General features: G+C 47.2%; 4 protein-coding genes, 1 non-coding gene and 3 pseudogenes across 5 annotated transcripts; 4 read left to right on the top strand and 4 right to left on the bottom strand.

Annotated features, from left to right (window-relative positions):
• Window positions 1-3,900: 3,900 nt before the first annotated feature.
• Window positions 3,901-4,759, bottom strand: LOC112897486 (probable LRR receptor-like serine/threonine-protein kinase At3g47570). Its single transcript, XM_025965791.1, has 2 exons — window positions 4,666-4,759; window positions 3,901-4,518 (listed from the first exon to the last, which is right to left on the bottom strand). Exons 1-2 carry the CDS (start codon window positions 4,757-4,759, stop codon window positions 3,929-3,931), a joined length of 684 nt encoding a protein of 227 aa, XP_025821576.1. The 3' UTR covers window positions 3,901-3,928.
• Window positions 4,760-7,009: 2,250 nt separating this feature from the next.
• LOC112897476 lies at window positions 7,010-8,063 on the top strand (annotated as a pseudogene).
• Window positions 8,064-8,568: 505 nt separating this feature from the next.
• On the bottom strand, window positions 8,569-10,095 carry LOC112880293 (annotated as a pseudogene).
• Window positions 10,096-16,291: 6,196 nt separating this feature from the next.
• On the bottom strand, window positions 16,292-20,565 carry LOC112899902 (digalactosyldiacylglycerol synthase 1, chloroplastic-like). Its single transcript, XM_025968563.1, has 7 exons — window positions 19,798-20,565; window positions 19,087-19,119; window positions 18,523-18,610; window positions 17,964-18,430; window positions 17,619-17,885; window positions 17,195-17,544; window positions 16,292-17,086 (listed from the first exon to the last, which is right to left on the bottom strand). Exons 1-7 carry the CDS (start codon window positions 20,431-20,433, stop codon window positions 16,558-16,560), a joined length of 2,370 nt encoding a protein of 789 aa, XP_025824348.1. The 5' UTR covers window positions 20,434-20,565; the 3' UTR covers window positions 16,292-16,557.
• Window positions 20,566-21,302: 737 nt separating this feature from the next.
• LOC112897466 lies at window positions 21,303-25,819 on the top strand (annotated as a pseudogene).
• Window positions 25,820-52,658: 26,839 nt separating this feature from the next.
• Window positions 52,659-56,900, top strand: LOC112892184 (basic leucine zipper 2). Its single transcript, XM_025959341.1, has 5 exons — window positions 52,659-52,833; window positions 53,134-53,781; window positions 54,923-54,998; window positions 55,087-55,213; window positions 56,295-56,900. The coding sequence occupies exons 2-5, from the start codon at window positions 53,222-53,224 to the stop codon at window positions 56,492-56,494; spliced, it is 963 nt and encodes a 320-aa protein (XP_025815126.1). The 5' UTR covers window positions 52,659-52,833; window positions 53,134-53,221; the 3' UTR covers window positions 56,495-56,900.
• Window positions 56,901-59,884: 2,984 nt separating this feature from the next.
• Window positions 59,885-60,930, top strand: LOC112900421 (NDR1/HIN1-like protein 1). Its single transcript, XM_025969274.1, has one exon. The coding sequence runs from the start codon at window positions 60,106-60,108 to the stop codon at window positions 60,748-60,750; it is 645 nt and encodes a 214-aa protein (XP_025825059.1). The 5' UTR covers window positions 59,885-60,105; the 3' UTR covers window positions 60,751-60,930.
• A 1,980-nt stretch (window positions 60,931-62,910) lies between these two features.
• On the bottom strand, window positions 62,911-62,981 carry TRNAG-GCC. Its single transcript has one exon. It is a non-coding gene; the product is annotated as a tRNA-Gly (tRNA).
• Between the last annotated feature and the right edge of the window lie 7,992 nt (window positions 62,982-70,973).

Here is a 70,973-nt window from a genome sequence, read left to right as displayed (position 1 = left end):
TTGGAGGCTTGATCTCGCCTCTTGCTGAGGCGCTCCGCGAGCTTCTGGATCTCGCGGCACTCGGTGGTGCTGTGGCGAGCCCCCGGATGAACAGGGCACGACCCGGGGTCGGTGCGCTGCTGTCGCGGGCGCTTGCCACGGGAGTTCTGGCCCCCGGTCGTCGCAGCTACAACGGCCGGACCCCCAATCCGTGACTTGTCAAAGCCACGGGCCTTCTTGTTTTTCTTCTTGCCGCTGCCGGGGGCAGCGTCGCTGGGTCCGCTCGTCTGAGCGGGTCCTGCCTGGGTTGCAGAGTGCCATGCACGACCTTCTGCAGCCCGGGCGCATTTGTCCGCCAGAGCGAACAGGGTGGTGACGGCTTCCACTTGGTGGGTCGCCAGCTTCTCTAGCATCTTCTCGTCTCGGACCCCCTGTCGGAAGGCCGTGATAATAGACGCATCGAAGATACGCGGGATCGTTCCACGTACCTTGGTGAAGCGGGAGATGAAGGCCCGGAGGGTTTCCCCGGGTTGCTGCCTCACGGCGTGGAGTTGGGCCTCCATGCCATGCTGCTGGTACGCGCTGGCGAAGTTCGCAGTGAACTGCGCGCAGAGCTCACCCCAGGACTGGATGGTTCCTGTGGTAAGATTCATGAGCCAGGTCCGGGCTGGCCCGGTCAAGGCTACATGAAAGTAACTTGCCATGACGGCTTCGTTATCTCCGGCCGCCGTGATGGCGGTGATGTAGACCTGCAGGAACTCTGACGGGTTGGAGGACCCGTCATATTTTTCCGGCAGGTGAGGCCGAAACTTGGACGGCCAGGCGACTGCGCGGAGGTGGCCTGCGAGCGCTGCGCAGCCCACGCCCGACACCGGTGCCTGGGGGAGTCCCTGCGACCTGGCCGCTGCCGCATCGAGCTCGGGCGCAAGGTTCCGACCCTCAATATTGAGTCGTCGGTTGCGCGCCCGCTCGATGGAGACCCTGGCGTCCTCTCCCGCATGCCTGCGGTTGAGCTCCGCCCGGAGGTCTTCGGTCCGTGCACTCCTCACGGATGGTGAGTGCACAGAACCGGATGCACCGCCCTGGCGACGGCGCTGCCTGGAAACAGACCCCCCCGCAGAGCCCGGGGAAGCCTGTGCCAGGTTGAGGAGACGGTCGACGTCGTGACGCCATTGTCTGTGCGCGTCTGGCGACGCTGCCTCGCCCGGGGGGTTGCGGAGCAACTCCCTGGCTGCCATGAGGGGCCCGTTCGGTGGGAGCACCGATTGGGCCACAGAGGCCCGCTCCGCTGCACACGGTGGAGCAGCACGCGGGGCCACTCTGGAGGCGGGATGGCGCGAGGCGTGTGGCGCCGTTGACGCCACTTCTTCACTGATCAGGAGGTCATGGTGGCCATTTTCCTGCGCCATTGAGGTCGTGAAGGTCGACTGAGCGCAATCCAAACCTAACCCCTACCTGGCGCGCCAAATGTCGGAGGAATTCTCCAGCCGGGTGGCGGAAAGCACCCGCCTAATCCTAGTTAAGGATGGGTTTGGAGGGGACTTAGGAGCGCTCGATCGGTGGACAGATGAACACAGGAAGGACACGAAGATTTAGAGTGGTTCGGGCCGCCGGAGCGTAATACCCTTTGGTGTTGTATTGGCTGTGTTTCTGATTGTTGAACCTTGTATTCTAACGAGTACACTCTCCCTTTTATAGTGCAAGGGGAGTGCTTACACCGTGCGGGACCCCGACAGGTGGGCCCGGCCAATAGGAGCTGTTCTACGAGAGATATAGAGGTCATCTCCTCGAGCTCCTCTCCGTAGTCCTCTCGTTCGAGAAGTTGATGTGCGTATCTACAGCTAGGATATGACCGTGTACAGCCTTGTCTTGTACAGTGTCCGGCGTCAGCGTTACCCAACAGTGATGCCGTGCTGTCACTGTTGGGATGGGACCTTCAGTCAGAGGGCGAGACGGGGCTGTCCCGTGGCGCGCGCACTGTTACAGCGCACGCCTTGACTCGCCTATTACAGGCCATCATCACGCGCGCAGCGCCGTGACGGGACTGCACACAGTCCGCGTACTGTGCGCGGTGATACGACGCGCCGCCTTGGAAACAGACGGGCTTACCGTAGTGTCAGCTTACCTGCCCCGTGTGTCAGTGGCAGGCCGCACCTTTTGACTTTGGCGCGCCCGACTCAGCTACCGCATTGAATGCGGGTAGGTGAGGAGGCGACCCGTAAGGGGCCTCAAGCCGCAGGCACGCGGCGGGGCCAGCCCCGCTCCTCCCGCTGGGCAACACGTGGTGGCGCCGGACCCCTAATCAGGGAAAGGGGGGCCCGGGGCCGCCGAGACCGGTTGGAACGAGCTGGTCTGTGATGGTCCGGCCATCACACGTGGCGGCCCCGGACCTCCCAGGGGAGGCCGGGTCCGCAGGGGCTACCCGTGAGCTCTCCCCCTCACCTGGGTGTGCAGAGGCCCCGGGCCTCATGGAGCTCGGGGGAGGGTCCGGAGGCCGCGGCCCCAGCTGTCAGGCCCGGAGGCCGTATGCCACGTGGGCCAGAGGCGAGGGGGAGTATGGATTATGGGAATCCGAAGGCCTGGACACCCTAGCGGGAGGTACCCCTATCTGTATGTACCGACATAAATATTCAGGCAACAAAAATATACTCCCTCCATTCCAAATTGAAGAATATAGGTATACGCTATATCTAAATACATAGAAAAACTATGTATCTATGTTGGGTTCGGACTAGCCGAAACCAGAAAGAATGATGGAATGGGACTCAAACTCAACGTAATAATCTTAGAGTAACAGAGTGAGAAGGAGACCAAGCCGAACAAGCAAGAGAACAAATAGCCAAAAGTCCCCCCCTCCAAGCTCTAGGGCTCTATAAAATAGGAAGGAGGAGGCGGTTGTTTATATTTATTACATTGGTGGGATCAAATATTACAAGTAGGTCCTTAGGATTTATAAAGAAGTCTCTGAAACTTATAAACAGATCCCTGGACACTGCAACTAAGTGCCTAGACCTCACAAATAAGCCCTTAGATCCCTAACTTTGCCTTTTTTACACAAAGAGGGTCCCTGGCCTTAAGTGACGGTCTAGGCTGCACCCTCAACAACCTAGATTTGATAAAACAACCTACAATTTGAAATGGAGAGAGTACATGAAAAAAAATGCCAAAAAGGGAAAGATGTGGGAAGTAATAATTGATTCAAAAGGAAAGAACTAGGGGAAAATTAGCCATAAAATTGACCATACTTAACTAAGTAGTGGTACTTAAGTACTAATTGCATAGATCAGATACAGCACACGTAGTGTTAAAGCAATGAATGCGTGTATATGGCTGTATGTCGCATTCAGTTGTTCCAGGTAATATATAGGTGGTCATCGCAGTCTATCTTCTTCTGGGCAAGTCTTCAACACTATTTGCTAATAGTTGGTGCATGTCCTATTAGCGTGTCAGCTTCTCTTTCATGTTCCACTGCAAGAGAGCCAGCTAACATCAGATTTGCATCTCTGATAGCATGCATCTCCATGGCTGCATCTCGTATCGTCATTCGCTCTCTGGGTTGCTGCTTCGAGCATGATATGCCAATCCTAATGACAGAGACCAGACACTCCTGAACTCTGCTTCTTGCGCTCTTATCGTTGGCGTCATTGTGCACCCATATTGTTGGATCAGCTATCTCCAGGATTCTATCAGGGAGAGCAGTCTCTGCAAACTTGTGAAGATCTACTGATTCTCTAAACATATCATCCGTTGGGCTCCTGCCCGTAAACATCTCAAGTAGCAATATCCCAAGGCTATAAACATCACCAAGAGTTGAGATTGGAGAACCCTCACCATATTCTACAATTATGCAATATTTTTACATTCATCACTATAAAAATATGTATGAAAGAACTAGGGTAAGGGTAAAAAGAATGCAACAATTTGATTTACCTGGAGCAACATACCCAATTTAGCCTCTTATTCTGATTGTGCTATTTGAATTTTGCCCAGCTTTGTTTGCACTTTCAAGCAGGATCCTTGATATACTAAAGTCTCCAACTCGGGCACTCATGTCTTCTGCAAGAAGGATGTTGCTTGGCTTGACATCGCAATGAACTACTGGCGGCTGACAGTGACTATGAAGATAGTCCAGAGCATCAATGACATGAACAGCAATATCTAGCCTCTGAGCTAGGCTCAGAGTATTATTTAGAGTGGCAATGCTGGATTTCGGATGAAGCCAACCATCTAAGCTCCCGTTGGGCATGAGGTCGATTACTAATGCCTTGAAATCTTGACCTTGATTATCGATGCTTGAACAGCATGTGATGATCTTTATGAGACAACGGTGACGTACCCTTCTCAGCACCTCACATTCAGCCTGGAAACTCTTAGAAGACCCTGATTGTTGAAGGTTAAATACTTTTACAGCTACAGGTGTATCCTCACCTTCTAATGTACATTTGTAAACTGAGCCATATCTTCCTTTCCCAAGCAAGTTAGATTCTGAAAACCCATCTGTTCCTCGCAACAATGCCTGATACGAAACTCTTTGGAAGCCTTACTTCTTGGTTTTGGTTTAAGCTTCCAAATCGTAAGAGCGGGTATTATGGCAAGGCGAAACGCCCGAACACGTCAGCTTCATATGACGTGGACTTCCCACAGAGGCAGAGAGAGAACGGAGCCGGCGACCGAACAAGTGTCCGCCTGTATCGTTTTCTTCGAGGAAAAAAAGCCCGCTCCCAGCCAGCTGCGGGCGTGAGACCGGCGCCTCTTCTTCCTCCCTGATCCCGTGCTCCATCACTGATTCCTGCCCAAATCAGCCCTTCTCCTCCCGCCAAATCGATTCCCCGCGCACCAAATCGGCTCCTCGCGCGCCAAATCGAAGCATAACGACCCCAATCGTGCTAAATCGTCCCCAATCCCCACCCTCCCAAACCCTAGCACGCAGCAGTCAGTGGATCTTCGTGAGATGAACTGGCAGTCCAAGAGGACCTCGGCGCCACCACCTCCGGCCGTTCCTCCTATCGGAGGTCAGGCAGGTCAGCCCCCTGCCATCCCTTCCATGGTTAGTCCAGGAGCTTGGTGCCCACCATGTCCACTACCACAGCCCATGGCACTGTCCGCTAGGTTCAACTTGCACAACGGATTGCAACAACCAGGCATGGTAGGCTCAACAACGACTCAAGGCCCTTGGTGGGCACCTACCGGTGTTGGAGCCCCAGTTGCCGAGGATCTAAACGTGCAATCATGATATATAACCTGCCCCTACCTTCTCTGTTTCATTGTTGTTATTGTTCCTTGAATTAGTAGATCAATTGAACGGCAATGTCTTATAAGGGGGGTGGATTCGCATCCACCAGATGGTTTTGTTAATTTTTTGAAGCAAAATGCATCAAGCACTGCACAATACATGAGTAAGGCAAGTTCATCACAGCCAATCGATGTCGTTGATGACACAAATTGCGGTAGTAGGACTGAGAAGCACTTGACATGAACAAAAGAGGAAGATCTTGTACTGGTAATGTATTTTTGCTTGTGTAATAAATTCCATGTTTAACATATATAGCACTATTCTTATCCCTGTATTGGTACTTATTTAGATTGGTGCATGGTTGAATAATTCAAAAGATCCAATCCAGCCAAATTACAAGAAGAATGATCAATATTGGAAGAGTGTTACCGCTGCATACAACAGTGCAGTTTCTAAAAGCAGGGCAAGGAAACTCAAGCAAGTCAAGGATCGTTTTGGGAGAATTAAGAAAAGAGTTGCATGGTTTTGTGCTAGCTGGAAGGAAGCTAATGCCATGTGGGCTAGTGGTGAAACTGATGCGAACTTAATGGACAGAGCAGTAAAACTCTATGAAGATGAACACAAAAATGATGGTCCATTTATGTTTAAACACTGCTGGGAGGTTCTGTGCAAGGAGACGAAATAGGATGCCTATATAGAACGTCTTGAAGATTTAGAGCCAGATAACAGAAAATTTCAGGAGGACTTTGGAGAGCATTTCTCTCTGAATAATGTTGTTGATGAACGGCCAATTGGTGGCAAGAAAGCTAAGGAGCAGCAGAAACGGAAAAGAAAGGATCAAGCTTGTATAATAGATATTGAATAAAGAAAATGAAGGCCGCAAAGAGATGTTAGAGGCACAAAAATATGTGTCCAGTGATAACCTTGAAGCTAGAAAGCTCGCATATCTTGCAGCAAAGGAGAATAAGGAGTCAGGCATGCTAGAAACATATCGAGAGTTGCTGAAACAAGATGCAACTGGGATGCCTGAAGATGTGAGAGCTGAACATGTTTTAGCATTGAAGTGTCTACGGGAGAAGCTATTTGGAAACTAAGGTACTGCACTGCTCAAATAGAATTTTATTGGAAAATTCTATAGTACAATTAATTTAGTTTTTGCTGAAATTATGTGCTGCAGTCAATTTAGTCTGTGCTGAAATTGATCATTAGGAAATTTTATGGTGCAATTAATTTAGTCTTTGCTGAAATTATTCATTGGAAAATTCTATGGTGCAATTAATTTAGTCTTTGCTGAAATTGTGCATTGCAAAATTCTGTGCCAGTCTTTGCTGATTTTGTGGATTGTTAATTTAGTCTATACTGATTCAGTCAAGATTACATAACTACAATGCAGTTACATTTACCTAGAATAATAATTGACTTACGTCTCATCTATAAAACATCTTCCTTCTCATCTTCCTGCTCAAACAGAAACACTCTTTCTCCTTCCCTGCAATCTCATCTTCCTTCTCAACCTGTCAACCATGTTGGATTCATCCACATACTCATATGAATCCGATGAACTAGCCCCTTCCAAGATCCTTGAACAGTATGCTACTGCAGCGCTGCTTAGACTCCTTTGCTAGTAGGTTGTCAATGAAGATCAAGACTTCCCTCTTAGCCCAGACGTCAAAGCGACGCTTTGGTCCAAGAAAGAGCATCCGAAGGGATCATGCTGCTGCTCATCAGCGCCTTGTGGAGGACTACTTCGCTGAAGAGCCACTCTACCCTGAGAGTATGTTCCGTACGAGATTTCGTATGAACAAAAGGCTCTTCAATCGTATTGTTGATGCTCTTGGTCAGTGGTCTCCTTTTTTCATTCTTAGGGAAGATTGTGTTGGTCGAATAGGTCTTTCACCACTTCAAAAGTGTGTAGCTGCCAAACGCATGTTAGCATATGGCACCCCTGCAGATGCCCTTGATGAGTACTTGAAGATTGGGAAGAGTACTGCATTGGAGTGTTTGGAAAAGTTTGCACAAGGGATTATTGAGGTGTTTGGGGGGAAGTACATGCGACGCCCCACAGGAGAGGATCTTGAGCATATACTTCAAGTCAATGAGGCGCGTGGCTTCCCTGGAATGCTTGGATCAATCGATTGTATGCATTGGCGATGGGAGAAGTGCCCCTTATCATGGAGGGGGCAGTTCACTAGAGGTGACTATGGAGTACCAACTATGATCTTAGAAGCTGTTGCTTCTAAGGATCTCCATATTTGGCATGCTTTCTTTGAAATTGCTAGGTCAAACAATGACCTCAACGTGCTGAACAGTCCCCACTTTTTTTTTGATGCTTTGAAAGGGGAAGCTCCTTAGGTTCAGTTTTCTGTCAATGGGAATTGGTATAGCACATGTTACTACCTTGCTGATGGTATATACCCAGAATGGGCTGCATTCATGAAGACTATACCACTTCCACAATCAGATAAGCACAAGTTGTTTGCCAAGTTCTAAGAAGGAGTAAGGAAAGATGTGGAACATGCTTTTGGGGTATTGCAGTCCCATTTTTCCATTGTTCGTCGTCCTGCGCATCTGGAAGCGAAAGAGTATCGCTAGGATCATGCTAGCATGTGTGATTCTCCATAATATGATAGTTGAAGATGAGAAGGATGATGACACCATTCATATTAACCTGAATCAAACTCCAGGGACAACATTTGTTCTACCTCCTGAAGTTAATGTTGGTGGTAATGTATGTTTTGCTGATGTGCTGCGCAGAAAAGCTGCTATCCGCGCTCGTCCACAACATACCCAGCTCAAAAATGATTTGATTGAACATATTTATGATAAGTTTAAACATACCCTTCAAAATTGACCATGCTATACTACTATTGCATGTGTGTTTCTATTCCTTTTTTTCTTATCAACGTGATATCTAATACATGTATTTTTATTTCAGGTCCTTTCCATGATGTGGACTCCGCTAGTGGTACTTCTTGCTGATAATTAGAAGCTACATATTTGAAGTGCACCTCTTATCATTTAGATCATTATTTAGTAACTTATTTGCTTGAGAACCAATTTGGCAGTACCTGATCCAATTTCTATTTCATAAAACTTATGTAGTGCTTAGTTGTGTGTCATGGTACGTGTCATTTGGTTATATGAGCATATTGCTTCAACATAACCTGCTACCTAGCATTCTGTGAAATAATTATGCTGCAGAATTTTATCTATTTTGATTGTATCTTAGAAGTTGGATGAGTATGTGTCTTTCATACTACTATGTTTGTTTGCTGGATGGCCATAAGAATATGCTGCGCAATGAATCTAAATACAATACAAGCATTAAGTTCATATGTATTTAATTTATAGTCACTTTAATAGTCAGTCCATTGTATGAGAAGACTTAACTGCTAGCTGTAAGTGACATGGAAGGAACTTGCAGCCAGCAGCCGGCTGCACCAGAGTACTTGCTCTAACAGCGACTGAAACTAGCAACAGCATTGCTCCCGTTGTGGTCAGAGAAATCATCAGAGACTTGCACCTATCAACGTGTAAGGTTTCCGAGTGACGATGGTATAAGGCCTGATAACCTAGCCCTGTACAAGGGAAGTTGAACCAAGTTTGCTAGTTTGCCGATGCTGCCGGGGATCACTCCGGATATCGAGGTGTTTGAGAAATGAAGCATTTCGAGTCCAAGCAAATTGCCAATGTCCTGGGGAATGCTGCCAGAGATAGTACAATCTGACAAATAGAGATACTGGAGCGTGGCTGACAGGTTTACCACTGAGCTGGGCAGTTGCCCACCGAAGGAGCTGTTACTGAGGCTCAGTTGCAGCAACTGGCTGCAGTTCGCCAGCGAAGTGATGAACTCCCAGCCCTCCGTATCGTCTGCCTCAAGCAGATTGTGAGGCATGTACAGATACTGGAGGCGCTGCAGCCTCCCGAGATCGCGAGGCACAAGTCCAGTGAATCCGTTGATGGAGAGCTGCAAGCTTGTGAGAGTGGTGAGATTCGAGATGGAAGAAGGGATTCCTCCGGTGAACCTGTTGTTGGCAAGGCTGAAAATCCTCCATGACGGGGAACTTGCTGCCGATGTCAGCAGGAATGCTGTTCTCTTCCACGTGCAAGCTCCGCAGCAACGACAGATTGTACATGGAGAGCGGGAGCACACCGTCCAGCTTGTTCACGGCGAGGTCAAGACGCCGAAGGCCGGCGAGGCCAGCGAGTCCCGGTGGGATCGGGCCGTCGAGCTGGTTGTTGGCGAGGGCGAGGTGCCACAGGGACGACATGTTGGCCAGCGACGCCGGGACGGGACCAGTGAGACTGTTGTTCTTGAGACGGAGCACCTGGACCTGCGTCAGCCTGTCCCCGAGCTCGGCAGGTATGCGGCCGACGAGGTTGTTCGCGTCGAGGAACATCTGCTCCATGGCCACGTACGAGCTCAGGTTGGCGGGGATCTCGCCGGAGAAGGTGTTGTAGCCAAGGTCCAAGTAACGGAGGCGCCGGAGACGGCCCAGGCTCGCGGGGACCTCGCCGTGCAGCCAGTTGAATCCCAGCTCGAGAGCTCGCAGGAATGTGAGGTTCCCGATGGCCGTCGAGAGCGTCCCGGCAAGCCCTTCCCTCCACAGGCTTAGCCCCACCACCCGCGGTGGTTTCCTACCGCGGGTGCACGTCACTCCCTCCCAGCTGCACAAGCCGGCGGTGCCATTCCATGAGGCTAGCGCGCCTCAAGAGCCGCCGTCGCTGAGCTCTGCCTTTATCGCGAGCAGCGCGGCCTCATCACCGCCGGTAGCGCTCGTCGTCGCGGCCATCGTCATCAGGGCGTAGAGACCGAGCATGCATAGCACGGTCCTGCTCCTGCAGCCACGCATCGACATTGCCATACCGTTTCATAGCTTGGTTAATTGGTGGAAGGGCCAGAGCAGCAATGGGCCGGGCGACTCTGATTAGTAGCCGCGCCGTACGTCTGTGACGATCACCTTTGTCGATGTCGAAATTGATGATTCTTTTGACAACGGGCGTGCACGAAAGAGAGGGCATGATCATCGGACGGGTGGTCGTCGTCGACGACACGGCGATAGTGTTGATCTCCTTAATTTCTTCAGTCACGTCTTAGTCGTAGTTGACGTTTGCTATTGACTTCATTCAGTGCGTCACGCTTTCAGCAGCCAAATGTCGATTTTGTTTTATTTTGCTTCTTCAATTTATAAGATTTTAATTTTAATAATGTTACACGCAAAATTAACTAATTAAATTTTTAAGAAGCAGCCCTTTTGATCACACGAATCAATTTGGCGTGGCTCCTCGATCACACCAACCCGTGGGAAGAGTTGGATTTGTAGATACATCCCAAAACAAACATTTCACTTGTTTTACAGTCTCTATGCCAAATTCGAGCTTATCTTTGAGCCTACTTAGAAATTGGATCTTTCATTTTCTACACCATATTTTAATTTGGAGTGCAAACACTTAAATAGAACACGTACACTCCATATGTTATACCTGTTAAGTTTGGTAGCTCCCTTGATTGACTTGTTTATCACGCCAGGCAACTTGGCGTGCTCAGCACGCTCGAGCACATCAGTGCTAGTGAAAATTGGTCTCGGACCGTGCCACCGTGATATTTTGGTCCACGGAGCTAGGCGTGACCAAATGAGCTATTTCTTGAAAATTTAGTTCGGTGAGTTTATTACTAAAATATTAGTTTTAAAAGAGTTAAAGTCTTTACCTATGTATAAAGCACTTAATGTTTTCGCATAAAATTTAATTTGGTCCAACATGTGTCGCTAACGGGTGGATCTGAAGCATATATAATAAGAATCGAACAACAATACTATATTGTAATCTAAACAGGCTCGAATACATTGTAACCTAAATGGACTCGAATATAATGATAACGTGAAAATATAACAAAATTTGTGTTGAAGAAAATTTATCGGAAAAAAATCAGTCACATCCGTATAGGATTTTTAACTGTGATAACGTACAGACATATTTGCTAGTGAAAAACTGTGCATTGCCTGAGCAAGTTAAGTGGGCTGGAACCAAATACTGCTAGTGCTAAGTTGCATTTCATGAGCATGATGGCTAGAGAGTTGGCCAGTCCTTATATAAGTTTCTTGACACGTACCCACGGTGCCATTCCACGAGGCCAGCGCGCCAGGAGAGCCGCCGTCGCTAAGCTCGGCCTTGATGGCGAGCAGCACGGCCTTATCGCCGCCGCTCGCTATCGTGGCCATCATCAGGACGGTGAGGCCGAGCATACATAGCAAGCTTCGTCTGCCGCCACGCATGGACATCGCCGTACCGAGCGTATCCAACGGATTACTCACATCTCATACTCAAAATATAAGACCTGTTTGGAGGGCCGCCGCACCTGCCACACCGCGCCTAACTTTTTCTGCCGCGGGTGGGGCGGCCGTTTTGGCCGCCACAAGTTAGGCGCGGTGTGGCGTCCTAGGCGCCACACCAAACAGGCCTATACTCCCTCTTCACTGTCCGTAACTACTTTTGTATTTTTGATAATGTATTTTTGATAATGGTTGCTACAACAGATTATCTACCAAAATCTAATTACCAAGGATAGAGTACATGGACGAATCTTCTTCATTTAGGTGAAAGAGAGATGTGTTTTTAGTGATTATCAAAAAAATTTACATAATGGGGATTGGATTGGTAATATGCTGCTGCACCTTCTATCATCAATATATCAATTTTTTTAGTCCCGGGAAAATGGATGAGTAATCTGTTGGAGATATTTGGTTAATTGTGAGAAGGGCCGTAGGAGCAATGGGCAAGTCTAAAGATGGCAACGGATAAACTATCCGCGGATATTGACTCTGGATATCCATACCCACAACCTAAAAACCATACCCGAACCCATACCCATTATCCGCAACGGATAGCAAAACATACCCACATCCGTTACCCGCGGGTAACGGATATCCGCGGATATATCCATTTGTCCAATAGCTACTGCAAAACATACAGAATTGTTCAAAGGCATACAGATTTTCAATAGCATACAAACATACATAAGTGTCCAGCAGATTCAAATCTGAAATGTTCAAAGGATAAAATTACAAACACAAAAATGCATTTGCCAACAAGTCAACAATTTTACACAGAATCAACACCTGACACACAAGAGTCTTTCTTGATGTCTTCTTCATTATCTTCAAGACAAGATCAAAAACTGTTGAATCTTCCATCATCAGCACCTAAAATAAAATATGGATATTATTATGTACATACTTCAAACATAACATATTGGCAAAGCAATAAAACTTTATTTACCTTGAAGAGTGTGACGAAGCCAACTTTGGCTGCACATCAAAACTTCCAACATTTTAGGAGTAAAACGACTGCGATGATCATGTAAAAGCCTCCCACTTGTACTAAAAGCTGATTCAGATGCAACTGTGGTGATTGGAACAGCTAAAATGTCTCTAACAACCAACCTCAAAGTTGGATAACGAGTTCCCTCTAGCTTCCACCAACCAAGGATGTCAAAGTTATCATTCTCATAATTAGAAAGAGTTTCTTCTTCCAAATATCGATCCAGCTCATTTTTACTTTTAATAAAGGTAGTAGTCTTTTTATTTGCAGCAAATAACTTAAAAATTGACAACACTGCAGCTGCACTAACAGTAGAGGATCCCAGTAGAGGATCCACTAAAAGAGGAAGTTACGAACTCCAGTTTTTTTACTTGGTAATGATTCATCAATTCAGTTAGCAATTCATGGGCATTTGAGACATGTTGTTCAGCTACTTCTTCACCAAACAAAGCAATATAGCAAGCATGCAACATTGTCATTTTAAGGTGTGGGTCCAAAATCACAGCAACAGCTATAAGCCCATGGATATCAGTCCAATACTTATCAAACTTTGCTATCATAGCAGCATACATTTTTCTAATAATTTTATTCTCATCATGACCCCAATTATTCATTTTGAGTTTAACTTCACACACTTTAGAAAAGTAAAAATTAGCAGTCACGTATCTTATCCCAGAAAACAGCATGGTTTAGCAGCAGCGCGCACCGTACGTCCGTCTCGATCATCTTTGTCGATGTGTGAAACTGAATAAACTGATGCTTCCTTTTTTGACACCGGGTGTGCGCGACCGAACGAGAGGTCCGTTGGATGACACGACGACAGCGTTCGCCTTAGTTTCTTCGAGTGACTTGCTAATATGAATTCGTGAAAACTGTGCGTCTTCAGTCACGTCTTAGTCGCCTATAGCTAGCTGATGTCTTCATTCAGTGCGTCACGCTTTCAGCAGCCAAATGCCGCCGTTTTTTTAGCCTCCTCAATCTAAATTTCTAACAATATTACATGCAAAACTGAATTTTCAAGAAGCAATCCCTTTCGGTCAGGCTAATCAATTTAGCGTCACTTGATCACACCAATCCGTGAGCAACTCTATCTCTGAGGTCGGGAAGAGTTGGATTTGTGGATACACGTACATTTCAATTTTCAATTATGCATTTTTAGATTAAGGAAAATTCTAACCTTGAACATTCGCAAAAGTGAATACCTACGGCCATAATTATGCATGATCTTCTAAAATAAAACCATTATATTATTTTGTCCGATCCTTACAAAGTAAATTCATTTTCTAATTGATTTCATGTCAATTTTGCCATACTTTTAGAGCATTTCCTATATATGTATTGCTTTTCACCTTTTCGCTTTGGATGTGTAACCATGGCCCCATTAGGTTATAATTGTATAATTGTGATTTTGGTGATTGTGTGATAACGTATTCAATGGAACTAGAGCTCAAGATTTCTATAATTTCTAGATCTCATGGATGAAGTCCAATCTATAGTCAAGGTGTCCAAGTTATAGTGAAAAATGAGAGATGATTTGGACAAGTGATAGCAGGAAATGAGCAACCGGTTAAACCGATGCTCTTGAAAATGAAGAGAATTGTTGCTATAATCAGGTCAGTAGCACCGATTGAGCTGACACTCAAAGAAGGGAGGTGTAAGTGCAACAAGGAGAAAGCATGGTGATCAAGTGGAGAAGTGCCAAAGGCACTGGTTGAACCGACGCGGTAGAGTTAAGCGTCGGTGTATTAGTAATTTATTGTTGCAGAGAGCATTTTAAGCAACAGAAGATTTTGAGGAACAAATCCTTCAGAACCGGTTGAACCAACGGTGCGTCGATACAATGACGCAAGCAAGCTCAGGCGTGGCAGAGAGACATTCAATGGCTAGCATGCAGATTCAGAGTGACCGGTTAAACCGACGGCTATAATCGGTTTAACCGATGTTGTAGGCTTTTTGGCGGAAAAGCAAGCAACGGGTAGGAGTGGATCTCTAGCCTATATAAGGCCTCACCCCGGATCATTTGAGGCTACTGGAGTTCGTGAGAAATTACAGAAACTCTGCTAAAGTTCTCCAAGCCAACCAAAGAGCTCATTGATCAAATTCTTAGGTTTAGCACAAGCTTTGTAAGATGTAGTGCTAGGCTAACTCTAGAGAGAGTGTGAGAACAAGGTGTTGTGATCTTGTGATGGTTCTTGAGTAAACCTCAAGCTTGTACCTCGGTATGCCGGCCCCTTGCAGTCTTCGTGGCTCATCGGTAGGTATTCTACCCTCCGGCTTGGTGTGTAGCGGCGACGACGACTTTGTGCGAGGGATGAGAAAACCCCTCCTTCGTGGGAAGCTCCATAGTAAAGGTGACATTAAGGTGATCGGGGACTTGGCGTGAGCCTTAGTGGCCGAGCCTTTATGGCAAGTTAAGGGGAGTTCTGGAAGAGATTTGGTGATCGGGAAGCTATACTTTTTGTGAGTGCTTCGACAACGTGGATTAGAGATGGCTTAGTGCGTACCGATACCATGGGACAAATCCTTGCGTCAAGAGTTTGCTTCCTCTCATCCCTTCTTTTACGTTTCCATATTTTATACTTGCAACTTGTGTGCCTTTACTTTCTTAGCGAAATAACTTGCTAGAATTGACTATAGGTTGCAAAACTTGTTTACAATAAGGGTTTGACATTAGATGAACTATAGTTGCATATCTATCTCTAGATTATATTTTGTGCAAACTAGTTTGAGCCACATGTTAAAGTTTTAAAATTATCTAATTCACCTTCTCCCTCTCTCTCAGACTACAAACACCAGTTCCTTTCAGGATGCGAGGAACACGTTCAAAGGACATGATCGAGGCCTGTGCCTATGCCCATAAGAACGATGAGGAGATACACTCCAAAGAATGGCTCGAGCTATTCAAACGAACCGAGTCAAACATGATTCTCAGCTCGTTAATCATAACAAGCTGAACCGAGCTAGCTCCTTACCAAACGAGCTAAAAATAAGCCGAGCCTTAATAATGGGCCAAGCTAGATCGTCAGCCACCCTTATCCAGCGGTGACGGTTAGGACGGGATGAGTAAAACGTGTGCTAGCGGTGATAATCGGAACAAGATGTGTAGAAATTATTTTCTAATAGACTGTAATATAGATAATTTATTCAGAGTTTATATTCTTCATTAGTGTAAAAAAGAATGCATCCTTTGAACTTCCTCCGTCCTCCACATGGACGAGCCTCCTCTGTGATACTGCAGGAGCTCGTCCCACTGATGTGTAGCCCCGCGTGGTGGGGCTCGCATGTCAGTGGCACCGAGTGCCTCTGCGGTACTGCACATGAACCGGCCCCTCACCCATGGTCCCGACAAAATCTTCTTTCAGATCTATTTATCTCGTTGGATGGAGTCGAAGCGTGACAGAGAGGTGATACGACCCACGAGTTGGAGATCACCCACGAGTTGAGCTCGCCGGCTCTAGTCAGCCTGCATTGCCTGGAAACGCAGCTCGACTTCATTTTCGTTAAGTCAGCCAGAGCCCCGCTTTTCCGTTGTTGCCCGGGCAAGCTAAGTGGGCTGTCTATAGAGCCGATTAGCCAAATACTGCAGGGTTGCATTACACAAGCATGGATACAAAGTTGGCACCCTACCAATCACACAAATACTTGCCGAGGCTTTCCCTGACCATGAATGCATGATTTGAAAAGACAGCTGGAGAAACCGGGAGCCTTTGGATAAAAGTTTTGCACGACCAATACCCCAGAAAAGTTTCACTGGATCAATTGCCTTTTACCAACTTGGACAAACCAAGATTCAATGGTAGAATAGAGAGCAAGAGAGAATTCAGACAGTCTCCTGGGGTCATGAACTTGATGACTATGTACTGACTTTCTGTAATACATCTCCAAATTTAAGGAGAAAGAACCTTATTACAGATGGTACAAAACAATGGCTACAGTTCATCATGGGCGCTACAATTACAACACTAAATGTTAGTCTAGGTAGTGTATTATCCACATATATATACCTATGAATAACTCATCAGTCATCACCAGCCATAAACAGGGTGCTGGACCTGAGGCGGCAAAAGGCCCATATCCACGCAGTGCTGCTTATCATAGTCACGAGTGCCAGGAATGGCACCCGTTGCCAACCTGAGGACCTCGCTGCCAGTTAGGCATCGATGAGCAAACGCCAATCCACCGTCCATGATGTCGGACAAATTAGGCTGTGAGGTTCTTCTCAATTTGTTTCTAGCTCTGGCTTGTCCAGGCTGAACAACCTCGTCGTTGAGAACCTTGTCAAGGTCTGAGTACTCCATGAACCTTTCGGTTGCTGCCTCCCATGATAGGTTGTATCTTTGTTCTGGGGTTAGAGGTTGGGGTTCTCTATCCATTGCTTCTTTCACTCTGGTGACAAATTCCTCCGAAGTTTTGTATGTCAAGCAGTTCGGAAATGACATGAAAAACTTGTTTGATGGATGCTCTGCACAGATGACGAATTTCCCCATTGCAAGAGCCTCTGCTGTTGCTGTGCAAAGGACATCACTAATGCTTGGATTTATGAAAACCTTGTACCTGAGAATAATACAAAATGGATGGCTGCATCAGCAAACAACGGCAAGTGGAATGCAGATGATGAATTAATTGAGATTTGAGAACCCTCAATAGTTTCTTGATACGTACCCATGGAGTGAATTATCAGCATGATCCCTTCCCTTGAAAAAATTGAGACTCAAATCCAGCTTCCTGGCGGTAGACTGAACTTCATGCGAGTCCTCACCGCTTCCATATACATCTAACTTGAATCCTTCCAAGTCACTTTTATGTTTAGCCATCAAATCTATCAGTTCCCTATAACCCTTGGCCCAAACCATCTTCCCAAGAAAATATGCCCCCTTGGAAAATGACGGCTCTCCACTCTCCCTATCTGCAGTAATTTTCTCTCCAATCTTCAGAAACTTTGGGTTTACGCCATGAACATTGCACACGATAGACTTCGGTAAATCTTGAGTTGCTGCAGAAAGACGCAAGACCTACACATGGATACCATTAGAAATGTTCTTGGCCAACAGCGTAATTAACAAAATAATTTAGCTAGACAAAGTACCTTGTCACAGTATGCTCTGGTCACCCAATTGTTGATGTGTTTAACTAGAAAAGCTTGAAGAGCTCCATTCTTCTCTCTCTTGATATATTCCAGGTAGTTTGTATGAACTACACCAACAACATGGTTGAACTTGTCAGTCCAGCGTTTCCCATGATGATACCAGTTGAGATGCTCTGGTTCTTCCAATATTGCTATATCGGCTTCTCTTGACGGAATGAACCGAGACGTATCACCAGCAGGAATGATGCTACGCCGCTCTTTTGAGAACTGCAGAACATATAACATGTCATGTCAATTTGGAGTAATAAAATATCGAATTTGACATAAGATGCATTAGATTGTAACCTTGCCAGGATAGAATGATATCTTGAAATTTGATTCAAAGCCAAGTCTTTCCTCTAGCCAGTTCCTTATATAAGTTTCCTGCTCTTCTGGTGAACTGAAGGTCATGCTACTTGGGTATACCAGTTCTTGATCTGATTTGCAGAGCCAAGGAACTACCAGAGTCACATCTTGTTTAGTACCTTTTGCAAGATACGCTGCACGGAACAATGGATTAACTGCTGTTCCTGTCATCCAAGGTAGGCTTGCTGTGGTGACAATAGCCACATGTCTTTTGCTGTCTGAGACCTCATACTTTGCAGGTTCACTCCAGAGACCATCGTCAGCATGGTAACCAGTACTTTGAAGCACACTGGCGATTCTCAATTCAAGTTCATCTGATGAGTTATCATTTACAAGCAAGGATGTGTCTTCTGAAAGGGAATGATTTTGTTTCTTATACAATGCCTCCACCAGTCTGTCACATTGGTCTGGACCACAGTATGAACATATAAGAGGGTCAACACCTGATAAATGGAAGAAAATAGGATGCAGGTGCACGCTTTATGATTTTTATCTGTACCTCTTCGTACACCAAGTTGATCCAAAAATGGTTCAGACTGCTTTACTAGATTTGCCAGTATTTCAGTTAGATCCAGTGGAGGGATTTCCTGCATCAAGCACCAAAATTAAGTTAAGAAGAATACATCATAATGAAATATCAAATAGAACTTTGAGCTTTCATTATCAATTACTATCAAATATTTGAACAAATAGTGGTTGCTTTCTTTTGGAAAGATCTACAGTTCAGTGTTCAGAACAGGAACAAAGCCCCATACATGTCTGCAAGATCCAAGGCATAGATAATTTCAAGTAAACGGCAAGCACTGATGTGAAAGATCATTCACCATTTCAGTGCCCATGCAGTTTTTTTAACCAACCCCCTTTCACCATGTTTCTCATACAAACCAACTGAAGAGAAATATGGAAATGGGTAAACCAACTAGGGGAAATAACACCTAGAATCACAATTCATCACAACTATGTTTGGCACAAAATTAAATTATGAAGAATATGTCTTGAGATAGTAGACAATTTCTAGTCATTTAAATATATAATCATATTCTTTATGGTTTGTGAGAGTTACCTTGGATCCTTGAGACTCCATGTTGAATGATTTCTGCACCAAAAAGGAGAATAAAGGTGAGTATCTTTGCTAACTATGACTTTACAATGCTCACATAATCCAAGAGAAACCAGCTTTTCCAGTTGAGTACAACTATTGGACATGATAGTTCATTTGACATTTGCTCTATCAACAGCTTGTTAGATGAACTGAGATTTTAATAAGATTAATAATTTTGTAAGCAACTGCAACATCTCATCAACATTCCTCTCATTCGAACATTATGCAACTTAATGGTACATTGAATACATACTCACATAAGAATTGAAATTCATGTGTATAAATGAAATGTAGCTATCATAATTAAGGTCAAGCAATTATACTTATATTTTGCAGTTTTTGTTATCTCACTCTTAGATTGCATTTATGTTGGTCCTCATAACATTTATCCATTTCTTACACCATAGTCATTTAATGATTGAGGAGGAGGCACTCTGCAGTTTTGACATAAATAAATGAAGTAACTAGTGCCTGGATTCATCACATTAGCATGACTTCTCCTCCGCTTTGTTCAGATTGTTCTTCATAACCTATTCCAATCAGGGAGAGTGTGGTCCAAATCCTACTGAACTCAATTCTAAAACTTTCTAGAGCAATCCATCCAATCCATACAGGCCGCTTAGTGTTGCTCAATTAACTAGAACAATTAGCTAGATCGATGTGCAAAATTACCAGGCTGGACTTGAATTTCTCAACGAGCTCGCCGGTACTGCGCAACCCCTCGAAAATCTCGCTGGTTTGGCTCCGGCGCTCGAACTCCTTGATGCCGTCCCGTATCATCCTGACCACCTCCCACTCCTTCCCCTCCTCCGCCTCCCCCTTCCACGCGGCGCGCCTCCACCGCTCGCCGCCGTCCGCCTCGGAGACGATGGCGTTGCGGATGGCGGTGATCCCCGAGAGGTCGATGCGGGCGCGGGCGGGCCCGCTCGGGGCCCAGCCCTCGAGCACCCGGCGGCCGAGGTCCCGCTCCCGCGACGCGTACCGGCGCCGCAGCTCGGAGATCTTGGGCTGGATCCGGGTGCGCACGAACTCGAGCTCGGCGATGGGCGCACCCGCGGCGAGCGGCGGCGGCGGCGGCGGCGCGGCTGCGAGCGCGGTGGAGGCGGACGCGAGGAGGTGCTCGAGCTCGCGGTCCGCGAGCGTGCGGAGGGAGTCGGCCCGCGCGCGCATGAGGCGCAGGTCGGCGGTGGCGGAGTCCCGCACCTCGCGCCACCCCTTGGAGAGGAACGAGAAGGCGCTGTCGTCGCCCCGCGAACCGCCGAAGCCGCCGCCGCCGACGGAGACCGACCGGGGCGGCCTCGCCTCCATGGCTGGTTCGTGATCGGGTCGCGGCTAGGGTTTCTCCGTTCGGGAGTCGCGCGGCTCGCGAGTAGTTGAGAGGAGGAAGAGGAGCAACAGCGAGACAACACGCGAGGTGTCGGGAAGGAGAGGGGAAGACGACGCGCGTTGAATCGGGCCGGCAGGAAGGAAGCCGCGTGCTCATTCGGAGGTGTTTGGACCTGACGTGCGGGGTCCGCTTGCCAGTGAGGGTGGATGGTGAGGGCTGGATCTGCGGGGCCCATGGAATCCGGGTTTGTGGTGAGGTGGCACGGGGCTCTGGTGACGTGGGCGTGCGTGCGGTCGAGGATGGAGCGGGGCTGCGGGGGAATATGCTTCCACTGGCTTGTGGGATGCCCTGGAAGAGTGGAGCCGAGCTGAGTGCCATCTGCTAGAAACTGATAGAAACTGCTCTTTACGCATTAGCACAATGGTCGTGCTTAGAAGAGATGTTAAGCGAAAACACCGTTTTTTCCTGCCATTGCTGCTAATTAACCCATAAACGCGAGGCTTTAAAGATGGATAAGATGCTTAAGTTTGCACCGGTGCTTAATGTGTGCTAAACTGCTAACAAGGTGATTAAGATTCAACTTGCATCGTAGGAATTTAACTTATATACCAATACTCGTAGTGCAATTTTTTTTTAAGCTTTGGTGTTACCCTGAAGCAGATTTAAGGAATTATCTCGATGTTACACTCATACACACAGGTGGAGTCAGAATGAACAACCAAGGGAACATTAATATAGATCTTAAGTACAATCTTTAACTTATATGCGTTGACCATGATATTGCATGCATACATATAATATACTATGCAATTTCAGCGGCGGCGGATTTCACCCTGACCGCCGCGGCGCGATGCCGGTGCCGGCGGCGGCTTCGGCGGCCGACCCCCGCCTCGTGCGCAATACTTGCATCCTAGCGCACGTGGACCGCGGCAAGACCTCCCTCGCGGACCACCTGGTGGCCTCCGGCGGCAGCGGGCTCCTCCACCCGAGGCTGGCCGGAAGCGCCCGGTTCATGGACCACCTGCCGGAGGAGCAGCGGGGCGCCATCACCATGAAGTCCTCCTCCGTGGCGTTCCGGCACGCGCACCCCACGGGCGTCCACCGCGTGCACCTGATCGACTCCCCGGGCCACGCCGACTTCTGCTCCGAGGTCTCCGCCGCCGCGCGGCTCTCGGACTCGGCGCTCATCGTCGTCGACGCCGCCAAGGGCGTCCGCGTCCAGACCCATGCCGCGCTGCGCCAGGCGTTCGTCGAGCGCCTGCGCCCCTGCCTCGTCCTCAACAAGCTCGACCGCCTCATCACCGACCTACTCCTCTCGCCCGAGGACGCCTACGCGCGCCTCCGCCGCATCCTCGCCGAGGTCAACTCCATCTACTCCGCGCTGCGCTCCGGCTCCTACTTCTCCTCGCTCCTCCAGGACGACGACGGCCGCCTCGCGGGCGATGGCGGCGACGAGGACGAGGACGAGGACGACGCCTTCCATCCGCACAAGTCAACGTCGTCTTCGCCTGCGCCCGCGACGGCTGGGGCTTCCGCATCCACCGCTTCGCCGACCTGTACGCCCAGAAAACCGGCGCTAGCAAGGTCATGCTGCTCAGGGGTTTCTGGGGACCGTACTACGTCGACAAGGAGAAGAAGGCGATTCTGCCTCTGAGGAAGGAGTCCGCGGGCAGCGGCGCGGACCAGCAGCCGGCGTTCGTGCAGAACTTGCTCAAGCCGCTGTGGAAGGTGTACCAGAGGGGCCTGATGCCGAATGGCGCAGAGTGGATGCACAAAAACATCGTGTCCGTCTTCAATCTGAAGGTGTCTTCGCGGGAGCTGCACAGCAAGGATCCCAAGGTCTCGCTGCACGCCGTGCTGAGGGCGTAGCTGCCGCTCGCGGAGTCGGTCATGGAGATGCTTGTCGAGTGCACGCCCGATCCCGTCGCCGCCCAGGCGTTCAGAGTGCCAAGGCTTATGCCGGAGAGGAGGATTGCTGCCGGCGGTCGTGCCAGCATCGTCGCCGAGATGGAGCTTGTGAGGAGCTGTGTGGCGGCCTGTAGCACGAATGCAAGCGCGCCAGTGGTGGTATTCGTGTCCAAGATGTTTGCCGTGCCGTACTCTATGCTGCCGTCCAAAGGGCTTAACGGGGAGCTGCTGAACCACAACCATGGGAACAGTGAGCCGGGGTCGGAGGAGGAGTGCTTCCTGGCGTTCGCGAGGGTCTTCAGTGGGGTGCTCCGTGCAGGGCAGAAGGTCTTCGTCCTGTCGCCGTAGTATGATCCGGTAAAAGGGGACAACGCGTCGGGCAAGCAAGTGCAGGAGGTGGAGTTGCTCTGCCTGTACGAGATGCTTGGGCAGACCTGGTGCCGGTTGACCGTGTGGCTGCCGGCAATGTTATCGCAATCCAGGGTCTTCGGCAGCGCGTGCGGAAGAGTGCAACACTGTCGTCAACCAAGAATTGTTGGTCATTCTCGAGCATGACGTTTCAGGTGTCACCGACGCTCAAGGTCGCCGTTGAGCCCTCATACCCTGCTGATCTGGGAGCCCTTCTGAAAGGACTGAAGCTTCTTAACCAGGCAGACCCGTTGCTTGTGTACACGGTCTCTCAGAGGGGCGAGCATGTCCTTGCTGCAGCTGGCGAGGTTCATTTGGAGCGCTGCATCAAAGATTTGCAGGAGAGGTTCGCGAAGGTCCAGCTGGAGGTCTCAAAGCCATTAGTTTCATTCAAGGAGACCATCCAAGGAGAAGGTGTTAACTTAATGGGAAGCATGAAGGCTCAACAGGGGTTTGTTGAGAGGACCACTCCGAATTGGAGATTCACCGTGAGAGTTCAAGTCATCAGGCTACCCGATGCACTGACTAAGGTCCTTGCAGAAAGTGAAGAATTACTTGATCAAATAATTGATGGGGAAGTTCACAGTTTGCTCAGAATGGTGGTAATTCAACAACAGTGCTTAGGCACCGCTTGATCAGTGCCATTGACAGTGAATTGGAACGATCTCTGAGAAAGTGGAAAAGGAGAAGCTTGAGAGGTATAGGAAAACATTGGTTGGGTACCTTCATAGGATCAGAGCCTTAGGCCCTTCACATGTTGGGCCGAACTTGCTTCTCTTGCCTGACTTGAAATCAAGCAGCGGTGTTACCGCAAGCCAAAATGGAAGAGGAGGTATTCTTGTGAGTAGTAGATGCAATGTCTCAGAGAGGTTGGGGTTTGTGGAGGCATCTGACGCAGAGACTAAAAATGTCACTGAAAACAATAAAATACAGGCATGAACATATTCTCTTGATTCTGAGGAACTAAGGAATAGCATTGTCTCAGGTTTTCAGTTTGCCACAAATGCAGGTCCCATATGCGATGAACCTATGAGGGGTGTGGAGTTTGTAGTTGAGCCCTACATTTTTGTCAATGATGTTATAACTCACTCTGATGATAACATCTTCACTGGGCAAGTAATTACCGCAGTGAAGGAAGCATGCCGAGAAGCTGTTCTTTAGAGCAAGCCAAGGCTCGTGGAACCAATGTACTTTTGTGAATTGACCACTCCGACGGAACAGTTAGGTGCAGGTTTGTTGTTCTGGGTGATTGTGGAGCCAAGTGATTGTCGGAGGATTTCTCCAGCCGGGTGGCGGAGTGCACCCGCCTAATCCTATCTTAGGATGAGTTTGGGGGGCAGTCAAGAATGCTCAATTTAGAGGCGTATGAACACGAGTAGCACACACGGGTTTAGAGTGGTTCAGACCGCTGGAGCGTAATACCCTACGTCCACTGTGTGTTGTATTGCTCATGAGTTTGTGAAAACTTCTGTGAGTCTGTGAAAACTTATGTTCTAACGTGCGCGCTCTTCCTTTTATAGGCTCAAGGGGAGCGCGTACACTGAGCGGGGCCCCGACAGGTGGACCCGGTGATATATTAAATAACGTTCACGTTGGAGCCTTAAATGCCTCGGATCCGGAGATCTTCCTCGTCGGCCTCCGTGCGTATCCTCCGTCAGGGTATGGTCTTGTGCCGTCTTGCTAGCACGGGGTCTACTGCCGCTGACATGCGTAGAGGGAGTCGTGCTGTCGATGTAGAGTCAGCTCCCGCTGATAGGCGAAGGGGCTATACTGACCTGCGGTGCTGTAGCCTTCGCGCACTGTAGAAGTGCACGCTGTGGCCTTCCTGCAGCAGGTCATAATACCTCTTTGCCCACGCGCGCGGCGCTGTGATGTGATCATACGTCCCTCGCCCACGCACGCGGCGCTGTGATGTGACGCGCCGCCTCGGTAACTGGCGGGCTTACCGTGATGTCACCCGTACCTGCCCAACGTGTCAGAGGGCACCCCATGCCTTGTCTTGGGTGCGCGCACCCCAACCACCCGCATTTAATGCGGTAGTTGGGCTGGCTTCTTCGCAGAAGGCTGGAATCCACCGGACACGTGGCGGAGCCGGTTTAGCGGCCGCTCCCTTAGGGACACGTGGCGGCAACGAACCTCCTCCCTGGTGGGATGGGAGATCCGGGCCCCCTTGGCTAGCCCAGGCGCTCAGGCCCCCTGGGGTCCGGCTTCCACACGTGGGGGCCCAAGACCATCCCGCGGTGGTCCGGGCCCGTGGTAGCTGTTCCTGAGCATTTCGTCCTTGCGGGCACGTGGAGGTGCCGGACCTGCTAGTGCATGGGGGAAGGTCCGGAGATCGTACCCCCAGTTATCAGGCCCGGGCCGTACGATCTGTCGACCAGAAGCTTAGTACGAGGTTACGGATAACCTCGCGCCCCTCGGGCTGGACACACTAGTAGGATACCTCCACGCACTAGTACTATTTTCTTTCTTAGCTAGTAATATTTTTTATCTCGTCTCGCAATGCATTTAAAATACATTTTAATGTGTCCAGATTAGCTAGAGAATCTGGATTACCAAAGCCACAAAACTACAGTTCAAAGGGTAACGGTTAAATAGATAGCTAGCAACTCGTTTAGTGTTTTATAGTTCAAAAGGGTAACGGTAAAATAATTATACGTTGATTCTCAGATTATAAGCATTGGCAGTAATGTTGCTATTCCCGGATCCAGGGGGGAGCACGTACACACTGAAAGAAGAAATGCAAGAAGGTACATCTTTGTTCACAGTGCATCCACACTTGCCAGTTGCCGAGAGCTCTGAGTTCGCTGAGAAACTTCGGAAGCGAACATCAGGTGCAGCTAGTGCGCATCCAGCTTTTAGCCACTGGGAATGTCTCTCTCAGGACCCCTTCTTGAGATTGAAGAATTCGGTGACGGCTCAAGCATTGGCCCAAACTTGGCTAAGAAGCTCATGAATTCTGTGAGGCGAAGAAAGGGCCTACATGTTGAAGAGAAAGTTGTGGAGTATGGAACGAAGCAGCGAACTCTTGCAAGGAAAGAATTTCGTTGACGTGATGTATGAAATTGTGCCTTTGGCTCCAGGTTTGGCCCTAGCTCGTAAACTGAAATATAATCAAATGTGCAAATTATATCATTGTACAGTTCTGATATGCTTAGTAGTTCTGGTGGAGCAAACTGATCAACATAAACTTTTTTAGTATTGTGCTCTTGATTCTGATGAAGATGAGAACAACCTAATACGTTTCTGAAGATAATAAGTATATCATCCCATATGTGGATGAACGATAACTCTCCCTTTGATATTTCACATATGTTTTGAATTCAAATATATGGGAACTGCAGATGAAGTTGTCAACAAAATGAAGCTTACTAGGCATTTTGGATAGAACAACCTGAAACCCACTCGTCAGCTTTACTTGGTTTACAAAATCTGAACAATTTTGCTATTTGTCTCCTGTTGTTTAGTAACATATTTGTTCACTGGTGAGGCAGAATCACATTATGCTAGGTACCAAACACTTGTTATTACTAGATCTCTTTGATAAAAGCTTATGTTTTCTTCACATAATGTTGTAACAGTGCATTTTTTTTGAGAACACACAAGAGAGTTCTGTATCATTGCATTAAGAAGATGGAAAAAAATCCTCAGCTTACCTTATTGTACTATATTATTTTTCAAAGATGCAGCCACTGTCCAATGCAAAAAAAAAAAGCAGCTTCAGTAATTTCACTAGCTTCAATACTGAACTTGCTGTGTTTTTTTTTGTGTGTGGTTGACTGTGGGCAAAAAAAGGGAAACAAGGCATTGTGATGGCAAATATGGTTTACATTTAGAAATATTAAATTCTGGTGCTAAAAGTTATATTAAGAAGACATAAAGCAAGAATCAACCCTTTCCTGTTGCAAGGAAAAGATAGTGATTGCTTTCGTTGACTTGATATTTATGGCATTTTGCCACTATGGTGTGGACCGTGGAGCATGAAAACAATAGAATAAGGTAATATTATGGATGGTTCATGTTTAAGTTCTCTTAGTGAGTGGTGAGCTTACTATATTCAGTTAAATTTACAGAATTTCTACTGTACAATGGTATTTGTCATGTAATTTGTGAGGAAAAAATACCAATGCACTTGAATTTACTGCATATTGTCCTCTCAATCCCTTCCAATCCAGTCTTTTTGCAGTTTTTCTACCGAGAATCTCCGAATGGCATGAAAGTGAGTTAATGTGAGTAGGATATATATCAATTCTTAACTTTTGTCTGTTGTTTTGTGTCACATCCCGAATTTTCAATTCCGCAATTACCTTAGAATTAGCTTAATTAATAACTATCCAAGTATTTAACTAGAAAAGATTAGTAAATAAAAATAATAATAATAATACAGGTGAAGAGTGCTTGTACGTATCTAGCAGACAACGGAACAAACCCTGCGGACAAACTATTCAGCTGTAGTTTGATTAACAGTCAAAGGCTCACGTGGTGATTAATTACGACACCTCAACGTTAGCCCCATCTACATGAAGAGAAATAATAAAAACATAATAATATATATAATAATAATACTAAATAAAATAATAATAATAATAAATTAAATATTAAATCGAGCTGTACAATATATTGGCTCTCCAGACTTCATAAATTAATAACAAATATGCAGACTATACTCATTCATGCACCAGACGCAAAACTCCATACGCGCGGATAGAACTCCGTACCGCACTAGCATCTCGCAGCACCAGCACCTTCTCGAACGAGCTCACCCCTTCCCTCGCCACCGCCATTCTGTGTCAGCCGTTTCCCCGACCACGCGCTGCCATCTGCCTGCCTCTCAACCATAAAGAGAGGAGGAAGAGATGAGGCGTGGGAGAGAGAAGAGAAAGAAAAGAAAGAGCGATGAGACGTGAGACAGGAGAGAGAGAGAGAGAGAGAGAGAGAGAGAGAGAGAGAGAGAGAGAGATGAAACATGATAAGGAATGGAGAGAAATGAGACATGACATGCATGCGTGGTGCAAGTTGACTACCATGCATGGATGGGGAAATGGCAAGCTGCAGAGACACAAGCGCCAGGAGTCCCATGCATGTGAAGAGCAAAGTTGACTACTATGCCTTGATGTGAAATGGCAAGCTGCAGAAGCACAAGCAACTAGCCCTCTCTCTCCAACTATCCCTGCAGCATTCAACCAAAGAGAATAGTTCGCGCACGGCACGCGTCATGGTACGCTCGCTGCAGCGCAACCTTATCTCCTCGCACTGTGCCGAACCGCCTTATCCCGTTTATAAAAAGGCAGAGGCGCTGGTTTGCGATCTCTCGCCAAAACTGAAAGACCAATCGACCCTCTCCCAAGAATCACTGAGCTTTCTCCAACTCGCAGTAACAAGGTAGCCATTCCCGCCGATCTCCGAACTCGTTTTTCATTTCTGAAATTAATACACAGCCACACTGTAAATTTCATATCTCACCCATCCAAACTCCGAATCACCCAATTCTTCTTCCTAAATTCATATAAATTCTAGTGCTATTTTATAATGATGATTGTGTGCTGAGCTTGATTGTCTGTATGATTATTTGATGCGATAAAGAGGCCGTACCCGAGGAAGATCCCGTCGAGCAGAACGACCCTGTGACGGGTGTTGGGAACGTTAGCGAGGACGAAGGCAAGTCTCACTGACCCTTTGATCATATTGATCCTATGAATGATTGCTTATAGTAGAGCCTGGATAGGTGATCATTGCATAGTTGAATGCATTGCCGTTGTGAACCTCATTGGCTGCCTTGATTTACATATTGTGATTTTGAATGCCTTGATATCAGTCTGCATTTAATATTTATTATTCCTTGCTATTGGATGCATGGTTAAATACTTATCTATGTTTGAGAAGTGATAATGATTTATGGACAAGGCCGTGTAAGTACTACCGTTGGTGTAGGCTTACGCTCAAGCGCTATCGTGGTGATAGACTTGGGTAGGCGAGTTTTGTGATTAAGGATTTGTGGTTGTGGTGCCATCTCACCTAACCTTTGTTCGTACAACCACTCGACCCTGTATGGGCAGGGCATAGGCTAATCCCACTGGCTATTTCGGTGACCGTCCTGAGATTGAGTTGATTTATATTTGAGACCGAGAGTGGTCTGGATATAATGATGGTGCTGGACGGGTTTATCCGGGATAGGCCATGGCTGGGTGTCGCCTATGTTCGGGCCGTGCTGAGCGGTTCCGGCTTGTGGATAAAGTGTACAAGCTCTGCAGAGTCTGAAAATCCATTCGAATGGCCGTGTCCTCGGTATAGGACAGGTTACGGTGTGGACATCACACCTAGAGTGAGATGCTTGGAGATGAGATATGCTTCTGGATAAGATTTGTTTGCATATATAGTTATTGTTGTTGCATGGATATATCCTGATAATTTGCATTACAGTTTCGAGTTCATTCACCTTTGAGCATATTTATTTGATCGTTGCACTAATTAATTGCTCTCCCTCCCTGGCGAGGTGGGACTTGCTGAGTACCTTGTACTCACTCTTTTATTGTTGATGTTTTTAGCAGCCGATCCGGATTATGTGCCTGAAGACTGCGAGTAGTTCGCGTCCGCACCCAAGTCAAGTCTGTGGAGTTCAATGTGGAGTTGTGGTCGAGTCGTAACGTCTGGTTAGTATGTCTGAGTGTGAAGACCAAATAACTGCCCTCCTGTTAACGACCATCGCTGCTTTAGTCGTCGTTATCATCTTGATGAGGTGTTGTGAATGTCATTAGTGTGTTATACGACTATGTACCACTTGTGTTATGTATTGTGCCAGCTACTGATCCAGGGACTGGCACTGTAATACATAATAAACTCTGATTTATTTGATCGGGGTACTTCAAGTGGTATCAGAGCCGTACTTGGTTGTGGGACGCGAACCGTAGGGTGTAGGAGATCCTAGGACATAGGTCTTACGTCAAGAAACCCCATAGAAAAATTAGAAATCATAGGAATCGCGTAGAAATTGGATTTGTTTGAAAATCCTCATCCATGAAGAAGGTTTTCCCAAGGTGCTCTATGCCAGCACTGTCCGACTTGGTATCCCGGGTCACCCAGAGTACGTAGGTCGAGAGTACGTAGAGCAAGGCACGGAGTACTGTGAAGTCACGGTCCATATTGGTGCCAGTGATAAGTTCTTGGAAATGAAGCCTTGGTGCGTTACTGCTACAGGAACTTGCTTGACCGACACCTACCAGCTTGTTGCCCGCAAAGCCTTGAAGTATCTTTGCCAGATGTATGAATGGCATCTGGGACCCACTGCCATGAAGTATTACCCACCCTTGGACCGCAACTGACCAGCCTGGGAAGCCAGAGTCCGAACCTTGGAGAACTTAGGATCCCAAGAGAATGACCCTACTGTCGTAGCCATGACTGGGTATTTACTTGCCCTGGACGACGTGTGCGACTGGCAGATTTTACAAGTAAAGCGCCTCACCGCACGAGCAGAAGCCGCAGAAGCCCGTTGGCGCAAGTCCCGAGTGGAGCTGGCTAAAGCCGAAGCACGCGCCGCGCACGCCGAAAGCCGTATTATCACCTTGGAAGAAGAGCTGATGGAGCAGGCCGACCACCACAACAAGCTTCTCAGAGGTGTATATTTAGTGGAGCGTGCTAAAAGAAAGGAATCCCATCCCGAGAATGCTGACCCACCAATTCTGGAGGGAATCCCGCTGTTTCACAAGCCCAGCCCTCCTAAAAGAATATGCGAGCCTGTGCCACCCACTCCACTGACATCACCTCGTGATGAGGGAACCACCCAGAAGGAAGACCTTGGTGACCATGCCAAGCCCGAAGATGAAGACCCTTAGGTGTCATAGCATTAAAGTTCGTCCCGGCCGACTTTATGCCGAGTATTGTATCTTGTGTTGTAGTAGACTATTGCCCTGCTTGGTTTAAATGAATGTATTTCTTGGGTGTCCTCTTTTGTGCCTGTTTGTTGGTGTGTGATTGACTGCTTAATAATTAGCCTGCGGTATAGCAGGAATATTAAAATATATATATAAATAAATAATAATAATAAAATAATAATAAAAAATAAAATAAAAATTTATTATTAAGTAAATAATAACAGTAACATTTCATACAAGAGTCTAACCTCCTATCCCCTCCTGGTTAGCATATGGTGAACTTGGCTCAAAGGGCCGAGAGTGAAGTCCGTCGAGCTGCAGGAGCAAGGGGAGCTTTCTCTACCCCAAACCCACTCCTAGCCGAGCACTCTAGGGCGAGTAATCAGGAGGACCACGTAGAGGAAAACAATCCGGAGTTACCACCACCCCCGGCTGTTGACTTGGCCACCATTCTGGACAACCAAAACCGCATCCTGGAGCTGCTAGCCAATGCCATCCTGACCCAGAACACCAACAGAAATGGGAATGAAAATGGAAATGGTCATCATGCCCCTTCATCATATACCCACAGGATTGTGGACTTCCACAGACTTCATCCACCAAAGTTTGGAGGATCTGACAATCCCATTGAAGCTGATAATTGGCTAAGGGAAATCGAAATGAAATTGGAGGTTATCTATGCTGACGATAGAGATAAGGTGCTCTTAGCCATTCAGCAGCTGACTGGACCCGCACTAGCATGGTGGCAGAGTTATCAGGAAATTAATCCGGAAGCACGCACCATGCTCTGGGATGATTTTGTTAAACTGTTTAGGGAGCATCACATCCCTAACAGTGTGATGAAGTTAAAAAGGCAGGAATTCATGAGCCTTCAGCAGAGGAACTTATCAGTGACAGAGTACCTGCATAAGTTCACAAAGTTATCCCGTTATGCCCCGTACAAGATGGACACCGAAGAGAAGAAGCAAGATGCTTTCCTTCGTGGCCTTGACTCTGAGCTGAGGACTTATATTGAAGCTTCTGTCTATCCTGATTTTAGCACCATGGTGAATAAGGCCATCACCACTGCAAAGAACAAGCAAGATGAAATGAAGGACAGGAAAAGAAAATTTGAGGCAAAGAAGGCTTATTCCCAAGAGAAGACTTTGAAGGTGCAGCAACCTACCTTCTCTGGACAGAAGAACTATAGTAAGAATTCTTATCAAGCCCCCATCAAGACCTACCAACCATCCACTTACAAGCCACCCACTTCTCCCGCAAAAACCCAAGGATCTTTCCAGAAGCAGCAGACGGGAGGAAGTCAAGTGACCAATCCGAAGGCTTGTTTCAACTGCAGAGAGGTTGGACACTTCATTGCCAATTGCCCTTACAAGAAAGCAACCCCATCGGTCTTCTCCAACTCTGTGAATGGACCAAAGCCAATGATTGGGATCACTCGTGGGACAACTGACAAGACACAACCATCCTTTGGAAAAGCCAAGGTGAACCATGTGTATACTGAGGAAGCCGAGGATGCACCAGGAGTAATACTCGGTGAGTTCCTAGTCCAATCCTTCCTAGCTACGGTACTTTTTGATTCCGGAGCCTCCCACTCTTTTATTTCGTCATATTTCGTGGAAACCCATGATATACCCACCGTAGCCTTGAAAAAGCCATTAATAACTAAATCCCCTGGAGGCCACATCCCATGCCACTTAGGAGTGATCAACATTTCTATTAATCTAAGTGGGGTAGTATTCCTCACAACCTAGTGGTCCTAAATTCCCACGGGATAGATGTAATCCTTGGAATGAACTGGCTATCCAAACACCAAGGGAACATCGCCTGTGCGGAAAGAACTGTTGCTGTAACAAACCACCAAGGAAAAACTACCACTTGTCACATCAGACCAAGCCTATCTGACTCCTTTATCCACAACCTAAAAGTTGAAAACCCTGAAGATGTCCCCATAGTAAAGGAGTACCTTGATGTGTTCCCTGAAGAGTTGCCTGGAATGCCACCCAAACGAGAAATTGAGTTTGTAATAGACCTGGTCCCTGGAACCGCACCTATTGCCAAGAGACCCTATAGGATGGCAGCCACTGAGTTGGCAGAACTTAAGAAGCAACTCACTGAGCTTGAGCAGAAAGGATACATAAGACCTAGCTCATCACCGTGGGGAGCATTAGTCCTTTTTGTAGCAAAGAAGGATGGAAGCAAGAGACTTTGTGTGGACTACCGAGCCCTGAATGAAGTAACCATAAAGAATAAGTACCCACTGCCAAGAATCGATGATCTATTTGATCAACTAAAGGGAGCCAAGTATTTCTCAAAAATAGATCTGAGGTCGGGGTATTATCAGCTAAGGATTAGGACTGAGGACGTGCCTAAAACAGCTTTTGTGACCCGTTATGGACAATACGAGGTCACAGTAATGCCGTTTGGACTAACCAATGCTCCGGCCTACTTCATGAACCTCATGAACAAGGTGTTCATGGAAGAGCTAGATAAGTTTGTCGTTGTCTTCATCGATGACATACTTGTCTATTCTTGAAGTGCTGAAGAGCATGGTCAACACTTAAGGATTGTCCTTGGGAAGTTAAGGGATCATCAACTGTATGCCAAGTTTAGTAAATGTGAATTTTGGCTACAGAAAGTAAGCTTCCTAGGACACATCCTGACCGCTGAAGGAGTAGCCGTGGATCCTGAGAAAGTGACAGCAGTGGCAAATTGGAAGAGGCCAACTACGATCACAGAAATTCAGAGTTTTCTTGGACTAGCTGGTGTCGGTGTTTAACCGGCTGCCCACCGAGGGATATGCCCAAGGTGGTAGGTTTTGGGTGAGGAGACGCCGAGATAAGGAACTCGAAGGTGCAAGGAACACAAGACTTAGACAGGTTCGGGCCGCACGGAGCGTAACACCCTACGTCCTGTATGGTTTGTATTGCCTTTGATATAGAATGATCTAATAATCCTCCATTTTTAGGGGGGTCCCTGACCTCCCTTATATATCCGAGAGGTCAGAGTTACAAAGATGCTAACCAACTCCCGTTGAGGGATCACGCCAGAACACATCTCGAGTAGATCCTCTCCGTGTTAGTTAGCTCTATCTCCTATTTTAACGGGATAAACAAGAGATAGACAAAATGAATAAGAGATAAGACGGGCTTAATCTCTTAAACTTCGTAACGTGCCCAGCCCGGTGGCCCCAGGTCTGACAAGCCCCCGAACTCTTCGTAGCTGAGTACTGCAGGCTTATCGAGTACTTTCGAAGCAGTCTTCGACTTCTTCTGAAGCTTCGTCGTGAAATCCTTCTTCGAGTACTTCCTTGGCTGCATCGAAGCTATGAGGTGCTCATGCCCCGAATTTTATTTCTGCTATGGTGTGCGATGGTAAAATCGCACTTCATATGGAGTAGCCCCCGAGCCTTAGGTTGAATCGGAGAATCAGGCTGAGGGTCCCATTAATTTGTAATCCTCCTTATCATTCAAAGAAATTTGAAAAATAAGTAGTCGATGCCACGTACCCCGCAGCCCCCGAGCCTTGAATCCAAATCCCACAAAATTGGAGATAAGGGTCCAAAAATCGTGGCATACAGGCTAAACAATGACACGTTAAGGGGAGACCAAAGTGATGATACAAATGATGTAAGTAGACCAAAGATTCGAAAAACCCCTTTTTTCGGGCTAATTAGCCCTGAAAAAAATGATTAATCGAATATTTAATCCAATCAGATCACCAAATGACCCCTCACCTTCGGAATATTCCACAAAACGACTCTTGAACTTCAGAACAGTAACTTTTTCCCATCCCGCTGGTTACTTAACCCTGCGGCAATAGGAGGGAAAATTGTACTTTCAATCCGCATTCCGCCAAAAACCACCAAAACCCCAATCTGAGCCGAACGCCGCCGCCATCCCCTCAAGGAGATCCTCCCGCTCCAACTTCCCCACCCCTCTCCCCGCAGCCCCCGAGCATCTCGTGGCTTAGCGCATCGGAGATGGCGTCCAAGAAGTCGGAGATCGAGGAAATGAAGAAGGATGCGGGGCCGTCGATCGCGGAGTGGACACACAGTAAGTGCTCCCTCAACAATCTGAAAAAACTGGTTTCCGAGGGGTTGCTGTAAGAGAAAAACCTTGTCAACTGGCGCCCCTCATTCCGTGAGCCCTTCCCCATGGAGAATGTTGACGAAATCGTCACATTCTTCCATTCTGCCGAACGGGGATTGGCCCTCCCCACTTATTCCTTCTTTCGTGGCCTTCTTTACTACTACGGGCTTGAGCTCCATCACCTCAACCCGAATTCCATTTGCCATATTTCCATTTTCATCCACTTCTGCGAAGCATTTCTCAGAATCGAACCCCACTGGGATCTGTTCCGCTTCCTCTTCCGTGTCAAACCCCAGCCGACCACAAAGAAACTTGCCATGGTGGGGGGCGCCGGCATCCAACTGCGACAGCAGGCCGGCGAAAAATACCTTTCATATAAATTCCCCTCAAACCTTCCTGGATGGAAAAACCTATGGTTTTACATCGAAAACCATGCTCCCCACCTGCCGACGAAGTCGAGCAGACTGCCAGTGGTGAGGGGGGAATGGAACCTTGAACCCTCCGGCATGGAGATGATACAGGTCAGAGAACTGCTGGAGGCCATCGAGGCACAGAAGAAGGAGGGAGTGACGGGCGCCTCCGTCATGTTCTCATTTTACAAGCGCCGCGTCCAACCCATCCAACAGCGCTGTTGCCTGGGCTTCGAGTACACCGGCCCCACTGACCCTTCTCGCATGTGCACAGAGGAGGTGCCAGACGAAGTCGCGCTCCAGCGAGTTCAGCGGGTGCTGCTAGACGTGAACGCCGTGCCATACGTGCCCACCTTGTTCTCCGCGCAAAATCCGCCCCCGCCGGTAAGTATTCGACTTCTTTCGCTGAAGAAATCCGCTACTGCACCGGTACTGAACTGAAGAACTTTCTGCAGGGACACTCGGAGCTGTACTGCAGCTACCCGCCGCAGCCGGACCTCCCCCGAGCGTATCACCTCCTCCCTTCTGCAGCCACGGCAACCAAGAAGGCTCGCCTTGCTGCAGCTCAAGGCAACAGCGAGTCCGCCGAACGTGTGGACTCGCAGGCGGGAGGAGAAGCCGAAGGAGAACCGCGCCCTGCTGCTGCCACGGCGGCCAAGAAGGCTCGCCTTGCCGCAGCCCAAGGCAGCAGCGAGTCCGCCGAATGCGTGGACTCGCATGCGGAAGGAGGAACCGAAGGGGAACTGCACCGGGACAACTCCTCCGACCGGAGATTTATTGAAGGATTTTCTAAGATAGACAGACCAATGACAAAGCTACTCCAGAAGGACAGGAAATTCGAATGGACCGGTGCATGTGAAATAAGTTTTTGTGAGTTGAAGAGGAGGCTAACTACCGCCCCGGTGTTAGTCCTACCAGATATTCGCAAAGACTTCACCATATATTGTGATGCCTCCAGAGAAGGCTTAGACTGTGTGCTTATGCAAGAAGGAAGAGTAGTAGCTTATGCCTCTAGGCAGTTGAAGACCCATGAGCAAAATTACCCAACCCATGACTTAGAATTAGCAGCCGTCGTCCATGCTCTTAAGATTTGGAGATATTATTTAATTGGGAACAAGTGTGAGATTTATACGGACCAAAAGAGTCTTAAATATATCTTCACCCAACCAGACCTGAATCTGAGACAAAGAAGATGGTTGGAGTTGATCAAGAATTATAACTTGGAGATCCATTACCATCCTAGTAAAGCCAATGTAGTGGCCGATGCCTTAAGCAGAAAAGCTTATTGCCACCACCTGGTGACCCAAAAGCCAGAGTTGAGCGAAGAAATGAAGAAGCTAAACCTGACCATTGTGCCCCATTCCCTCAATTACAACCTTAGCATCCACCCAGTCCTAGATGACCAAATTAAGGAAGCCCAAAAGGATGACGGAGAGTTGATGAAGATTAAGAACCAAACTGGAGAAAATAAAGCCCCAGACTTCAGAGTGGACCAATATGGAACCTTATGGTTTAAGAAGAGGTTATGTGTGCCAGAGCAAGGTCATTATAGGAACACCATCATGGATGAAGCTCATAACTCTGCCTACTCTATCCACCCGGGATCCACTAAGATGTACGTGGATATTAGAGAAAAGTATTGGTGGAGAGGAATGAAAGGTGACATAGCCAGATTCGTGGCACAATGTGATGTATGCCAGCGGGTTAAGGCCGAGCACCAGAAACCTAGTGGATTACTTCAGCCATTACCTGTATCTGAATGGAAGTGGGAGGAAATAAGTATGGATTTTATTAATGGACTCCTGAAACGCCCCGGCCTAAACAACCGGAGCTAAACATGTATTTAAACACCAGAAAACAGTCCCTGGTGAAAATACATTACACAAGTGGTGCCACAGTCATACATAGCCTTATTTAATACGTTCGATTACAATAATAATATAAACTAGAAATACAATAGTTGCGATGATAAACGCAAGGGTAAACTCTTCATCGGACATGGGGGCTTCTACCACAACGGCACCACTCCAGACTTGGGTATAGGGCACGAACTACTCGCCTTCCTCAGGCACGAAATCAGGATCCTCTGCAACAAGTCATAAACGGGTGAGTACAAAAGTACTCAGCAAGTTCCACCTCACCCTACGGGAGGGGAATGACATGCACGATGCACATTAAGCACAAAGCATTAGTGATGCAACTTATAGTATGCAACTCTTCCCGACACAACCCACAGTAGGTAGCTCACTAGTTGTCAGGACCACACCGTAGCCTGTCCATTCCGTGGACACGGACCATTCGAATGGATTCTACACTCTGCAGAGGTCGTACACTGTACCCACAAGCTCGACTGCCCGAACGGACAACCGACATAGCCGACACCCAGCCGTGGTCACGCCCCAGCCCGGCCGCACAACCCTCGGGTCCTGACCCCAATGGTCTATACCCGTGAACCATCCCTGCGACCGCCAGGCTAACCAGTGGGATTAGGCTAAGTCCGGCCCATAACGGAACCTGTGGTCGTACTAAAGTAAGCTAGGTGAGATGTCAAAACAACTCGGTCCTTATGGTTCACCAGGGCAGCAACCATTCCTCAACATGTCAACTCGAGCCTACCTCCACGGTAGCACTCACCTGCCAGTCTACCACCACGGTAGCGCCGGCTCCAGCATACCCAGCTGCCCTAGCCTCAACCAAATCCCTTCATATCCTAGTCTCAACTCTGGATATGCATAACTACTCACATGCATGTATGAGCACACTCAATCACTCAAGCATCGGTATATGTAATCGATCCTAAACCAGGACTACAACTAGACGTCCTCACATGGATGCAACCGCTCACGTAGGGGTCAATGAAACTTGCCTTCGCTTATGTACGCGTCGGCGGCGGCGGCTTCCTGCTCGTGGTACGGGTCTTCTGGCTCCGGCCCGCTGTACTGGCCTTCGTACTCCTTGGACGGCTCCTCCTCGGTCACTCCGTGATCTACGGGCGGAAACGGCACAACCGGCAACAAACACAAGCAAGCTTTAAAATAAGCTCAAATGGAGATGAAAATAGGGGAAATAGATAGTACATGATTTGAGGAGAGGATCAACTGTTGGAGCTTCGTCTCGTGAGTGAACTGGGCTCGGGAGAAGTGGTTTAGCTAGTGAAGTGAAACAGCTCGGTGTGCTTGGGCTGATGATGGAGCTCATCACGGCCTCGCTCCTTTTATAGGCGGGGAGAGGCAGCGGCGTCGCACAGGGACGGGCGACGGCGTGGGCTGCGGCAGCTCGCCGACAGCTCCCACAGTGGCAGCACTGAAGACGTGAGCGTCGAGGCGGCAAAGTCGGCGAGGACGCTGCAGCGGCGTGGGCGGGGTGGGGACGCGGAGGTGGGCGGCACGGCGCGGTGCCGGCGGCAGTGCGCGGTCGCGTCGTGGGGCCGGTGTGTCGCGCGTGCGCGAGCGAAAGCGAGCGCGGGTGGGGGACGGCAGGGAGAGGCGTCGGCTTCCTTTATAAATGAGGTGAGGCGGTTCGCGCGGTGGAAAAATATCTCGGCCGGCGCTGTGTGCGACGACCCTGATTTAAGGTGAGGTGGAGCCTACCAACAGATGAATCACAACCTATATACTAAGTACTCAAGCTTAACCAGGAGACTAACACGTACCTTATTGGAGCGACAAAGTCACGAAGGATCGCACAACCTTAAGTGGCTAGTCCAACACTAAGCTTACCACAACTTATCTAACTTGCTCATGGGTGGATGGCAAAAGAAAGGGGGGGTCCTATTTATAGATCAAGGGGGATGGTGTTGCTAGTGAAGATAAAGAAAGCACCGGAGAAGGAAAACAGAGGGGAAAGGGAAATCGAATTCCCCAAGGACTTATGCGCAATTTCAGAAAACTGCAGGGGCTCATCTGTAAGGCAAAATTTCCCATCAATCCAAAACTCAAATGAAGAAATGTCCAAAACGAAAGTTGAAGAGTTTTTCGAACTCTACAACATTGCTTTAGGGCTCAAATTCAAAAACTCAAAACTTATGTTTTTACACATGAATTTTTGGAACAAAAGTCGGATTTGAATTGCTTTTGTCCTAAAGAGTAAAACTTTATAAAATTCAGGACCTAAATGCAAGCATTTATGACACGTCATGATGGCGGGATAGACTCGTCATAAATGTTGGATAGACATGTCTTTATGACGGGATAGACTCGTCATAAATGTTGGATAGACATGTCATTATGACTCGTATTTTTACTTTAGTCCTGAGTAGATTTAAAAGTTACTTTTTGTAAATCAATATCTTTTATAAAATTACGCAAACACCCTTACTTTGCATTTCTTTCAATAGTGATGAAAACTGGGATGTTACAAACCTACCCCACTTAGGTTGAATCTCGTCCCCGAGATTCAGCTTCAGCACTAAAGAGACTGGGGAACTCGGCTCGGAGCGCATCTTCTCTCTCCCAAGTTGCTTCTGCTTCAGAATGTCCACTCCACTGGACTCGACAAATTTTGACTGCTGAGTTGCGGGTTCTTCGCGTCACAATATCTAGAATTTTTACTGGTACTTCTTGATATCTGAGATCATCCTGCAGGTCGATTGTTTCTGGTGCCACTTGTTCTTCCGGTACTCGCAGACACTTTCTGAGTTGGGACACGTGGAATACATCGTGTACATCTGACATCTCTGCTGGCAACTGAAGCTTATAGGCTACCGCTCCCACTTTCTTGATAATTGGGAAAGGTCCAATGTAACGTGGGGCCAACTTTCCTTGTACCTGGAATCTGCGTGTGCCGCGGATTGGGGAAACTTTAAGGTACACATAGTCCCCAACTTCGAAGCTGAGAGTACGCCTTCTCTTATCAGCATAACTTTTCTGGCGGGACTGAGCTGCCTTTATATTCTCTCTGATTTCCGCTATCTTTTCTTCTGCTTCCTTAATAAAATCTGGGCCCTCAATAATGCGGTCACCGACTTCAGTCCACATGAGAGGTGTACGGCACTTCCTCCCGTAGAGGGCTTCAAACGGCGACATCTTCAAACTGGACTGGTAGCTGTTGTTGTAAGAGAACTCCGCATATGGCAAACTATCTTCCCAATTTTTGCCATAAGTAAGAACACAGGCTCTTAGCATGTCTTCAAGGATCTGATTAACTCTTTCAGTCTGGCCATCAGTCTGAGGATGATAGGCTGAACTGAAGTCCAACTTTGTACCAAGTGCTTCATGTAACCTGCCCCAGAATCTCGAAGTGAACTGGGTGCCTCTATCTGACACAATCCTCTTAGGTACTCCATGTAACTTCACAATACGCTCAATATATAATTTGGCTAATTTATCCCCTCCATAACTGGTACGTACTGGGATGAAGTGTGCTACCTTAGTAAGTCGATCGACAATTACCCAAACCGAGTCATGGCCGCTCTGGGTTCTTGGTAGACCGGTGATAAAATCCATACTAACTTCATCCCACTTCCATACTGGAATTGGCAATGGTTGGAGTAATCCACTGGGTTTCTGGTGCTCTGTCTTAACCCTTTTGCACACATCACAATGAGCTACGAATCGAGCAATATCCCCCTTCATACCATTCCACCAATACTTCTCCTTAAGGTCTAGGTACATTTTTGTAGTGCCGGGGTGAATGGAATAAGTGGAGTTATGGGCTTCATCCAGGATGGTCCTGCGAAAATGACCTTGCTTAGGCACACATAATCTTTTCTTGAACCACAAGACTCCATCCTTATCTATCCTGAAATCTGGGGCTTTGCCTTCACTGTTGCGATCTTTAATCCATACCAATCTTTCATCCTCCATCTGAGCTTCCTTGATCTGGTCATCCAGGATGGGATGAACACTAAGATTATGGTTGCAGGAGTGGCGTATAACCCTTAGGTTCAACTTTCTCATTTCTTCACTCTGCTCTGGGGCTTGCGTAACTAGGTGATGGCAATACGTTTTACGACTGAGCGCATCAGCCACCACATTAGCTTTTCCAGGGTGGTAATGAATCTCCAAATCATAGTCTTTGATCAACTCCAACCATCTTCTCTGTCTAAGGTTGAGATCTGACTGGGTGAAAATGTACTTCAGGCTCTTATGATCCGTGTAGATCTCACACTTGTTCCCGATTAGATAATGTCTCCAAATTTTGAGGGAATGCACCACCGCGGCTAACTCCAAGTCATGGGTGGGGTAGTTCTGCTCATGTGTTCTCAACTGTCTTGAGGCATAAGCTACAACTCTTCCTTCTTGCATAAGCACACAGCCCAATCCTTGTCGAGATGCGTCGCAATAAACGACAAAGCTCTTCTGATTATCTGGCAAGATTAACACCGGGGCAGAAGTTAGTCGCCTCTTCAATTCTTGAAAACTTTCCTCGCAAGCTTCAGACCAGACAAACTTTGCGTCCTTTCGGAGCAACTCGGTCATAGGCCGGGCTATCTTAGAGAAACCTTCTATAAATCTCCGGTAATAGCCGGCTAATCCCAAGAAACTCCTGATCTCCGAGACTGAGGTTGGTTGCTTCCATTCTGATACTGCCTTGACCTTTTCTGGGTCTACTTCAACACCTTCAGCTGTTAAGACGTGACCCAGGAAACTGACTCTCTGCATCCAGAATTCACACTTACTAAACTTGGCATACAACTGGTGTTTTCTGAGCTTTCCCAGCACAACTCTAAGATGTTGTCCATGTTCCTCAGCACTCTTAGAGTAGACCAGTATATCGTCTATGAATACCACGACAAACCGATCTAACTCCTCCATAAACACCTTATTCATGAGGGTCATGAAAAAGGCGGGGGCGTTAGTTAGACCAAAAGGCATAACTGTGAACTCATACTGGCCATAACGGGTCCTGAAGGCTGTCTTAGGGATGTCCTCTGGTCGTACTCTGAGCTGATGATAGCCTGATCTCAGATCTATCTTGGAGAAGAACTTAGCTCCCTTCAGCTGATCAAACAGGTCATCAATCCGAGGCAGAGGGTACTTGTTCTTGATGGTGACTGCATTCAGGTCACGGTAGTCCACACAAAGTCTCATGCTTCCATCTTTCTTCTTCACAAAGAGCACTGGGGCTCCCCATGGAGAAGCAGCAGGTCTAATAAATCCCTTTTGTTGGAGCTCCTCAAGCTGCTTCTTCAACTCGGCAAGCTCTGGGGCTGCTAACCGATAGGCATTCTTTGCTATAGGCTTGGTTCCAGGGACTAAGTCAATAGTGAACTCTACATCTCTTTCTGGAGGCATACCGGGTAGTTCATCTGGAAATACATCTGCGAATTCCTGAACTACTGGCACGTCTTCTGGGGATTCTGCTTGAATGTGGTTCACCATGGAGTCTGGTAGGCTAGGCTGGATTAGGCATGTGACTGTTGACCCTTGGTGGTTGGTGACTGTCATTGCTCTCTCAGCACAGGCTATGTTTCCTCGATGCTTGGTGAGCCAGTCCATACCGAGTATGACATCTATCCCTTTGGAAGCAAGAACTACTAGGTTGGCAAGAAATACTACCCCACTTAGGTTTATAGGGATATCTAAGACACCTAAGTGGCAAGGTATATGACCTCCAGGCGAACGTGTCATTAACGGCCTCTTAAGGGCTATAGTAGGTATATCATGCTTTTCCACAAAGTGGGAGGATATAAAGGAATGTGATGCTCCAGAATCAAAGAGTACTGAGGCTAGAGCTGATTGGACCAGAAACTCACCGAAAATCACTCCTGGTGCATCCTCTGCTTCTTCCACGTTCACATGGTTCACCTTTGCCTTGCCGAAGGACTGCTGCTGGCTCCTAGCTGGTGCAGTACGGTTGGTTCCCGCCGGCTGCTTTGGTCCTTGAACAGAGTTGGAGAAAATAGAAGGGGCCGGCTGATTGAGATACGGACAGTTGGCCCTGTAGTGTCCGACTTCACGGCAGTTGAAACAGGCCTTCGGATTGGTCACTTGACTTCCGCCAGTCGGTTGGGTGCGGGAGGTGTTCTGGGTCTGCAAAACCGGAGCTGACTGGGCTGGCTTCTGGAAAGAACCGGGGTGCGTTCTGAATGAGGTTGCACCCTGGCTCCTCTGGCCTGAGTGAGCCGGATACTGAGTCTTCTGGAACTTCTCCATCTGCTGGGGTTTCTTGCTTTCAAACCGTCGTTTGCGCTCACTGAGTTCTGACTTCCTATTTCTCTCAGTGGTGATAGCCCTGTTGATCATGGCATTAAAGTCACTGTGGGTGGTGACTTCAACCAAGGTCCTGATTTCAGGGTTAAGTCCACCAAGAAAAGCTTCTTGCTTCTTCTCGTCATCATTGATATCCTCTGGTGCATAACGAGATAACTCCGTGAACTTATGGAGATACTCCGTCACATTCATACCACCTTGACGAAGCTTTCTGAACTCATCCCTCTTGAGCTTCATGACACTGCTGGGGATGTGATGTTCTCTGAAGATCTTGACAAAGTCGGCCCATACCATCTCGTTAGCGTTTTCATTTATTTCCCGGTAACTCTGCCACCAAGCAAGGGCTGGTCCCCTTAACTGTTGTATTGCGAGCAAAACTTTGTCTCTGTCATCTGCATGGACCACTTCGAGCTTCATTTCAATCTCTCGCAGCCAATCATCTGCCTCAATAGGGTTATCAGATCCTCCAAACTTAGGTGGCTGCAAGCGGTTGAAATCTGCAATCCTGCTGCCATTGCCATGATGCATTGCAGGTCTATTGTTGCCAGGGTTGCCTTGAGCTTGAGCTGTGAGCGTGGTCACAAGAACTTGAAGGAGTTGGTTCTGCTGCTGCAGTATGGCTGCCAGATCAATGGGTGCTGGGGCACGGGGAGGTGGCGGCGGTGGGTGTCCATTTTCTGGTGCTCCTGGGGCTACATTCAAAGGGGCCTGGTTTCTTGGGTTGACCTCGTCACCGTCTTCCTGAGCATGGAGTCCCTGGACTCGACTCGAACGACGGGACATCTGCGGTCAAGGAGGGATAAGGTACGATTAGGTGGCTCTCCTAATTTATTACTAGGGTAGATTTAATAGTACACAACACACAACAAATCATTCAAGCACCAAGCATTCATTCAAACAAGCAGGGATACATGACACGACGGATTACAATAACGCGGCTCGACTTTTAAGGGTCGGCCGGGACGACTCGACTACTGAGCCCTACAACACGGTCTTCGGGGTCACTGTTTCCGGGATCTCGGGGAGACGCGGGAGGCGTGGGCGGCACTAATTCGCAAATCCTCCTGCGCGGTTGGGACAAAGGGTACAGTGGGATCCCCTCCAGGATTGGCGACTCAACGGCAATTCTGGGATGGCGTTCCTTGCGCTTGGCGTGGTCCACTAGGTAGACACCCCTAAGGAGTTGGCTGTGGCGATCTGCCTGTTCCCTAAGGTTTTCTTCGGCCACGGCGAGGCGGCTTTCAGCTTCAGCCGCTCGGGCTTCTGCCTGAGCTAAGGCCAGCTTAGCCTTATGCCAACGGGACTCCGCTCCCTCAGCACGCTGGGTTAAATCTCTCACACGCTGATGCAGTTGGTCGCACAAATCGTCGAGGCTAAGCAGATAGCCAGACATGGCGACAACTGTGGGGTTCTTCTCTGTCCCTGCGGGACTTTCCAGGTTGCGGATCCTCGCCGCCCAAGCAGGACGGCTACGGTCCAATGGTGGGAAGTACTTCATGGGAGTGGAACCCAAGTGCCATTCGAACATCTGGCACAGGTACCGCAGTGCCTTGCGAGCTGCAAGTTGAATGGTGTCAGGCATACGGGCTCCAGTGGCAGTGATGCTCCAGGGTTGCATCTCCAAGTATTTATCACTGGCGCCAATATGGACGGTGACCTCACAGCTTTCGGTGCCATGCTCCATGAACTCGCGACCCACGTACTCCGGTCGTTCCGGAATACCTAGTCGCACCGTGGCAGCATAAAGCACCCTGGGGAATCCATCTTCGTTGATACAGTAGGTGGTGGTCCAATCATCCGCCATCTAACTTACAAAGGTAGGGTTAGCATAATAAGGATAAAGTTTTAAGGAGTAATAGGGCTTCAAGGATTGACCATCCTAGGGCTCCTACGGTCATCGTTCCTACCGGTTCGTGTCCTACAGCCAAGCACGGCTCTGATACCACTTGAAACGCCCCGGCCTAAACAACCGGAGCTAAACATGTATTTAAACACCAGAAAACAGTCCCTGGTGAAAATACATTACACAAGTGGTGCCACAGTCATACATAGCCTTATTTAATACGTTCGATTACAATAATAATATAAACTAGAAATACAATAGTTGCGATGATAAACGCAAGGGTAAACTCTTCATCGGACATGGGGGCTTCTACCACAACGGCACCACTCCAGACTTGGGTATAGGGCACGAACTACTCGCCTTCCTCAGGCACGAAATCAGGATCCTCTGCAACAAGTCATAAACGGGTGAGTACAAAAGTACTCAGCAAGTTCCACCTCACCCTACGGGAGGGGAATGACATGCACGATGCACATTAAGCACAAAGCATTAGTGATGCAACTTATAGTATGCAACTCTTCCCGACACAACCCACAGTAGGTAGCTCACTAGTTGTCAGGACCACACCGTAGCCTGTCCATTCCGTGGACACGGACCATTCGAATGGATTCTACACTTTGCAGAGGTCGTACACTGTACCCACAAGCTCGACTGCCCGAACGGACAACCGACATAGCCGACACCCAGCCGTGGTCACGCCCCAGCCCGGCCGCACAACCCTCGGGTCCTGACCCCAATGGTCTATACCCGTGAACCATCTCTGCGACCGCCAGGCTAACCAGTGGGATTAGGCTAAGTCCGGCCCATAACGGAACCTGTGGTCGTACTAAAGTAAACTAGGTGAGATGTCAAAACAACTCGGTCCTTATGGTTCACCAGGGCAGCAACCATTCCTCAACATGTCAACTCGAGCCTACCTCCACGGTAGCACTCACCTGCCAGTCTACCACCACGGTAGCGCCGGCTCCAGCATACCCAGCTGCCCTAGCCTCAACCAAATCCCTTCATATCCTAGTCTCAACTCTGGATATGCATAACTACTCACATGCATGTATGAGCACACTCAATCACTCAAGCATCGGTATATGTAATCGATCCTAAACCAGTACTACAACTAGACGTCCTCACATGGATGCAACCGCTCACGTAGGGGTCAATGAAACTTGCCTTCGCTTATGTACGCGTCGGCGGCGGCGGCTTCCTGCTCGTGGTACGGGTCTTCTGGCTCCGGCCCGCTGTACTGGCCTTCGTACTCCTTGGACGGCTCCTCCTCGGTCACTCCGTGATCTACGGGCAGAAACGGCACAACCGGCAACAAACACAAGCAAGCTTTAAAATAAGCTCAAATGGAGATGAAAATAGGGGAAATAGATAGTATATGATTTGAGGAGAGGATCAACTGTTGGAGCTTCGTCTCGTGAGTGAACTGGGCTCGGGAGAAGTGGTTTAGCTAGTGAAGTGAAACGGCTCGGTGTGCTTGGGCTGATGATGGAGCTCATCACGGCCTCGCTCCTTTTATAGGCGGGGAGAGGCAGCGGCGTCGCACAGGGACGGGCGATGGCGTGGGCTGCGGCAGCTCGCCGACAGCTCCCACAGTGGCAGCACTGAAGACGCGAGCGTCGAGGCGGCAAAGCCGGCGAGGACGCTGCAGCGGCGTGGGCGGGGTGGGGACGCGGAGGTGGGCGGCACGGCGCGGTGCCGGCGGCAGTGCGCGGTCGCGTCGTGGGGCCGGTGTGTCGCGCGTGCGCGAGCGAAAGCGAGCGCGGGTGGGGGACGGCAGGGAGAGGCGTCGGCTTCCTTTATAAATGAGGTGAGGCGGTTCGCGCGGCGGAAAAATATCTCGGCCGGCGCTGTGTGCGACGACCCTGATTTAAGGCGAGGTGGAGCCTACCAACAGATGAATCACAACCTATATACTAAGTACTCAAGCTTAACCAGGAGACTAACACGTACCTTATTGGAGCGACAAAGTCACGAAGGATCGCACAACCTTAAGTGGCTAGTCCAACACTAAGCTTACCACAACTTATCTAACTTGCTCATGGGTGGATGGCAAAAGAAAGGGGGGGTCCTATTTATAGATCAAGGGGGATGGTGTTGCTAGTGAAGATAAAGAAAGCACCGGAGAAGGAAAACAGAGGGGAAAGGGAAATCGAATTCCCCAAGGACTTATGCGCAATTTCAGAAAACTGCAGGGGCTCAACTGTAAGGAAAAATTTCCCATCAATCCAAAACTCAAATGAAGAAATGTCCAAAACGAAAGTTGAAGAGTTTTTCGAACTCTACAACATTGCTTTAGGGCTCAAATTCAAAAACTCAAAACTTATGTTTTTACACATGAATTTTTGGAACAAAAGTCGGATTTGAATTGCTTTTGTCCTAAAGAGTAAAACTTTATAAAATTCAGGACCTAAATGCAAGCATTTATGACACGTCATGATGGCGGGATAGACTCGTCATAAATGTTGGATAGACATGTCTTTATGACGGGATAGACTCGTCATAAATGTTGGATAGACATGTCATTATGACTCGTATTTTTACTTTAGTCCTGAGTAGATTTAAAAGTTACTTTTTGTAAATCAATATCTTTTATAAAATTACGCAAACACCCTTACTTTGCATTTCTTTCAATAGTGATGAAAACTGGGATGTTACAACTCCCAAGGACCCCAAGAGGTAATGACTCCATATGGGTAATTGTTGACCGCCTTACTAAGGTCGCGCACTTCATACCTGTGCGTACCTCATATGGCGGGGACAAATTGGCAAGGTTGTATGTCAACAACATTCTGAGGCTACATGGAATTCCAAAAGGATAGTGTCTGACCGAGGAGCACAATTCACATCCAAGTTCTGGAAAAGTTTACACAAGGCACTTGGAACCAAATTGGATTTTAGCTCAGCATATCACCCTCAAACAGATGGACAAACTGAGAGGGTTAATCAAGTATTAGAGGATATGCTAAGGGCATGTGTCCTTACTTATGGCAAGAACTGGGAAGATAGTTTGGCCTTTGCAGAGTTCTCCTATAACAATGGATATCAAACTAGTCTAAAGAAGGCCCCTTTCGAGGTGCTTTATGGAAGGAAGTGTCGCACGCCGCTAATGTGGTCAGAAGTTGGGGATCGTATTGTCGAAAGCCCTGACTTTATCAAAGCTGTAGAAGAAAAGATAGCGGAGGTGCGAGAGAATTTAAAAATAGCTCAGTCACGCCAGAAAAGCTATGCTGACAAGAAAAGACGAGAGCTAAAATTTGAAATAGAAGATCATGTGTATCTCAAGGTTTCACCAATTCGTGGGACACGAAGATTCCACGTGCGCGGAAAGTTAGCCCCGCGGTACATTGGCCCATACCCACCACAAAGAAGATAGGTGCCGTGGCCTATAAGCCGGAGCTACCAGAGCAACTGTCCGACGTGCATGACGTCTTCCATGTCTCCCAATTAAGAAAGTGTCTACGTGTGCCAGAGGAGCAAGTAGTACCTGACACTTTGGACCTACAAGATGATCTGAGATATCAAGAAGTACCGATTAAGATCTTGGACAACATGGCTAGAAGAACCCGAACGAGGACCATTAATATGTGTAAGGTTCAATGGAGCCGGCATTCCGAGGCAGAAGCAACATGGGAAAGAGAAGATGCGCTTAAGGAGGAGTTTCCCTATCTGTTCAAGGATCACACCGAATCTCGAGGACGAGATTCAATCTAAGTGGGGTAGGTCTGTCACATCTCGAATTTTCAATTCCGCAATTACCTTAGAATTAGCTTAATTAATAACTATCCAAGTATTTAACTAGAAAAGATTAGTAAATAAAAATAATAATAATATAGGTGAAGAGTGCTTGTACGTGTCTAGCAGACAACGGAACAAACCCTGCGGACAAACTATTCAGCTGTAGTTTGATTAACAGCCAAAGGCTCACGTGGTGATTAATTACGACACCTCAACGTTAGCCCCATCTACATGAAGAGAAATAATAAAAACATAATAATATATAATAATAATACTAAATAAAATAATAATAATAATAATAATAATAATAAATATTAAATCGAGCTGTACAATATATTGGCTCTCCAGACTTCATAAATTAATAACAAATATGCAGACTATACTCATTCATGCACTAGACGCAAAACTCCATACGCGCGGATAGAACTCCGTACCGCGCTAGCGTCTCGCAGCGCCAGCACCTTCTCGAACGAGCTCGCCCCTTCCCTCGCCACCGCCATTCTGAGTCAGCTGTTTCCCCGACCATGCGCTGCCATCTGCCTGCCTCTCAGCCATAAAGAGAGGAGGAAGAGATGAGGCGTGGGAGAGAGAAGAGAAAGAAAAGAAAGAGCGATGAGACGTGAGACAGGGGAGAGAGAGAGAGAGATGAAACGTGATAAGGAATGGAGAGAAATGAGACATGACATGCATGCGTGGTGCAAGTTGACTACCATGCATGGATGGCGAAATGGCAAGCTGCAGAGACACAAGCGCCAGGAGTCCCATGCATGTGAAGAGCAAAGTTGACTACTATGCCTTGATGTGAAATGGCAAGCTGCAGAAGCACAAGTAACCAGCCCTCTCTCTCCAACTATCCCTGCAGCATTCAACCAAAGAGAATAGTTCGCGCACGGCACGCGTCGTCGTACGCTCGCTGCAGCGCAACCTTATCTCCTCGCACTGTGCCAAACCGCCTTATCCCGTTTATAAAAAGGCAGCGGCGCTGGTTTGCGATCTCTCGCCAAACACTGAAAAACCAATCGACCCTCTCCCAAGAATCAGTGAGCTTTCTCCAACTCGCAGTAACAAGGTAGCCATTCCCGCCGATCTCCGAACTCATTTTTTATTTCCGAAATTAATACACAGCCACACTGTAAATTTCATATCTCACCCATCCGAACTCCAAATCACCCAATTCTTCTTCCTAAATTCATATAAATTCAAGTGCTATTTTATAATGATGATTGTGTGCTGAGCTTGATTGTCTGTGTGATTATTTGATGCGATAAAGAGGCCGTACCCGAGGAAGATCCTGTCGAGCAGAACGACCCTATGACGGGTGTTGGGAACGTTAGCGAGGACGAAGGCAAGTCTCACTGACCCTTTGATCATATTGATCCTATGAATGATTGCTTATAGTAGAGCCTGGATAGGTGATCATTGCATAGTTGAATGCATTGCCGTTGTGAACCTCATGGGTTGCCTTGATTTACATATTATGATCTTGAATGCCTTGATATCAGTCTGCATTTAATATTTATTATTCCTTGCTATTGGATGCATGGTTAAATACTTGTCTATGTTTGAGAAGTGATAATGATTTATGGACAAGGCCGTGTAAGTACCACCGTTGGTGTAGGCTTACGCTCAAGCGCTATCGTGGTGATAGACTTGGGTAGGCGAGTTTTGTGATTAAGGATTTGTGGTTGTGGTGCCATCTCACCTAACCTTTGTTCGTACAACCACTCGACCCTGTATGGGCAGGGCATAGGCTAATCCCACTGGCTATTTCGGTGACCGTCCTGAGATTGAGTTGATTTATATTTGAGACCGAGAGTGGTCTGGATATAATGATGGTGCTGGACGGGTTTATTCGGGATAGGCCATGGCTGGGTGTCGCCTATGTTCGGGCCGTGCTGAGCGGTTCCGGCTTGTGGGTAAAGTGTACAAGCTCTGCAGAGTCTGAAAATCCATTCGAATGGCCGTGTCCTCGGTATAGGACAGGTTACGGTGTGGACATCACACCTAGAGCGAGATGCTTGGAGATGAGATATGCTTCTGGATAAGATTTGTTTGCATATATAGTTATTGTTGTTGCATGGATATATCCTGATAATTTGCATTACAGTTTCGAGTTCATTCACCTTTGAGCATATTTATTTGATCGTTGCACTAATTAATTGCTCTCCCTCCCTGGCGAGGTGGGACTTGCTGAGTACCTTGTACTCACTCTTTTATTGTTGATGTTTTTAGCAGCCGATCCGGATTATGTGCCTGAAGACTGCGAGTAGTTCGCGTCCGCACCCAAGTCAAGTCTGTGGAGTTCAATGTGGAGTTGTGGTCGAGTCATAACGTCTGGTTAGTATGTCTGAGTGTGAAGACCAAATAACTGCCCTCCTGTTAACGACATCGCTGCTTTAGTCGTCGTTATCATCTTGATGAGGTGTTGTGAATGTCATTAGTGTGTTATACGACTATGTACCACTTGTGTTATGTATTGTGCCAGCTACTGATCCAGGGACTGGCACTGTAATACATAATAAACTCCGATTTATTTGATCGGGGTACTTCATTTTGCTTATACTTTGAGTACTTTTACAAAATGATTTGCTTAAATTCTGATTTTCTGATGCTCCTCTACTATTTTAATTTTCTTTAATAACCCTTACGGGACTAGCATGTCTGGTTATCTAAAGATTCTTCTAGGAAGTTTCATTGAGGTTTGTGCATATATCCAGTGTCATGCTTTGTAGGAATCTTGATATTTGTCTCAAGAAAATGGTAGATGCATGACAGACTCTTTTTTTTAATTACACTGTACAAATTAGACACTCACAAAGCACGCACATTCATCCATATGAACATGCGTACGCAAAACCTACCCTATGAGTATCTTCAAAGACTGAGCTGGCGAATTCTCGAGATTGACGAAGTCACCGCAGACGCCTCGTTGTCGACGAGAACATCGCCTACTATTAAAAGCACAACGCCGTTAAATTTAAAAAATTCGCTCCCACAGGAAGTCAAATCCAGAATCTAAGATGCTACTGAGGCTTCTGTAACCACTAAACTACAGCCCTTTCACGTTGCATGATGGGCTCCATTCGTGCTTGCTACGACCTTTTTATGTGTTTCAGTTCACATCTTATGTATAGGTTATAGAGGCTGCCGTGGAAGCAGACTATTGTGGCTACATGTATTTGCTTGCTTGCTTCACGGATGTGCATGATGCTCAATGGCAGAATACTGTCTTTCGGTTTGATCATTGGGATTTCAGATTCCCCCTCCCCCTGTACTATACTGTCAGATTATTGAATATCGTCCCTGATCTCCACTAGAGTGCTTCAATTGCTGTGTCTAGACTCTAAAGCGCAAATGTTAATTTCAAAGAACCTTCAGAACCGGTATGCGATACAAATTCAGTCTGGTTTTTATAGTCCCGTGGGTAACCTACCGCCAATGGATCTCTAGGGCCATTACTATTCCTTAGTAAAGAACCCCATTCTTTTTCTTTTTAAGAAAAGGGAGCTCCATTCTTGATCCCCGATTCTGTCCTGGTTGCCCTTGCTAGAGTTTGTACTCGTCGATCGACCCAAAAATTTGGATGCCCATCGCCTAAAGCACCTATGCTTTAGCTTTTCCGGAAAAAAAGTGAAAACCCCACTAAAAACAGAACCAAAGCTGCCGATTTTTGTTTTTTTCCGTAAAACCGAACCAAAGTAGCCGATTTTTGTTTTTTTTGGTTCTTGGTATTTCGGCACGCAGCCCACATGACTCGGTCGCAAGGCCCATCCACCATTCCGCCGCCAACTTCAAGTCCGTTGAGTTCACGCACGCCCTCCTTTTCTTTCGTTCCTCCCTCCTCCACCTCCTCCCTTTCTCTCCTCCCCTCGGGTCTCGGCCTTCCCTAGCGGCGCCGACTGGCGAGCGGCGCCGCCCTTCTCCAGGTCTTCGCCGACCCTTCGCCGGCGACAAGCATCCGCCAGGTGTGCCCTACCCTTCCTTCCCTTCCCTTACCGCCGCCGAAACTGAGCACCCAAAACCCTCCCCAAACCCTAATGCGAGCTATTTGTGTTCGGATCTGACCCAATCGCGTGTTTATACATGTATTGTACCACCTACCTTCGATTTCTTGATTCCGTAAAAAACCAAACTTCGATCGTTTTTGCAAAAAGTATCAATGTGTGTACCCCATGTGTTGTACGGGGTACGCCCCCTGCCTGTGTTCCTTCCTGGTCACATGTTTTATGTGTTATAATCGGCTGCTGGTTTTTCCAAATGAACAGAAGCAAGGAAGGGATGCTGGATTGGCTCTAGTTGCTTAGCAGAAGCAGAAGAGGGAGGACATCGGAGATACAAGGGCTTGTTCTCGCCATGTCTCGGTCACCGCACCTTCCGCCCCGCTGCCCACCCCTGGGTCCTCAGATCACTCGAAGGGATGATAGCTTGTTCACCCAGAGCTGCAGGTTTCCATCTGGGGATCCGTTCTTTGGTGAGCCGCCATGCTGGCTCGATGATCTCCTTGCAGATTCTGGGAAAGTTCCCAACCTTCCTCCTCTCAGAAGGGCTTGTAGCGACTCCGATGCTATCTTGGATGCCCTGTCAACGTTCCAGAGCCCGATTCATCCCATCGAGGAAGGGGATCTAAGCCCAGGTGGTGAAGCTGAGGACCTGCTGGATGCTGTTGAAGGTGGGGAAAGTGGTTCTGTGGTTGAGGCCAGCTGTGTTTATGGGCCGAATTCACCAAGACAGAAGAGTAGGCTTACAACTTCAGAGAGTTCTATGGTAAATGCTGTGCTTGAGAATGTCCCCAGCAACCCCTTGCAGTACCTGACCATCGATGCCTCCAGTGGTGTGAATGGTAATGTGGCAAATGGAACTGCTGATGCTACTGATGCTTTTGGCCATCCTGATCAAGACAAGACATTTAAAAGGTACTCTAATGTTTTTGAGTGCAAAATCTACTGTACTTCAAATGATCTCTGATTCAGAAAGTATGAGCTCATGCGAATCAGTAGAATTATCTCGTCTACTAAACTGGAATTCATAGTGAAGATGCAAGTAATATAGAAATTTCATGAACAGAGTGCAATTGTGAACTCTGACTCTTGCCAACAGAAAAGAAACTTAATACTCCACTGCTTTGCAGAAACAAAATTAACTGCTAATACTTCTAAGTGCGTGACACTGGTAATTTTGAGTTCTATCACCAGCAGTAGCAATTCCAGGTAGAATTAACTGTCGTGATCTTGGCAGCATATAGTTGAAATGGTATGGGTATGTGGTGTGGTTAAAAGTTAGTACTAAATCGTCATTGCTTGACTATTGTAAAAGCAACAACCGCCTGTTAGTTTTGTAAATACTTGACACTACCCAGATTGCCCAATGGTCAAAGTTTTCTGGGTTATGTATCAGTCAGAATTATTCTTTTTCCAAGGTTTGTAAATTACATAGACTTCTTACATGTAAAATGGAAGATGGACATCAGTATACCAGAAAGTTAGTTTGCTAATTTTATACTAGCTTTACTAATTCTTGGCACTAAATGTGCCAACTAAAGTGACAATAGGTTTCAATGCTATGTATAAGAAAATTGTTTACCGAATCTTTCTTTGTAAATGGTTGTTGCACCTTCCCATTTGGTACATTCAAGCAATTCTAAACAGTGCTGAAAAGAGTGGAATGTGTGCGTTTTAGTGCATATGTTTTTATTATAAATCACAATTTTCTGTGTTACTGGGTATGTTTTTGTGCTAAATCATTTTTTAAAACATAGTGGGGCTTCAAGCTATGACCATCCTGATGTTTACTGCCCTACTCACAGAAATCCATGACTAAGATTTTAATATAGAAGTTTGATGTTACCAGGCCATATATTATATGTACATTCACACTATGTTCATGCTTGTATCTGGAATGTTTTGAGTTCTTTGTACGTGCTTGTTTATGCTTCATACAAGTTTTTGTTTGATAGATATTGAACTTTTCTAGTTGAAATACTACTACGCAAAAGAAAATGCCATGCCCATTGAGATTCAATATTGATGCCTACTCAGCAAATCAACATTTGTGCAGGCGTTCGGGTCAGAGATCTAGGGTCCGGAAGCTTCAATACATTGCTGAACTTGAGAGAACTGTTGATTCACTTCAGGTGATTGTGTTGATCTTTTATTTTACTTTGATGTCGAGGGCTTCAGAAGTACTTATTTTATGATAATAATGTCATTTTATTCTTTCAGAACATGGGAGCTGATTTGGCTGTCAGAGTGGCATCACTTTTCCAGCTTCACAATTCTCTTTCAATGGAAAACAAGCAACTGAGGATACAGATTTCTACTCTTCAGCATGCAAAACTAATTAAGGAGGGTATGTCCGAGAAACATTCTGCATTAATGCTCTTTTTAGTTATCAGAACTAGTAGAATATAAATTAGAGTATGCATCCTTTTTAGTAGCATATGGTTCATGAAATTTTGGTAGTTATGCAACAAGAAACTATTATAAAATGACCATAGACAGGAATTTCACACGGCCTATATTTATAAGTTGTCAGTGGAAACAGTACTGCTGAACAAGATGATTGCTTGTCACGGCATTACTAAATTGGAGTTAAAAGGTTTTTTGTCATGATTATTTGGCGCTTACTAAAGCTGCGTGCTTCTGATATGGTGCAAGTTGTGCTCAAATGTTAAATACAGTTGAAGTGACATTAGATAAAAGAGTAAATAGCATTTCCACAGGCTCTTTTTCATTGCAGAAAAGCATGAACTCCACATAAGAGTGGTTTTGCCTTATGGTCACTGCCTAACATTGGTCATTCTTTAATTGTGTTTGTTGTTTGTGATTCTTTACCTACATACAATGGTAGGAACAGCTACCAACATTTATGCTTCAGTATTTTGGGCATTTCAACAATCATGAAAGCCTTCTGCCCTTGTTCAGCCTAATTATATGGTGAGGGCCAAATATGCTGCATCCCTAATAGATGGGTTCTGTATCCACACCTCTGTTAACACAACAGAAAATCCAAAGAATATTTTGAATGTAGTTCATGTAGGGTTGGTAACCTCATTTTGGTTTTAAGTTCAAACTCAATAGCTTGCTGTTGATAATAGCTTTTGTTCTTTTCGTTTTTTACATTACAGCTTCATCTATAGTCTGCCAGCTGCCAGGAATTTCTGTTTTATTGTTTTGATATGGATAATTTTGAAATGGAATTTTCATTTTGGTGCAGCCTAATCTGATGCAAGTTGATTATGTAGTTCCTTTTGGAATTAATTCCCCAAAGAAAAAGAAATTGTTTGCATTATTGCAACTATTTGGTATTCCTTCCTAATGTCTGTCAATGAGTATGAAATGCTTTGATTATGTGTCTAGACTAGAGTATGATGGTCCTGGAACATGGTTCAGACTCACCTAAATGAATGTTTTTGAAATGAAATCTGCAGGTCAGACGCAGGCACTAAAGAACGAAGCTGAGAGGTTGAAGCAGATGTCCGGCCGTCACCGCAGGAGCAGAAGCGTCACTTCCTGTTATAACCCGAGCCCTTATGGAGACGCGTCAGCAGTCAATTGGCAGATGCCTGACATGACAAAGCTCAGCCTGAACGGCAGCTCAGTCTCCCCGAGAGGCGGCTACGGTCTGTGACAGTGGTTGGCCCCGACACCTCTTAGAAGAAAAATCGAGGCATTACCCTAGATGACTTTTCACTAACCTTACCCAAGCATAGATTTGAGTTGAGGTCCTATCGTTGACTAGGAGAGTAGTCTGTCGTTGCGGAGAATTACAGAGGTTACCAGCTTAGTTTACCTCGTAGAGTGCTGCAGTTTGACTCCCAGATTTGAGAACTGACGAAGTGAAGCAAGCTTGGTTGGCTTGCCGTTTAGCGGTTGCGATCTGCTCGTTTGATGCTCTTCCATTTGCCAGTGAAGATGCAGCGCTTTGACGATCTCCTAAGCGATGCGTTGAGCTGTGGTCGCACTTTGATTCTGGTTTCTGCTGGTTGCTATTTCTCCACCATTAGTAGGTTTTATCATGTGTTCATTTCAAATTATGATGGCGTCTGGTGATCTCCTGATGTTTCTTAATTCTATGTGGTTGTGCTGCGTTCACATGGAGATATCTTTTCTCTAGCTGAGAAGGAATTTTTAATTTTAGCTGGGAATGGGGACCGGCACGGGCCTCAAGGCGCCAGAAGAGGACCAATGACAGATATAAAGCCCAACTGAGATCCAAGCCCAGTTTAGTAATGGTGGCCCCTCTACCTCTAAAAGGGGAGAGGAAAAGAGTCAAGGGGCACAGGGCTACCCTACTCTTTGATTAATGATTATACCAATAATACATGGGCTTTCTCAAAAAGAAAAATAATACTGTACATGGGCAAGACGCCGCTTTGACGAACTTTATCCAAGTAAGGAAACAGCTTTGGTACAGGAAACTGGCTTATACATAAGCTTTGGTAGATGCCGTTTGTTAGACGGCGTCTTGATGCGCGCCTCAAGAGAGGTGAAACAGCTTCGCCATGAAGAACTGGGTGAGGCCCACGCGTGCATGATGCCGCGGGCAGAAATCAAAGACGGGAAGGGAGAAGATTCGAGGTTGAAAACAACAATTCCTTTTTTTTGAAAGAAAAACAATAACAATTCTTTCCGGTGGCTACCAACTGCACATGGGCCTAGGGCTAAAGATACAACGGTAGGTACGTGCATGCCCAGTTAGAGTTAGAGTTAGAGTTGGTTTAAATTTTAGACTAGATAATCTAGTAGCCGGATTCTAATTTTATACAATTTTAAGCTAAAAATATATAATAACTAAATTGGATTGTAAAGAGAGCGCTAGGACCACCCCTGTGCCCAGTAGATGGACGGTGCCTGCTTTTTATCAGCCTAGTGTAAGGTCGTGCTGACTCGATCTGATCCGAATTAGTCCTAATGACCTGGTCTACTGATTGATCCCTCCCTAATTTACAAAGAATGCACCCGAGTTTAGATTGGAGTAGAAGAAATGATCCCACCAACCTGTATAAATCAGCATGAACCAGTGCAGAATAGATCATGCCAAAAAAGAAAATTACAGTCGAATTCTACAATCTTCCTCGCTCAATTCGAATGGTGCATTGAAATGCATGCACTCCCGGCCCCTTAACATATGACCTTTTCCAAAAAAAATTTGAAGAAATTGCGGGAGCTCCGCTTTGTCATTTAAGCAGGGAGAAAAGAACGATGTTCAAAGTGCTTACACTGACGATATTACATTGGCGATGTTACATAAATAAAATAGTTCTCGAACTCTAGGAAAGCGAATTTAAACATTAAAAGAACTAAAGAAGATATCTCCGGTCTTCCGCAGGCCATAACCCAGCACTGCATCTTAGCTTTGATCTCCTGCATCACCTCCCCTGGTGTCATCGATTTTTGCTAAAAAACCTTCTTGTTTCTCGTCTTCTAGATATTCCACGCAGCATAGATCATCAGAGCCGCCTTGAGTCGTCGAGCCTTTTTTGACAGATGTGCCAATTCCTTCTCCCACCAATCCATTACTTCGAAACCCTGAGCCGGCTTCTTGATGATAGACTGTGTCCAAACTTCCATCCTGTCCCAAACTTGCTGAGCAAAAGTGCAGTGCAAGATCAGATGTGATGATGACTTGTTCTTCGTTGCAGAGCGTGCAAATTGGGTTGCATGGCCATTGCCTAGCCAGTAGCTTATCTGTTGTCAGGATCTTGCATTGGATCGAAGCCAAGCAAAGAACTTGTGCTTCCCTTCAGCCTCTCCTCGCCAAATATTCTCCCCTGTGTACGTGCTATAAGACCCATGAAACTGCGCATTGTATGCAGACTTTGCATGAGTCGTCCATCGCCAAGTAATTTGGTCTTGCTCATCTGTTAGCTGCACAGCCTGGACAAGGTCCCATAGCTCAACAAAATTTGCCATCTCTTCTACTGTTTGCATTCTCCAAAGGCTTCTTGTCCAATTCTGATTTTGTAGTTCTTCCTTTACTGATTTGTTTTTTTTCCAATCCCACTTAAACAGATCATGAAAACGGTCCATTGGCGCCTGCCCCATGCAGCCAAGAAGATTGCCAAAAGCTAGCTTTCTACCTAAAGTCACCACTGTACTTGTTCGAAATAACTGCCGATATGATCAACATTATTCACCGGTGACCTTTTCCAATTTCCCGGTCGGGTTTGGAGATCTGGAAGACCGATGGCAGAGGGTCCATGATGAGTGCGCCATAGGGCTCAGAGCATGCATTTAGGCAGTCGGTGGGGGAGATAAGGCTGCCGCCGAGCAACCAGGGGCAGCACCACACAGAGCGCAACGACACCCTTGGCTTGGGAAGAATCTGGAAATGCAGACGATCGAGTGCAGGCAGGCATGCTACGCCGGGGATGGAAATGGACTGGAAGGCTCATTTCGTTGCAGACACAGATCTGGGGCCGTCCCGTCCGGCTGCTCCCTCGCGGCGTTTTGCCTGGGGTGGGGCGGACGGATCGGAGTCGACGTGGGAACTACCAACATGATGAGTGAGCGTGCGTGCAGTGCTACGCCTCACCAACCTTCTCCACTGCGCCTGGACAATTGCCACGGTCAGGAGGGACAGCACCCACGCTAACCACTAGCAGCATCCACTGCAGTAAGTAATGCAAGTTAGGGATGACCAAAAACCAACAGCCACACGAGAGCATGAATGCGCAACTGTCGGCCACCGTACCTGTTCGCTAGAATGCACGGTCAGAGCGGACCTCAAGCCCACGTGTACTACTAGCTGCTAGTTACCTCCATCGCACTCCTGCCATGGCATGGTCAAAAGGCAACACGAATCTCAAAGCTCGGGCACATCGGCACATGCAAACCCAAGGAGACGGTCCCGGTCCCCGGCCCGCACCAACCGCGTCCCGTTGATTGGAAGAAGAGGAAGTACGTAGCGAATTAGCAGATGGAGGAATCTTCTTCGGTTGGGACGTTGCTTTCCCCTTCCTCTGCTCAAGCTCGGTAGCCCTTGCCCTGCGGCAAGGCTTAACCACCCGCGCTGTGCTGCAAACCTTTTAGACACATGCGCTGCGTACCAGCACGCTTGCATTGGTGTGCCACTACCACCTCTGCACATTTTTAAAAGCCATTACACTTTCCCACACTGCACAACACCTCACTCACTCACACTCACAGCAGGTTCAGCTCAGAGCCCCAGACACCCACCCACCACCGCGCAGCTGAGCAGAGCAGAGACCAGACCAGAGCAGAGCGCAGCCATCAGCCATGAGCAAGGGGGAGAAGCACCACCACCGGCACGAGCACCACCTGCGCCGCTGCTGCGGCTGCATGGCGTCGTGCCTGCTGGCGCTGGTCCTCGTGGTGGCCTTCGTCGCGCTGGTCGTCTACCTCGCGCTGCGCCCCTCCAAGCCGTCCTTCTACCTGCAGGACCTGCAGCTCCGCCGGCCCATCAGCGTCGGCGACCCGTCCCTCTCGGCGTCCGCGCAGGTGACGCTCGCCTCCCGCAACCCCAACGACCGCGTCGGCATCCTCTACAAGCGCCTCGACGTCTTCGTCACCTACCGCGACGAGCCCGTCACGGCGCCGGTGTCCCTCCCGCCGCAGTACCAGGGCCACCGCGACGTCACCGTCTGGTCCCCCGTGCTGGCGGCCCAGGCCGTGCCCGTGGCCGGGTACGTCGCCGACGCCATGAAGCAGGACGTCGCTGCCGGGTTCGTCGCGCTGCAGGTCAAGGTCGACGGCCGGATCAAGTGGAAGGTCGGGAGCTGGGTCTCCGGGAGCTACCACCTCTTCGTCAGCTGCCCAGCCGTGCTCTCCGCCGGGTACCCCGCCGGCGGATTCGGAGGCTCCAACGCCACCGTGTCGGCGCTCAAGTTCGCGCAGCCCACGGGGTGCAGCGTCGAGGTGTAGGCCCGCCGGCCGGTGAATGTATGTAGCGCGCGGGTACCCTGTCAACGTGGTGCTCTCTGTTAGTTTTCTTCGGGTTACATCGTTACTTAAGCTGTTAATTTTTGTTAATGTCGTCTCATATTCAGATCTTGTGGGAGAATAAATTGATGTTATATATAGACATGTGTAGTCATTCCGAAACTTGAGTTATTACGATTCGTTTCTGTAATTTATCCTCAAATTAAAACTCTAATTTACTTGATCGTTCACCAGGGTTCAAATCGTAATGGCCACATCTTGGTCGGCTCATGTGCCAACAGAAAGGAGAACTCGAATTTTTTCTTTGAAAAAAAGGTGAAATGGTTCGGGCTGCACTTTTAAACTGTTCGGCTGCACTTCATGCTGCAGCGCAGCAGCATGTGAAGTGTAGCTGAACAGGCTAATACAGATTATTTTTTCTTCAAAAGGAAGGCAAAAGCTTTGCCGTGTAATATTGTAGAAGAGGAAAAAAGCATTACAAATTTCAAACACGGTCCTTGACGTACCACAAATTGCAGCTCTTATGTGGGTAATTTGGCATACGCGTAAAGATTTGATTTTTGAAAGAAAATAATTTACCTCATTTATGCAGGCTACCTTCAGGCGAGCATATATAATGGTTACGATTTTGTCCCTGCTATAGCGTGAGGATACAAGAAAAACTATCTGTTTGGCAAGCAAGGAATTGGATGTTGTCGTTTTGGATATCTAAAGCCAAGAATGGATGGAGAGCAATAGTAAATTTTATTTTTCATTCTTTCAAGTCGTTTGCGTATTTTTTTCTCTGTAAAAACTTGGCTGTGTGCAGTCGTAGAAGCCGGAATCCTTTCTTTTTCTAAAAAAAAATGAACAACCACAAATCACCTCTTCGATTACAAATAATGTGTTCGTTACTCCTGAATTAGTAACGCTCTGCGTATGTGTAACATAGCAGCTAAAGAGAGCTTCAATAATTTTTTGAAAAATAAAGAGCCTCGATAATTACCTAGCTATGCCTTAGAGATCAACGCCGTAAGTTGTTGCTAAAATGAAGGCAACAATGGTCTATGCATCGTAGAACAGTCGAACGAGAAGGGAAAGGAACTACTGAACTGTGGCTGTGCATGAAGACGCTGTGCTAAACGAAAGAAAGTGGCATTAGGCGTTGCGTCACATCCTTCCATAGCAGAGCTAGCATGATCCTACATGCATGGCGCCGGTGAGACAGTGACAGCTCGCCACCCGACCACCAGCCGATGTGTATGTCAGTGGCCGCGCTTAACTGAGCAGCAAAATTGGATAGACAGATCGAGTTAGCAGCGTCACCTGCTTGGACCAGAATTAAGTGCGAGAAACTTGGTTACTCGTGCGTTTCCGATCCGATCAGAGCAGGGTCATCTGGGCTCATATGAGCAGTCACCTCGTTTCCTTCACAAAATTACGTGCCTACTAGTTCGCGCTCCTGATGGATTCGAATGAGAAACTGACGGCCTGGCTTCCTACAGCAGCGTTTAATTTCCTGATGTGTGCTCAGTGCAGTTACAGTTTTCAGACGATTCATCTGAACTTACTCATGAGCATTAAGATTGATCAGGAAGCAAAACCATGGAGGCACCGACATAAACAGCAACATTGAGGTGGCCTGGACATCTGCCAATGGTACCAGTGCAAAATGACGGAATGCAGTGCCGAAGTTCATGCTAGTCGTACATCTTGAATTGCCTGTTGTTTTTCCTCGAACTGGAGAATCCTAATTCAGAATTTCAAAAAGAAAGGAGAATCCTAATTCTAGATATTTGGAATGAAAGGGGCGGATACACATTACACCACTATTTCAATAGCCTATTGTTTTCCTGAATACAAGAATCCTATAGAGATGTACTTCTAAAATTTGCAATGCTAGATAGGTATGCACAGCACATATCACTGCTTCAAACAATTCCTAAGGAGTCTGGGAAACAGTCATGCTATTTTACAATTCCAAAAGGGAAAAAGAGAACAACAGTAAACATCAGGTAGCTTGCAACATTTCTTCATAATAAAAAAAACTTACTTGCACCCTGGGAAACAGTCATGCTATTTTACAATTCCAAAAGGGAAAAAGAGAACAACAGTAAACATCAGGTAGCTTGCAACATTTCTTCATAATAAAAAAAACTTACTTGCACCAGCCGGGAATCGAACCCGGGTCTGTACCGTGGCAGGGTACTATTCTACCACTAGACCACTGGTGCTTTGTGCTTTCAGTTATTTGGAACCGAATTTAACATACAACGTACCAAATGCAAGATACTCTCCTCCGTAGAGCCACATCTGCTTTGTCATTATCTAATCTTAACATTGCAGATGAATAGAATTGGGGGTTTTCTGCTTTTACGATGGTAAGGGTAGCTTTGATGATTAAGTGGATGAAGAAACTGGAGTTGTCTGCAGCATGTGAGCTCTATAAGTTTGCTGTCTGTACACATTTGTATGTTTCACATATTTTGATGACACATGACAGGAAGATTAGAGATCTTTTCGTAACATATGTTCTGATATTTACCTAGGAGGCTAGGAGGGTCATTCACAAAAATGAGGAAAATGTAGCGACCATGAGAACCTAACCGTGTTTGATGCTTAGATTAGAGTGAAATATTATTGACCCGTATCCTAGTCTAAACTCTGAAGAACTAGCAAGATAGTCTGCACTAACCCTGCGGCTAGTATGGCTTCTGCTATTATAATAACATATTTAGTAACATATAGAATCTTTTCTCATAAGTATTTTTCCCCGCTCAAAGCAGTAAGCTGTATGCATACGTAGGCTCCTTTAAATTATTCTTCTCCTTATGTCTCCCAAAGCAATTATATCAATGTGCCATCTTTTTTCTTGCGTCTTGAACAATCTAATTTCCTTACAAATGATCAATATTTTGGTGTACGTATTCTCCATGGACATTTTGAAATAGACCTATGGTCTTTGATATTCTCATGCTCTTTTATTTTGGCTATATTTAGCTTGGTATGTATAACTTGTGGACATCATGAATTGGATCGCGTTGATATTCTCCTGCTATTTTTTTTATTGCGTTTGGTCCAGGTTCTTCTCACAGTATTGAGCTGTGTGTAGGTTATTCATCTGTTGCTATTCTCAACAACTACACCAATGCGCCATTTTGTTTCCCGTGCCTTAAGTAACCAATTTTCTTGCTAAAGATCATTATTTTCGTGCATGTGTAGTGTCCATGAACCTCATGAACTGAACCTACTATCCTTAATATTCTAGTGTTCTTTTTAGTCCTGTTTGACTCTTCCTCTATAGTCCATGGATATCATGATCTGGACCTCCCCACCTTGATATTCATAGGCTCATTTATTGGCTATGTTTACCTTGACCTCCACAGCTTGCAGTTGCAGTAGTGCCTTATTTTGCACTTTGCACCTGGCCTTGGTCTTCGTCGTGCTGTTGTTCTAGGTATGGTTCTCTCTAGTCGTGGACCTGCTCCATCTTGATCTTCAGAGTATCCATGTTTGCATTCAAATGGTAAGGCTCACTTCTACATTGTGATGCTCATATCCTTTTGCATCGTCTTGATCTTTACCCATAGAATTTCTATTTTATTGAGAGATCACTTGCCCTTAACAGGATGCCAGAAGTTGACCTTATAGTGCTCTCACTTTTTTTCAATTTTAATCCCAATTTGTGGCACAATGCAATGATGATGTTATTATGATCGCAGTTTGTTTATTATGCACTAATAGTTATGCCTGGTGATCAAGATATAACTCTAGAAAGGTAATTAAATTATCACTTAAAATGGTAAGCAAGTTAGTAACCGATAAAGATAGATTAGATATTGCATAGATAAAAGTCATATAGTTAGTAACTTAAAATGGCCACGTTGTTGGTTAAACTGAACCGTCTATCAGAAATTGAGATTAGATTCCCTAAATCGGTCAATAGAAGTCGCATATGCTCGTTTTGTGTCCTTATGAGTCTGGTGTCTCAGCGGTAATGGGATGAGTGCTTACATTTGTTCCCTTCTTGCCCCTCTTGTTGCTGTTGCTGACTTCGGCTCCTCAATCAATCTCTGATTCTCCTGATTCTCCTGATCTGCTCCCTAATTCTCCATGGGAGCTGATTCTCCTGATCCTGCTCGAGAATCAGAATCAGTTTGTAAAATCGTTTGGCTGCAAAACTGATTCTTATGCGTTGATTATCTATAATATCCTTCGCTACCTATTCTTTTATAAATTGTGGTTGTATAAATCTGGAATAATATATATAAATATTACATGAGTATTTAAAAGGCATCTAAAATTCAATTAAGAGCGTAGAGTCAACCCGAACACAATATAAAGGTCTAGAGTCAACCAAAATACAATTAAGGGTCTAGAGTCAACCCAAATACAATTAAAGGCCTTGATCCAATAAAAATACAATTAAGGGCCTAGAGTGAACCGAAATAAAGACCTAGAGTCAACCAAAATACATCATACTTGTAAAGCAATCACCTTACCTCCCAAATTGCTCTAGCTAGGTCATCACGAAACCTATTCATGTTCCTACTACTAGAAGCTGTGGTGGATGTGTCGGACGCATTCTGAGGAACATGTCTTCTGTATCGGGTTGGAATTGTAGGAACATAGTCAGGGTCTCGATCACATTTTTGAAAATCCTCATCAAGAGCATAATTCTCGCGGATGTAGTTATGAAGGCACATTGTGGCAGCAGCAATCATCATTTGCTTATCCAATGGATATGTCGGCATCTTAAGAAGAATCCTCCATTTCATCTTCCATACACCAAATGTGCGCTCTACTACATTGCGAAGACTTGAGTGCAAGTAATTAAACCTCTCTTGCTCACCATTAGGTGCTGCGCTATTCCTCCATTCTGGAACATGGTATCTCTGACCTTTGTAAGGAGCTAAATAGCCATCTCTATTTGGGTAACCAGCATCAACAACATAATATTTTTCTGTGTCACATGAGAACAAATATGAAGTTATAAGAAAACAATATTCAGAAATAACAAAAAATAGAACTCAAGATATAATTGAAGTGTACCTAAAGGAGGATGTGGGAAGGTATCTTCATCACTTTCAAGTGCATGGTACAGTACAGTAGTATCATGCATAGAACCAGGTTGACCAATAGAGGTATATGTGAAACACATATCAAAATCAACAACTCCCATTACATTTTGAGTAGGTTTTCCAGACCTTCCAATATATCTAATGAGGTCCCTCTTCCGTGGTGTTGCAGATATATGAGTGCCATCGATTGCTCCTATGCAATCTTTGAAGTGTGGCCACATTCTTGGATCATTGGTAATTCTACTATGCACTGTACGGAAATTAGGATCCTTTGGTTGTATATATCTTTTGGACATTGCCACCATGCAATGCAAAACATCAGTGAATTTGCGACTAATTGTCTCACTAGAATGCTTGAAATCTTTTCAGATAGCAGAGTTTGACCAACTATGACCACAAACCACAAGAAACAACCCAAGACATTCTATGGAGTTCATATGACTAGAGGATTGTAGGCCAAAATCACTAACCAACTCATCATGCAATTTGTAGAATAGCCATGGCGGCATCCTGAACATGTCATAACATTCTTTAGGATTGCTGAGTGTTTCCATAACCCAAGCCATACCAGAAAAATTTGTAGTCCTTGGATCATTCTTGTCAATATGAGATGCATAATACCATGATAAGAGAGATGCAGCAGCATGAATACCATTTTGGTTCTCTATGATCAGCCACATGACTTCCGGATCATCCACTTCTGAGTCACTTGAGTCCATCCCACTATCAGAAGAAGACATCTGTCAATACACACATAACAATTATGAGAACAAGAAGCATTATCATATAATTCAAGCACCATATAAGATGTCATACATTCCATACAGCACGAACCATGTCATACATCTTATAGAAAAAATATTACAAGACAGCAGGAAAATTATTACAGGTGTCAGACCCGGGGCCACGGGGCTGCGTACATCAAGGAGTCCGTATTGGGCTAAGGGGATAGGACGTGTCCTGTACCTTATTTATGTTGTATTCTACCCGCATGCGGAGTAGGACTAGTCGATATAGAAGGAAACTACTCGAGTTGTACTTGAGTACGATTCCTAAGCTAGTATTGGACTAGGATTCATGTAACCCTGTCCCCCCGGATATATAAGGGCGGGCAGGGACCCCCTCAAAACATAAGATCACCTGATCAACATCAAGGCAATACAAACCATCATACAGGACGTAGGGCATTACGTATATTGCGGCCCGAACCTGTCTAAACCTTGTGTTGTCTGCACCTTCGAGTTCCTGATCTCGGCGCATCCCAACCCAAAACCTACCACCTTGGGTATACCCCTCGGTGGGCAGCCGGATAAAACCCGACAGCTGGCGCGCCAGGTAGGGGGGCGCATCAGAGATCCGCTGGAGAACTCGATGGCTCTTTTCAAGTTCCCCAGTCCCGTGCTCCCAGAGGGCACAACCTTTGTTTTTGGCTCGTGGGTCTGCGTTGCTAACGGCGCAAGCGGTTTCCGTCGGCACATCGTCGACGACACCATCAAACTAAAAACACTCGCCTCAAGGCTCGATGACTTTATCGATAATCTCGACGAGTTGCCTTTTTTGATTCTGCCAGGGAAACCGAGGCGGAGTCTGTCACTACTGTTCCTTTTTCCAAGTTGGAAAAGGACTTGAACTCTTCGCTCCAGGCTGGAGGTTCCGAGGCCACCGCATGTCGGGGGCTGAGGATCACCTGGCCACTTGTGGGCTTATGATCACCACCACCTCTGAAGGACGAATTGTTCATTGGAGGGGGATGAATCTGTCCGATCTATTCAGACATGAAGACCGCTTGGTAGCCCACCTTGAGCCTTTGCCTTTTCAGGAGGGCAGGGCGTTGGCTACCATAACCGAGGGCTCGACTGAATTAGTCGAAGCCCCCTCTGAAGAACTCGCAAGTCGCCAAGTTTTGATGGCGGAAGAGGGGGACGATGATGCTCTCATCCCCATCGGCGCACTTGACGGGATATCAGAAGATGAAGACACCACTGAAGCTGTGGACGAAAACGACGCCGAGCGCGACGCGCGACGTGCACGGAATAGAGCTCGTGCGGTTCGTCGAAGGCGGGCCAACGAACGTATACGTTCTGCACAGCGCGAACTCGATGCTGAATTCGCCGCGGCAGATGAGCGAGGCTTCAGGACTCCTGTGGCCAACATTGCTCGGGTAACAGCACTACTCGAGCGAAGCAACGACCCCAACGTTCGACAGGCGCTCCTCTACGCCCAACGGGCGTGGGTCCAGCTGGACCAGCAGGCTCCGGCATCACTCGTCAGGGACGAACACGTCGGAGACAGCCGAAGCCAGGCCCCAAGTCGAGCAACAGGTAATCGCCCGCGACCCCAACGCAGCAATAACAATGACGGTGTGGGTGGGAGCCAGTTCACCGGTGGGAGGCGGCAGCCACCTTCGGCAAACAACCCGAGGCAGCCCAACCCTCCACGTCAACAACCAGACCTTCGCCAGAAGATCAATGAGGGACGCGACGCCCGGTCAGTCCTTGACTCGAGGCGACGGGAACACAAGGTAGCCGAGCGAGACGATGCTGACTGCAGCGATCGTTTTCCCGCGTTCACTGCGAGATTCAACAACTATAAGTACCCGGAGGGTTTTAAGCCAATCGGTATTACCAAGTATGACGGTAAGCAGGCCCCCCAACAATGGCTCCGCTGTTACTCCACTGCCATTGAGGTGGCTAGCGGCTCCAACACTACCAAAGTCGTCTACTTTCCGATGGCTTTGGAGCCTGCACCGTTGACTTGGCTGGAAAGCCTCCCCAATGACTCCATTGACTCCTGGGAAGGCCTCAAGAAGGTCTTCATCGACAACTTCCAGGGGGTGATATCTCGAGCAGGAACCCGGCACGACCTCGCCCAGTGTAAGCAAGAGCGTAATGAACCCCTCCGGTCCTACACCCGTCGTTTCTTCGATGTGCGGGCCACCATCGCCAACATCTCGGAGGAGGACATCATCGACTGCTTCTACAACGGCCTCACAGACCCAGGTATATATCGTGATTTTGGGCGTAACAGGCCGAAGACAGTTGTAGGTTTACGCGACATGATGCACGACTGGTCTGAACAAGAAGAAAAGATGCGCGAGAGGTTTCCAAAGCGCACCGACCTCAACCAGAAGCGCAACAACGACAACCGGGCTGACAAAGGCCAGCGGGACTTTTTGGGTTCTTCCCGAAAACGCAAGCCAGACGATCTCGTCGCGGCTGTGGAACGTCCGTCGCGGGGCAAGAAGTCGACCACGTAGGAGCAGTTTGAGAAACTCCTGCAGAAGAAGTGCCCGTGGTGTGTCAACTCCAAACACGCAGCGATCGACTGCTTTCAGCTCAAGCGCACCTTTGGCTCTCCTGGAACCGGCAAGAAGAACAAGTCGACGGGCAAAGAGCCCGAAGACGAGGAACAGGAAGACAAATCTGAGACACCCAAGTTCCAGGATGCCTCCAAGACCGTCAATGTTATCTTTGGCGGTGACGAAGATTTTTGCTCCAAGCGGGAACAGAAGTTGCTGCTATGGGAGATTCTATCAGTTGAACCGGCGGTACCACGACCACTCCGATGGTCGAAGGTCCCCATATCATTTTCCCGTGATGATCAATGGACCAGTTTTTCCGAGCCTGGGAAGTTCCCACTGGTGCTGGATCCCGTGGTCGCAGAAGTCAAGCTTACTTGGGTTCTTATCGATGGTGGGAGCGGACTTAATCTTATCTTCGCCAGTACGCTGAAGAAGATGGGTCTGGACCTTACCAACAAGCTCACTCCGAGCAAAGCTCCTTTTTACGGTATTGTCCCTGGCAATGCCGTGCATCCGCTTGGAACAGTCGTTCTCCCAGTCACTTTCGGGACGAGGGAGAACTACCGAACCAAGTTCATCAAGTTCGAGGTGGCCAACTTCGAATCTTCCTACCACGCTATACTGGGGAGGCCGGAGCTCGCCAAGTTCATGGCGGTGCCGTATTATGTCTACTTGCTTCTCAAGATGCCAGGACGTAGCGGTGTGCTCACACTTCGAGGCGACTTGAAGAAGTCCTATGATTGCAACCAAGAGGCCATCCAGTATGCATCGACTTCCCGCATGCCAGATGCTTCCGCTGAAGTACTCGTGGCCGCCCAACAACTCTCTCAAGCCGAGCTAGACATCCCGACGAAGAAGGCGAGCCAATCGGGTGTCAAGTCGACGGGCGAGAAGGCTCTCAAGACGATCCAGCTCCAAGAAGGCGACTCATCCAAGACAGCCATCATTGGCGCGGGCTTGGGTGACAAATAGGAACTCGCGCTCGTCAGTTTCCTGCGGGCTAACCGAGATATATTCGCATGGAAGCCATCGGATATGCCAGGGGTGCTCAAGGAGCTGATCGAGCATAGTCTCAATGTGTACCCACAAGCTGTACCAAAGAAGCAACGGCTTCGTCGTTTTGCCCCTGATAAATGGGAGGCTATCAAACGGGAAATAGCCAAACTCCTCGCGGCTGGATTCATTAAAGAAGTAATCCACCCAGAGTGGGTAGCTAACCCCGTCCTTGTATTAAAAAAGAATAAAGAATGGAGAATGTGTGTCGATTATACCGATCTCAACAAGCATTGCCCAAAGGATCACTTTGGACTCCCTCGCATCGATCAGGTAGTCGACTCGACCGCAGGTTGTGTACTGTTATGTTTCCTTGATTGTTATTCAGGCTACCACCAGATTGCTCTCAAGGAAGAAGACCAGATCAAGACCGCATTCATCACCCCGTTTGGGACTTATGCCTACAAGACGATGTCCTTCGGGTTGAAGAACGCTGGCGCCACCTATCAGTGGGCAATACAGATGTGCTTTGCTGATCAGTTACACCGGAACATGGAGGCCTATGTGGACGACGTGGTCGTGAAAACCCGGAGTCCCGAGGGCCTGATCACGGATCTGGAGGAAACTTTCGCCAGCCTAAGGAAGTACCGATGGAAGCTTAATCCGACCAAGTGCGTTTCGGTGTTCCATCAGGCAAATTGCTCGGGTTCATAGTCAGTAACCGGGGCATCGAGGCCAACCCTGAAAAGATTACCGCCATCACTGATATGGAGGCACCTGCCACAATCAAAGATGTGCAGAAACTTACAGGGTGCATGGCAGCTCTCAACAGATTCATCTCCCGGCTCGGG

Source organism: Panicum hallii, chromosome 1 (genome assembly GCF_002211085.1).
Source record: "Panicum hallii strain FIL2 chromosome 1, PHallii_v3.1, whole genome shotgun sequence".
Lineage (NCBI taxonomy): Eukaryota > Viridiplantae > Streptophyta > Magnoliopsida > Poales > Poaceae > Panicum > Panicum hallii.
This window is presented reverse-complemented; position numbering and strand designations above follow the sequence as displayed.

Coding starts and splice junctions, on each gene's coding strand:
- LOC112897486 (XM_025965791.1), bottom strand. CDS start 4,759: ATGGAGCACGGGATCAGGGAGGAAGAAGAGGCGCCGGTCTCACGCCCG. Junction 4,519..4,665: donor CCTCGAAGAAAACGATACAG/GCGGACACTTGT, acceptor CCAAGAAGTAAG/GCTTCCAAAGAGTTTCGTAT.
- LOC112899902 (XM_025968563.1), bottom strand. CDS start 20,433: ATGGAGGCGAGGCCGCCCCGGTCGGTCTCCGTCGGCGGCGGCGGCTTC. Junction 19,120..19,797: donor AGAAATTCAAGTCCAGCCTG/GTAATTTTGCAC, acceptor TTTTTGGTGCAG/AAATCATTCAACATGGAGTC. Junction 17,886..17,963: donor TATCATTCTATCCTGGCAAG/GTTACAATCTAA, acceptor TATGTTCTGCAG/TTCTCAAAAGAGCGGCGTAG.
- LOC112892184 (XM_025959341.1), top strand. CDS start 53,222: ATGTCTCGGTCACCGCACCTTCCGCCCCGCTGCCCACCCCTGGGTCCT. Junction 54,999..55,086: donor GAACTGTTGATTCACTTCAG/GTGATTGTGTTG, acceptor TTATTCTTTCAG/AACATGGGAGCTGATTTGGC. Junction 55,214..56,294: donor TGCAAAACTAATTAAGGAGG/GTATGTCCGAGA, acceptor TGAAATCTGCAG/GTCAGACGCAGGCACTAAAG.
- LOC112900421 (XM_025969274.1), top strand. CDS start 60,106: ATGAGCAAGGGGGAGAAGCACCACCACCGGCACGAGCACCACCTGCGC.